At 40.8% G+C, this 72,089-nt stretch overlaps 1 protein-coding gene across 1 annotated transcript; it reads right to left on the bottom strand.

The window, feature by feature from the left end:
- Positions 1-23,337: 23,337 nt before the first annotated feature.
- Positions 23,338-68,605, bottom strand: LOC308242858 (guanylate-binding protein 6-like). Its single transcript, XM_080657555.1, has 11 exons — positions 68,365-68,605; positions 60,234-60,438; positions 58,811-58,938; positions 56,012-56,121; positions 55,611-55,807; positions 43,166-43,411; positions 41,586-41,866; positions 40,673-40,885; positions 39,632-39,734; positions 27,315-27,508; positions 23,338-23,777 (listed from the first exon to the last, which is right to left on the bottom strand). Exons 2-11 carry the CDS (start codon positions 60,421-60,423, stop codon positions 23,550-23,552), a joined length of 1,890 nt encoding a protein of 629 aa, XP_080513681.1. The 5' UTR covers positions 60,424-60,438; positions 68,365-68,605; the 3' UTR covers positions 23,338-23,549.
- Between the last annotated feature and the right edge of the window lie 3,484 nt (positions 68,606-72,089).

Below are 72,089 nucleotides of genomic sequence, written 5' to 3'. Positions count from 1 at the left end.
GTTCTTAAACTGATGAAGGTTAATGAGATTTGATTATTATTATTATTTGAACTGAAATGAAATTTTTGCATATTCTATTATTTTAACTCCAGAAAAAATGACCAACCATCTTGTTGTTGAAAGTGTGTTTATTTGGCACCAAGTGTACTCAGCTTGGTGGACCAGTGGAAATTCTTAGACAAGAAAAGTCTCATTTTTTTTTTAAATCTTTATTGTTGATAGTATTACAAGGTCCCCCTTAATCCCCCACCCCTTTTCCCCCACCACTTGGTTCCTGCCCCACCTCAGGCCTTTACCACCCTATTGTCTGTATCCACATAAAATCTTTGGTTAATCTCTTCCCAAACCCCCTCACCCCTTCCCTTGAGTAGATTGCAAATAGACAAACATAGTCTATTTTACATTAAGCAAAAATAAAGAAAGCCTAAATATAATGTCTGCACTATAAAAGTGAATGCAGATCCAAAACTGTAATAGATATGTGAATCAATAATATTGACTGTGTAAAAAATCATAATAATGTACTCTGGTATTTAAAAAGAGCAGATAAAATGAACATAAAATAATTCCCAAAGAGTCTGGATATAGATCAAGTCCTTATAAGATCCTTGAATTGTTTTGAGGAGACAAAGTTGAGTAATTTTGGATTTCATGATTTAAGTCTAAAGATTGCCATCTATAATGTAATCAGTTAAAGAATAGAGCAATTTTTCAATTTCTGTACTAGGAGACGTAAAAATTATTTTCATACATCTCAGTAAGTAAAAAAAAAAACAAAAACAGATGAAAAATGTCAAGTAAAGTTAGAAAATATTTTGAAAACATGATGATCCACTTAGTGTAATGTATGAATGTAGAACCCTACACCCAACAATAGTAGAATATGCTTGTTTGTAAAGCACACTAAAAACATCACATGGATTTTACCTGTACCAAACCACAAAGCAGGGTTAGTTGTCTTATGTCAGATTTTCTAGATGCAGAGCCTTGGTGATGGGTTTGTGTTCATGTGATTTATTGAGGGTGTGCTTTCAATAAAAGGGTCTAAGGGAAGTGGGAGAGAGCAAGAAAACAGAAATGAAAAGAGGCTATGTTTGCAGGCAAAAAATGGCTTCAAGCCCTAACTGATTTGGCTCACTGGATACAGCATCAGCCTGTGGACTGAAAGGTCCCAGGTTTGATTCCAGTCAAGGGCATGTACCTTGGTTGCGGGCACATGCTCAGTAGGATGTGTGCAGGAGGCGGCTGATCAATGTTTCTCTCTCATTGATATTTCTGACTCTCTGTCCCTCTCTCTTCCTCTCTGTAAAAATCAATAAAATATATTTTTTTAAAAAATGGCTTCAAGGTGATCCACTGGGATCTCTGTAGCACAAATAGCATGAGAGTTTGTCCCTCCTTGAAGCAAAGTGTTAGACATTTGTACCCCATCAGGCATTATCTGGGGGCCATCCATCTTGAGCATATCAGTTATGCTATTAAGGGAAATTCTCCAAAGGAAAGAGCAGCTGTGAGCTTTTTAGCAATGAACACCCACAGCAATAGAAGGTTGGATGCAAAGCCTTGTAAGATAATCTAACTGAGGCACTAACAGCAAACAACTGCATAGTATTTCATAGTGTAAATGTCCCACAGGTTTTTTATCTGTTCATCCACTGAAAGGCATTGGGCTGTTTCCCAATCATAGCTATAGTAAATAATGCTGCTATGAATATAGGGATGCATATATTCTTTTTGATTGGTGTTTTGGGGGTTTTAGGACATATTCCCAGGAGTGGGTCACTGGGTCAAATGAAAGTTCCATTTTTAATTTTTTGAGGAAACTCCATACTGTTTTCCATTGTGGCTACACCAATCTGCATTCCCACCAGCAGTGAACTAGGGTTCCCTTTTCTCCACATCCTCATCAGCACTTGTAGTTTGTTGATTTTTTTATGATAGCCATTCTGAGATGTGTGAGGTGATATCTCATTGTGGTTTCAATTAAACTTTCTCTTACAAAGCAATTGGGCACCATTTTTTATAGCTGAGGTTTCTGCTGACACTTAGACCCTTGTATTCTCCCCTCTTCTCCAACAGACATGAATGAATTTTATAAACACACTCATTTACCTCTCTATCAAGAACTGGAGGCCAATCCTGGCCAGTATGGCTAAGTTTGTTGGAGCAACATCCCAGACATTGTTGGAAGCTGCCCATTGCCTTCACTAGTAGAAAGGGGTGGACAAGGAGTCTGGAAGGCTGGTCAACCTTGAGGCTCTGGCAAGGGTCAAAGCCATACACCCACTGTCTGGTGGAGACAAAGGTAGCTGAAGAAACTTCCACCTTTTAGTCTTATGTAAGTCCTTACTGATAAGATTGTCTGCCTGTTACTGGAAATTGTCTGCCCAAGGGCTATGGGTGTATCCCAAACCTGAATAAAAGGGATCACAAGGCCAGAGCAAAGCGAAGTCCTCCCTTGGGCTTTCGCCTGGCCCCCAATTCCCAAATTAGTATTTTCTTGTCTTGTCTCTTTCATTTGTGTACGGCCTCCTCCAGAACCCAATCTCTGAACCTGAACCCTGAACCATGCGGGACATGGGGGAACACTCACAAGGCATGGAAGAGTCATGGGTTTGATCCCAGGTTTGGGCACATTTGGCGGGGGGTGGGGTGGTTCTTTCTCACATCAATGTTTCCTTTTCCTTCTCCCTTCCTCTCTCTCTCAAACTAATTTTTAAGAGTTAACTGGAGGTCAAATGTTAAAATAATAAACCTTCCTTTATCTTTTTATGATATGGTATCCCAATATCTATTCTGCTATAAGAAAGAAGGAGGCTGTGTGTGAACAACTCTTAGAGTGCAAATAGTGCCCAGACACTTTTGTGTTGGAAACTCTATGGTAAATTGTACCACAGGAAAACAGGTGCATGCAGTGTAAATTAAATTCCCCGTTGCTCTCAGGAGGAGCGGACTGGTCCACTAAGCCATGCCCACGGGGCCCCAGGAACATCGCAGGCATGGGGTTGCTGAGACCCAGGCCGGGCCTCTGGCCACAGATCCATAGCTTCATGGAGACTGACTCTACCAGGCCGCCCAGAGGCCATGTGGCTGGGCCACAGGGTACCCGTTCAAGATGTGACACAGAGAGGAGGTGCGCGAGGAAATCCAGAGAATGGGATGTGGGGGTTCAAGACTCACTTCCTTTGGGCTTTGTCCTTCTTGGCCTTGGTCCTTTTCTTTCGGGCCTGGAGCACAAGCACTGCAGGAGAGAGGGATGGATGAAGGCAGAATGGAAGAAAGGAGGTGACCCAGGTTAGGGTGGAGGCCTAGCAGAGGCACCAGGCCCGACTGCGGGGCTGCCTGAGGCGAGTGCTGTGGCTTTGGCTGGCGAAGCAGCCAGCCAGGAGGCGGGCATTTCAAGGGGTGCAGAGCAGAGTCTCACCGTCCCTCCATGAGGACACCCCACACAGGCGCTGCCTTTGCCAGCAGGCTCTGCAAATGCAACTGCAACTGTTGTAGTGTAACCCCCATCTTACAAAGGACGCCTCAAGAAGTCGAATTATGGAGTCATTTATTAAAGGCTGGCGGCATACAAGGGGCTAAAGCACTCCAGACCTCGCAGCCCCGAACAGCTTGCCACATCTGGCTTATATTGGCAGAACATCACAAAAGTATCTATTACATCTTTGGGTCTGGAATAAGGAACCTGTTTCGCGAAAAGCATTTTACAGAAGCGAAATTGAGCAAGTTAGTTATCTAAAGTATCTATGAATCACTGAATCAACAGAAACACATTATTGGGGACCACCGGGGCAATTTAGAATAATTGTGCTGTCCAGATTCTGGGACCACTGAGTCAAGAGGAATGTACTATCTGTAGCTACTGAGGCAAATTAGGGTAATTGTGCTGTTCTGATTCCGGGACCACTGAGTCAACCGAAACTCAGTTATCGGTAGCTACTGAGACAATTTGGCATAATTGAGCTGTCCTGGTTCCCAGAAGAATGTGCTTCAGTAACCAGTGAGATCACAATCAATGGGATATTCAAACCATGATCAATGGAGTATTGGGATAGCATACATAAGTTCAGAAAATCAAAATAACTTTCTATTGTTTTAGCAAACAAATAAGTATAGAACCCAAACAGCAGTTTCTACCTGAGATGGTTGCTACCATACTTCACAACCTCTAACATTCTGGGCAAAAAAACTGACCCTGTGCCCCTCGGGTACCAGATGTGTTAGGAGTGTGCTGTCACCAATGCCATAGATCACAGGCAAAAATCTGGTGAGGCAGGTGCACGGGAGGGGGCTTGGGCCGGCGCAGGTGGCCTGTGGGCAGGGATCTGTCTCGCCTGCAGAGAGAGAGGTTTTGCAGTGGCCCTAAGACGCGGGTGAGCCTGGCCGGGGATCAAGGGTCATGAAAGGACCCACAGCCCTGACGCGGGGGTTGAGGAGCAGTGCCACCTCAGTGGAGGGTTGCCACACTGAAGGGTACCTGACTGACTGACGCAATTCAGAGAAGCTCCCAGCACTAAACCACTAAGCGAGCGTCACCCAGGAGGCCTTCACACTTCAGAGGCAGGGACTCCTGCTCCCACCTTGGCCCAAAATCAAGCCTGCACCTGCCCTGCCCCATGGCAGAGCATGCCTGCGCAGTGAGTGCGAATCCTACCACCTGCTCCAGAGAAGAAGGGAGGCAGTAAAGAATGGGGGAGGGGGACTGGGGAGAGGAAAGAATGTGGAGCATCTGCGGTGAAGAGGTGCTTGAGAAAGAGGCTTGGAAGCCTGACAGGAAGGTTTGTTCTGTTTGCTCAGTGGCTGCCCCTTAGGAAGGGCAGAGAGCATGGCTCTGAGGGCTTCCTGTGCACTGAGTCAAGATCCACAGCCAACTGGAATTGGCCTCAGTTTCCTGGTCTGTAAAATGTATTAAGCATGTCCCAATGCCTTCACTGAGCTTTGATGGCCAATTGAGATTCTTTATAAGGAAAATGAGGGAAGAAGTGAAAAAGAAAAGGAAAGGCGAACAACACAAAAGAAAGACTGGAAGGAACCTGTAAACCCATTGTCACTTAAATAGGGAATATAGTCAATAGTGTTGTAATGACTGTATGATGCCAGGTGGGTACTGGAAATAGTGGGGAACACTTTGTAAAGTATATGATTATCTAACCACTATTCTGTAACTAATATAAAACCTGAAACTAATACAAAATAATATTGAATGTAAAGAAATGAAAATAGGAGTGAAATTTTTATAAATATCAAAGTTTAAATATGAGCTGTAAAAAAAGGAAGGGGGAGAATGAAAATAGTGTTTTTCATTTTACCACTTTATTGTCTTTTCAGTACACGAAAAAGACAGTTGTCTTTATATGGTGCTTTTATACTTTTCTAAATCTCATTTGAATTTCAGGGCAACTTAAAGACAAGATAATTATTCCCTCCACTGTTCAAAGAAAGGAAATCTTGGTGTCTGGCTCCAATGATTCAATCGTCAAGCCCTTATTGTAAAGCAGGGTTAGTAAAATTTTCTGTGAAGGGTCATATCTATACTAATGAAAGCCTTGGGGGTGATCAGGCCAGCAGGGGAGGGTAGTTGGGGCAATCAGGCTGGCAGAGGAGCAGTTAGGTGTCAATCAGGCTGGCAAAGGAGCATTTAGGGGGCAATCAGGCAGGCAGGTGAGCTTTTAGGAGCCAGCGGTCCCGGATTGTGAGAGGGATGTCCGACTGCCAGTTTAGGCCCGATCCCTTGCCATAGGGATCGGGCCTAAACTGGCAATTGGACATCCACCAAGGGGTCCCAGATTGGAGAGGGAGTAGACCAGGCTGAGGGACACGCCCCATCTATGCATGAATTTCATGAACTGGGCCACTAGTCAATAATAACTTTAACTGTAAATGGATTAAATGCCCCAACCAAAAGACATAGGGTAGCTAAGTGGATAAGATAACATAACCCATATAAATGCTGTCTACAGGAAACCCTCCTCAGAAAAAAGGACTCACATAGACTGATGAAGGGATGGAAAAAGGTTTTTCAGGCAAATGGAAATGAAAAAAAGCTGGAGTAGCAATACTTATATTTGACAAATTAGATCTCTAAGTTAAGGACATAACAAGACATAAGGAAGGCCACTTCATAATACTAAAGGGAGCAATCCAACAAGAAGATATAACTCTGGTACACATATATGCACCCAATACAGGAGCACCCAAATACATAAAAAAATTTCTGGAGGATATCAAAGGAGAGATTGACAACAATACAATCATAGTAGGAGACTTTAATATCCCACTATCACTATTGGACAAATCCTCTAAACAAAAAATCAGCAAAGAAACATCAATCCTAAATGACTCACCAGACCAGATGGAATTAACATCTTCAGAACATTTCACCCCAAAGCCACAGAATATACATTCTATTCAAGTGCACATGGGTCATTTGCAAAGATAGACCATATATTGGTTCACAGGCAAAGTCTCTACAAATTCAAGAAGATAGAAATCCTATTAAGCATCTTCTCAGATCACAATGGCATAAAACTAGAAATCAACTACAATAAAAACAATAAGAAAAAATCAAACACCTGTAGGCTAAATAGCATGCTTTTAAATAATGATTGCATTACCAGAGAGATCAAAGAAGAAATAAAAAATATCATGGCATCAAATGACAATGAAAACACAGCAATTCAAAAATCTATGGGACACAGTGAAAGCAGTCCTGAGACAGAAGTTCAGAGCTGTACAAGCCTACTGCAAAAAATAAGAAACAATGGTAATAAATTACCTAACCCTACAACTCAAAGAGTTAGAAAGAGAGCAACAAGAAAAGCCCAGAGTAAGCAGAAGGAAGGAAATAATAAAGATCAGAGCAGAGATAAACAACATAGAGACCAAAAAAACAATACAAAAGATCAACAAAACCAAGAGCTGGTTCTTTGAAAGGATAAAAAAGATTGATGAACCTCTAGCCAGGCTCACCAAGAAGCAAAGAGAGAGGACCCAAGTAAACAAAATCAGAAATGAAAGAGGTGAAATAACAACCAACCCTACAGAAATACAAATGATTATGAAAAAACTAGAGGCCTGGTGCACGAAATCCATGTACTGGGCGGGATCGGGTCTATACTGGCAGTCGTACATCCCTCTCACAATCTGGGACTGCTGGCTCCTAACCACTTGCCTGACTGCCTGCCTGATCACCCCCAAACCGCTCCCCTGCCAGCCTGATTGATGCCTAACTGCTCCCCTGACAGCCCGATCACCCCCAACTGCCTTCCCCTGCTGGCCCAATAGCCCCCAACTGCCCTCTCCTGCCAGCCTGATCACCCCCAACTGCCCTTCCCTGCTGGCCCGATCACCCCACAACTGCCCTTCCCTGCTGGCCTGGTCCCCCCAACTGCCCTCCCCTTCTGGCCTGATAGCCCCCAACTGCCCTCACCTGCTGGCCTGTGTGCCCCCAACTGCCCTACTCTCTGCCGGCCATCTTGTGGTGGCCATCTTGTGACAACATGAAGGCGACTGGCGAGGGCGCCAGGGCCAACTAGGCTTTTATTAGTATAGATAATATGAACAACTCTATTCCAACAAAATGGACATCCTAGATGAAATGGACATATTCTTAGAAAAATACAAGCACCCAAAACTCAACTAAGAAGAATCAAAAAACCTGAATAGGCTGATAACTACCGAAGAAATTGAAACAGCGATCAAAAATCTTCCAGCAAACAAAAGCCCTGGTCTGGATGGCTTTACAGGGGAGTTCTACCAAGCATTCAAAGAACTAAAACCTGTCCTCCTCAGACTATTCCAAAAAATTCAAGAGGAAGGCACACTTCCAAGCTCTTTCTATGAAGCTAGCATTACCCTAATCCCAAAACCAGATAAAGACAAGACAAAAAAAAAGAGAACTACAGGCCAATATCCTTTATGACCATGCTAAAATCCTCAACAAAATTCTAGCAAATTGGATTCAGCAATACATCATCACCAAGTGGGACTTATTCCAGAGATGCAAGGATGGTACAATATCCGCAAATCAATAAATGTGATACATCACATAAACAAACTAAGAGACAAAAATCACATTATCACATCAATTGGTGCAGAAAAAGCATTTGACAAAATCCAACAGCCTTTCTTGATAAAAACTCTCAGCAAAGTGGGAATAGAGGGATCATACCTCAACATAACAAAAGCCCTATATGAAAAACCCACAGCCAACATCATACTCAATGGGCAAAAATTAAACCCATTTCCCCTACGAACAGGAGCAAGACATCATGCCCACTTTTACCACTCCTGTTTGACATAGTACTAGAAGTACTAGCCATAGCAATCAGACAAGAAGAAGAAATAAAAGGCATCCAAATTGGAAAAGAAGAAGTAAAATTGTTCTTATTTGCAGATGACATGATACTATGCATAGAAAACGCCAAAGACTCCATCAAAAAACTACTAGACCGAATAAATGAATTTGGCAATGTAGCAGGATACAAAATTAACACCCAGAAATCTATGGCCTTTTTATACACCAATAATGAACTCAAAGAAAGAGAAGTGAAAAAAAAAAACAATCCCATTTACCATTGCACCAAAAAATTTAAGATACCTAGAAATAACTTGACCAAGGATGTAAAAGACCTATACTCGGAAAACTACAGAACATTGAAAAAAGAGTTTTAGGGAAAACATAAACAAATGGAAGAACATACCACGTTCATGGATTGGTAGAATCAACATCATTAAAATGTCCATACTATCGAAAGCAACCTATAGATTCAATGCAATACCTATTAAAATACCAATGGCATATTTCAAAGATCTAGAACAAATTCTCCAAAATTTCATCTGGAATAAAAAAAGACCCTGAGTATCCACAGCTGTCCTGAGAAAGAAGAACAAATTTGGAGGGATTACAAGACCAGACATCAAACTATATTACCAAGCCATGGTTCTCAAAACTGCCTGATGCTAGCACAAGAACAGACTTATAGACCAATGGAACAGAATAGAGGAACCAGAAATTGACCCAAGCCATTATACTCAATTAATATTTGACAAAGGAGGCAAGAACATACATTGGAGTCAAGACAGTTTCTTTAATAAATGGTGTTGGGAAAATTGGACAGATACATGTAAAAAAATGAAACTAGATCACCAACTTACACCATACACAAAAACAAACTCAAAATGGCTAAAGGACTTGAATGTAAGATGGGAAATCATAAAAATCCTACAAGACTTCATAGGCAGACATATGTCATAGAAATATCTTTACAGACCCAGATCCTAGGGCAAGAGAGACTAAAAAGAAAATTTAAAAAAAAATGGGACTTCATCAAAATGAAAAGCTTCTGCACAGCAAAAGAAACCATCAACCAAAGAACAAGAAAACCCACTGCATGGGAGAACATATTTGCCAGTATTATCTCTGATAAGGGTTTAATCTCTGACATTTACAGGGAACTCCTACAACTTAACAAAAGGAAGATAAACAATCCAATCAAAAAATGGGTAAAGGACCTAAATAGACACTTTTTGAGAGGACATTCAGAAAGCCAAGAGACAGATGAAAACATGCTCAAAGTCACTAATCATCTGAGAGATGCAAATCAAAATGTCAATGCGGTACCACCTCACACCTGTCAGAATGGCTATCATCAACAAATTAACAAATGACAAGTGCTGGATAGGATGTGGAGAAAAAGGAACCCTACTTCACTGCAGACTGGTGCAGCCACTGTGTAAAACAGTATGGTGTTTCCTCAAAAATTAAAAATGGAACTGCCATTTGATCCAGTAATACCACTTCTAGGAATATATCCCAAGAAAACAGAAACACCAGTCAGAAAGGATATATGCACCCCTATGTTCATAGCAGCACAATTTACAATAGCTAAGATTTGGAAACAGCCTAAATGCCCATCAGCAGATGAGTGGATTAGAAAACTATGGTACATCTACACAATGGAATACTATGCTGCTATAAAAAAGAAGGAATTCTTACCATTTGTAGCAGCATGGATGGACCTGGAGAGCATTATGTTAAGTGAAATAATCGAGGCAATGAAAGAAAAATACCACATGATCTCACTCGTTTATGGATAATAAACAACATTATAACCTGATGAACAAAAAGATAGATACAGAGGCAGAGAAGCATTGAACAGACTGTCAAATTACAGCGGGAAGGCTGGAGAGTATTAGGGGGGCGGTAAGAGATCAACTGAAGGACTTGTATGCATGTATATAAGCATAACAAATGGACACAAGACAACTGGGGGGTTGGGGTGAGGGCATGTGCCTGGGGTAGGGGAGACTGGGGGAAGGTCAATGGGGAATAAAAGGAGACATATGTACTATTATTTGTAATAGTGCACGAAATTCGTGCACTGGAGGGGGGGTCCCTCAGCCCAACCTGCCCCCTTTCACATACTGGGAGCCCTCAGGGGATGTCCTACTGGTGGCTTAGGCCCCATGGGGAGGGGGCCTAAGCTGCAGTCTGGCGTCCCTTTGTGGGAGGCGACCGGGCTAATCAGGGGAAGGCACCAGCCCCATCACCCCACTGCTGCAGCCACTGCCAGTTACCACAGACAACCAAGCTGTTTTTATCAACATGGACTCCAGTCCCTTCACCATGAAAAAATGACAACTTTCTTTAGGCATTTTCAATATGTGTCTTTCATAGGATATGACATTTCTTTCTTTCTTTTTTTTTATCCTCACCTGAGGATATGTTTCCATTGACTTTTAGAGAATGTGGAAGAGAAAGGGAAAGACAGAGAGAAACATCAAAGTGAGAGAAACACTTTGATTGGTTGCCTCCTGCATGAGCCCTGACCTGGGCCCTGGCCAGGGAGGAGCCTGCAACCTAGGTACATGCCCTTGATCAGAATCCCAGACCCTGTGGTCGGCAGGCCGAGGCATTATCCACTGAGCCAAACCGGCTAGGGCAGGATATGACATTTCTTAGCTCTCCAGCAGTGGACCTTCTTTTTTTTCTCCAGGAGTGTGGTGGAAAAACCCTAGATCACCTTTTTAGATTCTTATACCCAAGTTACTAAGAATATTACCAGTGGCACATGGGGAGCTTAGCCAATGAGCAGTCAGAAAAGGTGTTTCCTCTGTAGTTCACACCAATCGCCAGATGGGCCCTGACCAGGCCTAAAGCCTCTGGCCAAACCTTTAGGCCTGGGCAAGGGACCCAGGCTCCCTCTGATAGCCAGCTCCACCCCTGCCCAGGCCTAAAGCCTTGGGGCCTGTGCAGGGGACCCCCAGCTCCCTCCGATCGCTGGCTCCGCCCTTGCCCCCTTGGCTCTGATCACAGGCTTGGCCCTGCCCAGGAGCCCCCTGGCTCAGGCCCTTCCCAGGCTGCTCAGGGCCCACACGGGGCTTACCTCAGAGTGAACTGGGTGCCAGGATGTTCCCAGGACCCAGGCACTGGGCGCCTATGTATGCAAATTAACCGCCATCTTTGTTGGGTTAATTTGCATACTCACTCTGATTGGCTATGGGTGTAGTGGAGGTATGGTCAATTTATATGTTTGTCTATTATTAGGTAAGATAGTTTAAACAATAAAATAAAATTAAAAAAAGAAGAGATTTTAAAAACAGAAATAAAAAAATAAAAACCCTACAGTAAATGAATGTGTACTCATAAAAGGTGGACTGGGACATTAGCCTTAGAATTTTATTTCATACTAACCCAGCAAAGTAAATGGGTTCTGGAATAGAGCCTAAATAGTAGAGACCAAGGATTCCTTATATTCATAAAATGGTGAAGTGCAAATTAAGTCCCTCAAAGATAAGAAAGCAATTAAAGAAAATTAATCAGTAATTAAGTTACATTATGATAGATGAGAAATTCTACTAGCTAAGAGTTTTAAAGGCTGATGTCTTGAGAGGGAGAGCAGGGAGTGTCCCCGAGATAAAGAATTCTTGGCAGTAGCTGGGAAATTCCTGCTATCCCTGCTATGAATTCAGCCTGCTATAAGTAGCTGGGGCCCCCCAGCAAAGTAAAATATGCCCTATTTTTAAACAAATTAAACTAAACAACAAAGATGCAAAACAACAATAAACAGAAATGCTCTATGAACAATATTATAGACACACACAACCTATAGACAAGACTTAATAAACCAGAGTCCTTTCCATAGATCTTTCAGAAGATGTCTTTAGTACGAGGGACTTACAGCCAGAACATGGCCCAGAGGGCTTCCAGGTGGGGTGGCCAGTGAACACTAACAAACAGCCTGTTATTCACAGGTCTTATAATATTCTGTTTTTTTATAATAAACTAGAGGCCTGGTGCATGAAATTCATGCACGGGAGGGGGGGAGGGGCTCTCCCTCAGCCTGGCCTGCACCATCTCCAACCTGGAACCCCTGTGGAATCGGGCCTAAACCGGCAGTCGGACATCCCTCTCACAATCCAGGACTGCTGCTCCTAACTGCTTGACTGCCTGCCAGCCTGATCACCCCCTAACTGCTCCCCTACCGGCCTGATTGATGCCTAACTGCTCCCCTGCTGGCCTGATTGCCCCCAACTGCCCTCCCCTACCAGCCTGAATGCACACAACTACCCTCCCCTGCAGGCCTGGTCGCCCCCAACTCCCCTCCCCTGCCGGCCATCTTGTGGTGGCCATCTTGTGATTTCCATCTTATGGTGGCCATCTCTTGGCAGCTATCTTGTAATGATGTGGGGGCACCCATATTGTGACAACATGAGGTGGCCATCATGTGATGACATGGGGGCAGCCATCTTTGATGATGTGAGGGTATTGTGTGAGAGCACAAGGGCCACCTATGCTTTTATTAGTATAGATAGTCCTATTTCTTTATTTTCTCCTTTCTTTCCTTTGCCCTAGGACAGTGGTCGGCAAACTCATTAGTCAACAGAGCCAAATATCAACAGTACAACGATTGAAATTTCTTTTGAGAGCCGAAAACCGACTTCTGCGCATGGGCCACGAAGTTTCAATCGCACTGTATGTGTGCGCCTGCACGTGGTATTTTGTGGAAGAGCCACACTTATGGGGCCAAAGAGCCACATGTGGCTCATGAGCCGCAGTTCACCAACCACTGCCCTAGGAGATATATCCAAAAACATATCCTGTGTGAGATGTCTGAGATTTTACTGCCTATGTTATCCTCTAAGATTATTATGGTTTCATGTCTTACATTTTAAGTCTTATCCACCTTGAGTTTATTCTTGTGTATGGTGTAAGTTGGTGGTCTAGTTTCCTCTTTTGCATGTGTCTTTCCAGTTTACCCAGCACCTTTTGTTGCAGAGACTGTCTTTACTCCATTTTATGTTCTTGCCTCCATTGTCAAATATTAATGGACTGTAATGTTGTGGGTAAATTTCTAGGGTGTCTGTTCTGATCCACTGGTCTATGGTATATGCCTCTTCTTTTGCCAGTACCAGGCTATTTTGGTTATAATGGCTTTGTAGTATAGTTTGACATCTGGTAGTGTGATCCCTCCTACTTTGTTCATCTATCTCAAGATTACTATAGCTACTTGTCATCTTTTATGATTCCATATGAAATTTTGGAGTACTTGTTCTAGCTCTGTGAAGTATGCCATTGGTATTTTAATGGGGATTACAATGAATCTGCAGATTGCTTTGGGTAGTATAGACATTTTAATGATGTTAATGCTTCCAATCCATGAACATGGTATATGCTTCCATTTGTTTGTATCTTCCTCTATTTGTTCTTTCAATGTCCTATAGTTTTCCAAGTACAGGTTTTTTTTACCTCCTAGGGTAAATTTATTCCTAGGTATCTTATGTTTTTTGTTGCAATGGTAAATGGAATTGCTTTTTTGGTGTCTCTTCCTGAGAATTCATTATTGGTGTGTAAAAACTCCATCAATTTGTGGATGTTGATTTTGTATCCTGCCATCTTGCCAAATTCATTTATTAAGTCTAAGTCTCCTTGTGGAGTCTTTAGGGTTTTCTATGTACAATATCTTGTCATCTGCAAATAATGAGAGTTTTACTTCCTCCTTTCCAATTTGGATGCCTTTTATCTCTCCTTCTTGTCTTATTGCTGTGGCTAGGATTTCCAGGACTATGTTGCATAAGAGTGTTGAAAGCAGATATTCTTGTTTTGTTCCTGTTCTTAAGTTTTTGCCCATTGAGTACTATATTTTTCCGTATATAAGGCGCTCTTTTTTCTAAAATCCATTAGACTGAAAATCGAGGGGCATCTTATACATGAATGTCAGCCGAGGAGGGAGCTGTGTGGGTGCATAGCCAAACATACCCTGTCAAACAGGCTTCCTCCAATCACCAGCGTTATTGTTACTGACGTCAGTTGATGCCGTATTTGGAGGTGGAGGTGCAGAATGCTCAGATGAAATAGGGACAGGAGCATTCTGAGCCCATAAAGATGTCAAAAAATAAAAAGATAAATACCAGTAAGTGATTGTCTTACTATGCAAAATTCAAACTGAATGTAATCAGCTATGTAAAAGAGCATAGAGATAGAGCTGCAGAGAGACAATTTGGACCTCCTCCCACTGAGTGTATGATCAGACAGTGGAGAAAACAGGAAGAATAACTCCTTAAGATGTCCAAAAAGAAGAATACCTTGCCCTAACTGGTTTGGCTCAGTGGATAGAGTGTCGGCCTGTGGACTGAAAGGTCCCAGGTTTGATTCCTGTCAAGGGCATGTACCTTGGTTGCGGGCACATCCCCAATGTTTCTCTCTCATTGATGTTTCTAACTCTCTATCCCTCTCCCTTCCTCCCTGTAAAAAATCAATAAAATATATATATATTTTAAAAAAGAAGAATACCTTAATAGGAAAATCAGAAAAATGTTTAAAAAATTGATTTCTTCATTTTGGGTTGGAAAAGTTGGTCATATTTTCTTATCTATTCAGTCATTTTATGACTTTTGACTGAAGCATTTGATCCATTTACATTTAAAGTTATTATTGATAGGTACTTATTTATTGCCATTTTATTTTCTTTATGCCTATTATCTTCTCTCTCTACTTTTCTTCTTCTTAAAACAGTCCCTTTAATAATTCTTGCATTGCTGATTTGGTGGTAATGTACCCCTTTAACCTTTTTATGTCTGAAAAGCTTTTTATTTTGCCTTCAACTTTAAATGATAGCCTCGCTGGATACAGTCTTGAATTTAGGCCCTTGTTTTTTACTACATCAAGTACTTCATGCCACTCCCTTCTGGCCTCTCAAGTTTCTCTTGAGAAGTCAGTTGACATTCTAATGGGAACACCTTTGTATATAATTTTCTCTTTGTGTGTCTTCCTACCTTTAAAATTATTTCTCTGTCTTTAACATTTGCCATCTATATATATAAAAGCCAAACAACCAGAACTGTGGAATGACCAGAATGACTAGTGGTTATAATGTGCACTGCCGTAGCCAATCAGCCTGATCCGGGCCCCGATTGGCCGCTCCCCCTGCTGACCTGGCCCCTGATTGGCCCCCAACATCCCAATTAGGGGTTGGGCCAGCCACCAACCTCTTGAGGCTCCTCCCTACTGCTGGCCTGGCCTGATGTGTCCCCATTGTGGTGGGCCCACAGGATCCCTCCCGTGCACGAATTCCTGCACCAGGTGTCTAGTTTTAATTATGATGTGTCTAGGTGTGGGTCTCTTTGGGTTCCTCTTGATTGGCACTCTCTATGCCTCCTGAACTTGTGTAAAATTTTCCTTCACCAGGTTGGGGAAGTTTTCTGTCATTATTTCTTTAAACAGGTTATCTGATTCTTGCTCATCCTTTTCTCCTTTTGCTATTCCTATAATGCAGATGTTGTTTCATGTTGTCCCAGAGCCCCCTTTATCTTTCTTCCTGATTTTTGATGGGTTTTTCTATTTGCTGGTCTAATTGGGTATTTATTTCTACCTTGTCTGACAAATCACTTATTCAGTCCTCTGCATAATCCAATCTACTTTAAATCCCTTTCAGTGTGTCCTTCATGTCAGACATATCATTCTTGATTCCTGTATGGTTCTTGTTAATGGCCTTTAATTCCCTTTTCATGCTGTTGTAATTTGCACTAAGTTCCTTAAGCATCTTTATAACCATTGTTTTGAACTCTGTCTGATAGGTTGCTTGCTTCCATCTGATTTATTTCTTTCTCTGGAGATTCCTCTTTTATCTCGTTTGGGGATTGTTTCATTGTCTCCCCAGTTTAGCTGTCTCTTTGTATTTGCTTCTATGTATTAGAAAGAACTGCTAAGCCTAGCCAGTCTTTGTGGGATGGCCTTACGTAGAAGGTGTTTTGAGGGGTCCATTGGTGTAGTCTCTTTGTTCATCTGAGCTGGATGCTCAAGGAATGCCCCTTGTGTGTGTGATTTGGGCTCTCCTGTTGTAATTGGGGCTTTATTGTTGATGTCCCATGTGTGGCATGGCTGTCCCCCTTGACTTGCTGCCAGTGAGGTTCAATCCCAATGTCATTGTGTCAGTTGTCCAGTGGTCAGGGACTCCTTAGCCCAGAGGCTGGGTCTGTCTTGAGCCTCACACTTTGATTGACACTTTTCTGAGCTGTACTTCTTTCCCCCATGGAACTGGTCCTACAGGTGTCAGCTACAGGCACTTGGGGTCCCACGGGCTGTCACTCGCTGAACAGTCTGGGATGGTGTTTGTGGCAGGGACCCAAATAGATGTTTCTGACTAATTAAATCAGGCAAATACTCAAAGACTCCAGATAACCACCTCTGCCTATAGACTGGTTGGATTCAGTCTGAGTAGCCTCAAGCAATTGTCCACAGGTGGAGTGATAGGTTTTCCAACAGGAAGGCACAACTGCTTCTGCTTGAATGTTAATTATTATTCACAGTCCTTTAATGCTCCCCATAAACCACAGGGTGAAGCAAGGGATTTTTCAATAGGGTGGTTCAACTATCTTCCCCCCCAGACAAAAATAGCAGGATAGTAAGGTTTACCTGAGAAAGATGAACTCCATAGCATGAGGGAACGACTCAGCACATGAAACTGGGGTGTTTTCCTTCTGAGCTCTAACCCCAGATCCTCCAACCCTAGCTTATATTCATACAATTCCAGTCTACTATGCCCTCTGTCTGCCAGAGCCCAACATGAGCGGCTGCACTCAAAATATTGTGTAGGGTGTGAGCATTTCCAGCAAACTCTCCCTGGCAGACAGCAATCCTGCTGTTTTTCACAACAAGAGGTTATATGGACAGCTTTCTCAGTTCTGGTGCTCTCTGCTAGGGCCCAGCTTGAGGATTTGACCCCAGGGTTCTCAGTGGAAAACCCGCACAGCTGAGATATCTCTCTGGAGCTTCAGCTTCTGTCTGTGGGAACTTGGCCAGCTCTTTCATGCCTCCAACCTTCCTATCAGTCTCTATGCGGTCTTCACTTTTCATCCTCGGTTATCAAACTTCACTCCAGCTAGTCTTCAGTTGATTAATCAGGGTAAGGTTTTTTTGTTTTTGTTTTGTTTTTTTATATTTTAGTTGTAATTCCAGCTGCGTCCTGGGAGCATGTCTGTGAACTTCCACTTACTCCACTGACATTTTCTGAATCTTCTGCAATGGATTTAGATTGTCAAAATCAGGGTCAAGGATTGTTCCTATAGACAGGCAGCTGTTTTTTTGGAAATGAACCTGTGATAAAATTCGCTCTTCCCTGCTTTCAGTTTCATCTGAATTATGTTTCCAGTAAATTCCATTCCCAGTGACCTTAATTGACCTACAATATTGCTTTTTCTGGCTGGAAAACCTTTAGATTACAACATTTTAAAACCTAATTACTAATTACTGTTCACCGTATACAATGCTATATATGTTTATGCCAATTATATTTTACTAAAGCTGGAAAAGGGAGAATGACGATAAAGGGGTAAATTGGAGAGGAAAAAGAGAAAAATCATTGTATTTAAGAGTTCCAGAAACTCTCTTTGTCATTTTCCAGAGCAAATGTATGGCACTTCGTTATGTATGTATTTATGTATTATTTCTTAATTTGTTTTTAGCATTTTAAATCTTTAACAAACAGGCTGGTAATTTTAAGAAGCTGCCAGTTGGCCTGTTTTTAGGTCTGAATGCATGGCCAGGAATAATCAGTTTTGGCAGTCCTGATTTATATTTACACAGAAGTGAAAATGTGTTTATTAAAACAAATTGTCTTGTCACTTTTTTCTAAACAAAGTCTTAAAGCATTAAAAGCTCGCATTCTCCATACCACAGCTACAAGATTCTACATATTCTGACCCCTGCCTGTCCCTCTCCTCATCACATGTTATCTCAGCTTCAGATACTAAACACACCCAACACATCACCAAACAGGATTTTTGTACACAAACTCTCCTCTGTCTGAAACTCTCTTCCCACACATTTTTTCTAATTGTGTTCACTGAAAATTTGTCTTAAACCTCATTTTTTCCAATGAAGGATTGCTGACTGAATTGTCCAAATTCAGTTTCCTTTTACACTTACTCATAGCCCTCTGTATGATTCCTTTACAATGCCTCTTAGGCATTCAAATATTACATTTATTTGTATAACTTGTTTTAATGTCTTCTTTCTGAGGTAAAAATTATGTATGAGCACAGGAACCATGTCTGTTGTGCTGATCATAGACTCCTCAATGCCTTCCCAATGCCTTCCTTAATGCTCAGCCATGGTCAGTGGTCAGTACATATGCACTGAGTGATTAAATGCAGTCATGTTTAAAGGTACACATTTGATTCATATAGAATTATTTTTGAATTTTTCTCTCATTGTAACCTTGCAAAAATATGGAAATTCATCAATAATACAGAACACATGAACTGAACAAAGTGAGCTCTTGTTAATATTATATTTGTTTCTATCATCCTTTTTATCACAATCATCATTATCATCATCATCGCCATCACCATGTGTGTTAGGTTTGCCTTTTCTTGTTCTGTCATTCAAAGACACTGTCTCTAAGTAAGAAATGTATTACGCAAAACCAAGGAACTTTAGAGGTTGTGCTAAAATTTTTGCTTTGTGTTAACATTGAGGGTTTGGATTTTATTCTGAATTAAATTATTTACTTACAATCATTCTAAATAAAAAACCACCCTCGGCAGTTTTGCTCAGTGGATAGAACGTTGGCTTGCAGACCAAAAGGTCTGAATTCCTTTTTAGTTAAGGGCATTCACTGGGTTATAGGCTCCTTCCTGGCCTGGGCCTTGGTCAGGGCTCATGCAGGAAGGAGGCAACCAATCAATGTGTTTCTCTCACATCAATGTTTCTTTCTCTTCCAGTCTCCCTAAAAATCAATAGAAAAAATAACCTCAGGTGAGGATTAACAACAACAACAAAAAAAAAAAACATTTAAATTTTTAATAAAGTAGCACATACTTCCTTACTCATTAATAAAGCCACAACAACAACAAAACTGAGACCTGATAAAGTATAAGTGAGTCAGTGGTTTGGATCATGCTGCTTTTAGTTTCTTCACAGAGAGTCAGGCAAGTTAAACATATTTTGAGATAAAAAAAAAAAAAAGACATCTTCCTCAGGCATCGTTAAGTGGCCCTTTCTTCCATACTTTCTCGGCCATTATGTCTGTTTAGACTCTGGGATATCTATTATGAGATTGGGATGTGACTGAAAAGAGACAGTTTTAATGATTCCAGATTAATAGCTCCTAAAGGTGGTGATTTGGCCCCAGCTGACATTTAGTAATGACTGGAAGCATATTTGGTTGTCACAACTGGGTTGTTTACAAGTACAAATGCTGTGGCATCTTGTGTTTAGAGGCCAGGGCTGCCTGTTAAACATCCTACAATGCCCAAGACAGCTCCCACAATATATATATATATATATATATATATATATATATATATATATATATATATTTCCAACCCAAAATATCAAGAGTGCCAAGTCTGAGAAATGTTTTGTGTAGCAATGAAGATAATGAACTTCTGTGTGCAACAAGGATGACTGTCATAAACAAAACATTGAGCAAAGAACTCAGAAAAGAGCACATGAAGTTGTGTTATATGAAGTTAAGACAGACTAAACTTTGCTTGGTGATAGAAGTCAGAGTAGTAGTTAATCATGGGTAATCAGAAGTAGAAACATTACTGGGATTCAAGTAATGCTTTATATTTTTATCTACGTGGGAGTTGCAGGGATGCATTTATTTGTAAATAATAGGTACCTGTATACTAAAATCTCCAGTAGACTTTGAACTTCATCTGCAACTTTGGCTCTTCCTGGCCTTCAGACTAGAAATGGAACATCAGCTCTCCTGGGCCTGCTGGCCCACCTTGCAAGTTTTGAACTTGATAACCTCCATAATTATTTGAGCCAATTCCTTTCAATAAATTTCTTTCTATACATACATGCATCCTATTGGTTCTGGGTTTGTTTTTTCTTTTGCCTTGTTTGTTTGTTTGTTTGTTTGTAGAACCCTAACTACAACACAGGGTCAAATTTTGGAATTAAGAATAACATTTCCACTTATGAAACTTGCCATTAAAAATTCAATTATTTGCCCATCACTTTCTTTTTAGTATTGTGAGCCCTTCTTCTACAACCCTACATGAATGCTCTTGAACCGCAATGAAATATACATATCCATCATTCTCACCACTTTCCACCTCTCCCATGCCCCCTAACCTTCTAAGATTCCTTGATTCTAAACTGCATTCCCTGCTACAAATACATGTAACTCAATTTTCAGCTCCCTTCTGAATAGTCATCTTCCCCAAAGTCTTGACTCTTCTTAGGGTGTTTATCATTCCATGACCAATCTCTTAAAAACTGGGGAAAAGAACTACTGATGACCAGAGTTCTCCATTGAAATGGGTGAAGCAATTATTAAAACTGTAGCTAACCTTCCCTTCCTTCCCAGTCCCATTTCCTTCCACATCCTTGCATAAATGCTCTTCCCAATAGTGTTCCCTAGAAAAATTTTACATACAAATTTCAGTCACAGAATTTGCTTTCTAGGGAATTCAACCAGCAGTAGATTTTACCCACAGAGGTCTGAAAAATAAGTTTCTGTAAAGGGATTCTCAAACTAGGTAACTGGCTGCCTAGATGACAGGACCCCACCAGTGGTGGTGAGTGTGGCATACATAGACCATGGCACAAGGGAGGAATGCAAATATTAATCTTTATACGGGTGCTGTTTGCTATTAGTGCTTCAGTTAGATCATCTTACAAGGCATTGCATCCATCCTTCTATTTCTGTGCGTGTTCATTGCTAAAAAGCTCACAGCTACTCTTTTCTTTGGAGATTTCCCTTAACAGCATGGTAGCTGCCCTGCTCAAGATGGATGGCCCCCAGATAATGCCTGATGGGGTACAAATATCTAGCACTTTGCTTCAAGGAGGGACAAACTCTCATGCTATTTGTGCTACAGAGATCCCAGTGGATCAGCTTGAAGCCATTTTTTCCCTGCAACCATAGCCTCTTTTCATTTCTGTTTTCTTGCTCTCTCCCACTTCCCTTAGGCCCTTCTATTGAAAGCACACCCTCAATAAATCACATGAACACAAACCCATCACCAAGGCTCTGCTTTTAGAGAATCTGACATAAGACAACTAACCCTGCTTTGTGGTTTGGTACAGGTAAAATTCATGTGACGTTTCTTAGTGTGCCTTACAAACAAGCATATTCTACTATTGTTGGGTGTAGGGTTCTACATTCATACATTGGGCTAAGTGGATCATCATGTTTTCAAAATATTTTCTAACTTTACTTGACATTTTTCATCTTTTTTTTTTTACTTACTGAGATGTATGAAAATAATTTTTATGTCTCCTAGTAAAGAAATCGAAAACTTTCTCTGTTCTTTAACTGATTACATTATAAATGGCAATCTTTAGACTTAAATCATGAAACCCAAAATTAATATAATATAACCTTATAATAATTTATTTCCAGACTCTTTGGGAATTATTTTATGTTCATTTTATCTGCTCTTTTTTAATGCCAGAGTACATTATTATGATTTTTTACACAGTCAATATTATTGATTCACATATCTATTACAGTTTTGGATCTGCATTCACTTTTATAGTGCAGACATTATATTTAGGCTTTCTTTATTTTTGCTTGAAGTAAAGTATTTAGAACATTTTCAGACTTTTTCAAGATAAATTCTCCTCCAAATATAAATTTTGCACCCATTTTTGAAAGTTATTTTTTGCCGCCATACATCTAGGTTGGCAATTATATTTCACTAACTTACACTCTCTCTCTTGCACTCTTGTTTGACTACCCTAATTATAAAGATCGCGAGAGCTCCTCCCAACCCTTTCCACCATGTGAAGACACAAAAAGAAAGCAGCCCTCTGCACATCAAGAAGAGAATTCAGACCAAGAACCGCCAATGCTGGCACACTGGTCTGGAACTAACAGCCTCCAGAACTAGAAGAAATAAAGCTTTCTAAACCATACAATATATGGTAACTTTTTATAGCAGCCTGAGCTAAGGCAAACCATGATACTGATGGCATTTACGTGCCAAAACCTGGCCTCCATGTGTCAAGGCTTATCATCCCCAACACCAGCAGGCCATCCAGTTCTGAAGTGGCACATGTCTCTTTGGCCCTTGTTTAGAGCATAGAGGCTACCACTGCACTTTTAAGGATGACAGGATCTCTCTCACCAGTGCATGTTCTTATGTTTGGTAATTTGCTTCTAATAACTTGGAAGTACAATTCAGGACAGGAAGTAGAAGCTACACTAGCTGAGATTTCCAAGAGAGACAGGCAAGTGTATGTCTTAGTTTTGAAGCAAATAAAATGGATTGAGAACCAGGCCTAAAAGGAAACAAGATGAGGATGCAAATTTTATACTTTGTATACTTTGACTTAAGCTGAAACCCCTACTTTTGAAGGCTGGTGTCATTTCTAGAAGCAGTGAGAACTTTCATGATCTATAGCCATTTTTTTTTACATTTTCTTGTTATTATTATCATTATTTGTATTGTACTTTACATTTCTTTGTTATTTATTTACTTATGATCTTTTATAGGATTCAAAAGAAAGAGTATATAATGAAAAGCATGTGAAATGTTTACCCTGTTTACACTTCTCTGGAGTAGGAACTGATATTACTTCTTTGAGGGCTCCCATAGGTATTCAATGTGTACACATACCTATGCACACAGTACTTACATTTTATTTAGTAAACACATTATACACTTCTTGTGTACTTCCTTTTTTTTCACTTTACAATGTATATACAACATTGTTGTATATTTATAAAAATAGAGCTGAATTCTCTATTTACTGGCTGCATAATATTCCAGCATGTGCACATGTTTAATTATATTACCAATATATATAGACGAATATTTTAGTAGTTTCCAATCTTTTGTCATTTAAAGCGATAAGTCGATAAATTGTTTGTGAGTATATTTATTTAAATGTGCATACTTCATAAAGTAAACATGCTATATCAACGCATAGGAACATTAATTCTGTCTAATGAGGGCTAGGCATTGATATCCTTTAGTAGCACCTTTTTGTTTAAGACTTGGATGAATGAAATTGGAAAGAATATACACTAAAAACAAGCCATAGCATATATCCACAGTCTATAATTTCTTTCAAAGGAGAATTATTTCTTTTTAAACAGTGAGCCAATGCTTCTCACAATATTACCAATAAGTTTACCAGGAGCACACAATATTGAAAAGATCTCAGGGACAATTCTATTTATGGCTTTTTCAATCCAGGAAGCATTATCATTTTGAGTAGTATCAATCATATTTCTCAAATGATTGATCTCTGCATTCAGCTCTTCAGATTTCTTTTTAAATCCTTCTCTAAGCAAATCTTCTTGAACCTAAAAAAGATGAGAATGGAAATAAAACATTTTAAATTCCCATGTTTTTTAAGAATTTCAGTTTATATTTAAGAACTCTTTCATTTCACTCTTAAAATTGTTCTCTTACACAATCAAGGATAATTTTGCAACAAGGAATAATCCTGTCTTGGACCAAAACACTGAAAGAAAGCATAGTTTACAGTCTTACAAATATTTACATATCTATGGGATTTTGCTAAGATGCTAAGCCTGGCCTGAAGACAAATGTAATGTGTGCCAGTCACAATATCAGCTGAGAAGTAACCTTGGTTTGCTGGCACCAATTCTTGGTCCCACTTGGAATAATATGGCCAACCAAATGTAGAAATAATGGGAAATTATACATTGCTCTAGAACCCTATTATAAACATGTACAAATAGCCAATCAGGAATTCTTCCTTTGCCATATGATTACCTGGGTAGACTCTCCATACCTGGGAACAGCACAGCAAGTTTGAAGCTGTCACATCCCTGTATTTTTAATCTGGACATTTCTGATAGTTTATTGTCAGCATAGATCTACCTTAGAGTCTTTGGGTGGTAGCAGAGTTCCTGATAATAGGCAATGATCTTGGTAAAGCAAACCAGTTGTTGGTCATAATAAATACATGTGTTTCAAATAGCTGTTTCTTCAGGCCAAATAAGTCATTTTAAAATAATGCAAAATCACACCTCAGAACCTATTTATATTGTCCAAGTATTCAGAAGTGAGATGCTTTTCCTGACTGCTCCAGTGTGTATGCACAGAATAGATTTCAAAGATATTTTTCAGGAAGAATCAAGATGGCAGCATAGGTAAGCACCTGTATTTGCTGCCTCCCACAACCACATCAAAATCACAACTAAAATACAAAACAACTATCATCCAGAATTGTGGGAAAGCTGGCTGAGTGGAAGCATTACAACTAGAGAGGTGAAGAAGAAAGCGCATTGAGACTGGTTGAAGGTATGGAGGCACAGAACAGGCTGGTCTGGAATCGCTCTTTTAATCAGGAGGGAGATTGCCTCTGCAGAGGCCTCCTAGAGGACCAAGGACTCCCAGCCCCACCCAGCCCAGGGTTCCAGAGCTGGGGAAAGAAGTCCCTATGGGCAGTAAAAAACTACAGACTGTAAAAACAAGTGCAGATTGGGGCTGAATGACACACAGGCTGCTAGAGACCCAGCTGCTCCTCTTAAAAGGCCAGCACTGGGTGAACTGAATTATAAGCTCCTACTTGCTCTGTGCTCCAGTGCTGGGTGAGGCTCTGGGGGACCCAGACACATACCCAGACACATATGGGGAGAAACTGAGCTGTCTGGTATCAGGGCAGGAACACGGGGGCAGCTTTCTTCCAGATCTAGGTGATCACAGTGGTCATTGTTCCCATGCTGGGACCTCCCAGTGCAGGACTGACTGGCAGCCATTGCTGTTTTCTTCACCCTGGAGATTCCCTGAGACCTGCCCCGCCCAATTTACAATCCCACCCAAGCTGTGAGCAGTGGCTTTTGCTTATGAATGGCCTGTCCTTTCTCAGCCGAAAACCTGTCAAACAAGCTGCAGCTGGGTCAGGGAGCCCCAAAGCTATCAATAAAAGGCACAAGGTCAGCACCAGCACCAGCCTGCCTTGCTTCACAGCTGGGCCTCATCTGGGCACTTCCAGGAGCAATCTGCAGATCTCTCTGTGCACCTTCTTGGAGATCCAAGAGCCAGTATACCCAGTGGTCAGTGTGAGACCATACCAGATTACAACACTTCACATCCATAAGTGACACACTCAAGGGGCAGACTCAGTGACCACCAAAGCCCCACTGAAGCAAATCCTGCCCCATAAGGGTGTCTCCTGCACAGCAGCTCTCCCACTGTAGTTGCAGCTGGTCCCAACAGCCAATTGGCCTGGAGGTCAATTCCTCCCAGTGACACCAACAGCAATCAAGGTTCATCTACAACAAGACTGTGCACATAGCCCACAAAGGGGTGCACCAAGAGTGTTCACTTCAGGTAATTGGGGAGGCTGAGCCATTGGGCCCTATAGGATACCTACTACACATGGCCACTCTGTCAACTCAAGGAGACTTAACAGCTACCCAATACATAGAAACAAACAAAAGGAAACAGCCAAAATGAGGAGACAGAGAAACATGTCACAAATGAAAGAAATGGAAGAAAGCAAACTACTGAATATAGAGTTCAAAACCACAGTTCTAAGGTTAGTCAAGAATTTTCCAGAAACCTCTGAGGAACTTAGTGAGACCTTCAAACATCTTAGTGAGAATGTAAAAAAAAAAAAAAAAAAAAAAAAGGACCAGCATACACTGACTGAAATAAAGAATAATATGCAGGGATTCAACAGAAGACTAGAGGATCCCAAGAAGCAAGTCAATGATTTGAAATACAAAGAAGCAGAAAACACCCAACCCAGAAGAGCAAAAAGAAAAAAGAATCCAAAAATATGAAGATAATGTAAGGAGCCTCTGGGACAACTTCAAGCATACCAACATCCGAATTATGGGGGTGCCAGAAGAAGAGAGAGAGCAGGATATTGAAAACCTATTTGAAGAAATAATGACAGAAAACTTCCCCAACTGGTGAAAGAAATAGACTTACAAGTCCAGGAAACACAGAGAACCCCAAACAAGAGGAATCCAAAGAGGACCACACCAAGACATATCATAATTAAAATGCCCAGGGCAAACGACAAAGAGAGAATCTTAAAAGCAGCAAGAGAAAAACAGTTAGTTGCCCACAAGGAAGTGCCCATACAACTGTCAGCTGATTTCTCAACAGAAACTATGCAGGCCAGACGGGAGTGGCAAGAAATATTCAAAGTGATGAACAGCAAGAACCTACAACCAAGATTACTCTACCCAGCAAAGTTATCATTCAGAATTGAAGGTCAGATAAAGAGCTTCACAGACAAGAAAAAGCTAAAGGAGTTCATCACTACCAAACCAGTATTATATGAAATGTTGAAGTGTATTCTTTAAGAAGAGGAAGAAGAAAAGGGTAAAGATAAAAAAAATATGAACAACAAAGTGACAACAAATACATGTCTATCAACAAGTTAATCTAAAAATCAAATGAATAAAAAATCTGATGAACAGAATAAACTGGTGATTAGAATAGAATCAGGGGCATGTAAATGGAACAAACTGATTATAGAGGGAAGGGGGTGTGGAGGGTTGTGGGAAGAGATTAGACAAAGATTTTATATGCATGTATGCAGTACTGAAGGACACAGACAACAGGGTGGTGAGGGCCTGGGGTGGGGTAGGAACTGGGTGGAGGGGAGCTATGGGGGGAAAAACGAGGGACATCTGTGATAATCTCAACAATAAATATTTTTTTAAAAAGACAAAAACTATATATATTTTTTTCTTATAAAAAAGGGGGCAAGGGGAAGATTCAAGGTTTTAGCAAATCACAAGTAGTAAATGGCAATGGTGTTGCCTCCATGGTCTTGCTGTAACTTTCTCCATCCCAACTGAGGTACCAGGACAATGACCATAGCGCACTACTGTGGCCATGTCAGGACTTACCTTCAATTTATGCTCCAACATCATATTCTGCTCTCTTAATATATTCTCTCTGTCCCTTTCCAGCTTCTCCTTCAGTTGCAATATATTTTCCTCGAGACTCCTCTTCTGTGCCTCCATCTGCTGCTGCTGCTCCTGTAGTTTCTGTCTCAGCAGCTCCTGTTCCTTCTCAGCTGCCTCCTTCTTGGCCCTCTCCACTGCCCCAGGGAGGTTTGAGAGAGGGAAGAAAATTATGTGAGGACTAATCTCTACCTGTGAAGCCACGGCCCGTGTTGCCTGGGTTCAAAGGCCTAGAAAAAGGGCTGATGCTCAAATTAATACTCAAGACAAGAAATATAAATTTGGAAATTATGGGGGAAGTCAGATGTGAAGTTATTTCAAGCGACTAAGCTCCACTGAATCTCTGCACCCATCTTCTTTTTATTTACTAGAATACACAATTGCCTTTTAGGAATGCAAACAGGCATATCAAAGGTAATGTTTAGTAAACAGCAAAAGATTATCAGGTTAGGGGGGTTGCCTTCAGCCATTCAGTCAGCAGCAGATAATAATATGCAGATATTCAGCCTTCTGAATATCAAAGCCCTATTCAGCCTTCTGACTGGACTTCTCGCATTTATATTAATTACTGTTAATCTTTGCTTCCAGCAATTCCCCCTTCTTTGATTTCTTAATAGATGTTGAAAGGAGTATATGCAGCTTGCAGAGCTCGGATCCTTTTAAGACTTTTATTCCACATCTGTAGACTAAAATTAAACATATAATTACAACAATGAGACAGGCAATAGTGGTTATGCTAAAAGGAAAATGTAAGGAGATCCAGTGAAAAGGTTTAAATTCTTTCATGTCCTTTTTTAAATTGCTTCCAGGCATCTAAGGAATTAGTTTCTAAGTTTGCCTGGGATAGTCATACAATATGCTGCTGTAATTTTAAAATATTAAGGATGGTGTTACCTTTACCCCAAGCACCAAGAAGGTGATTTTTTATTGACACAAGCGGTGGTAAATACCGTCTTGTTGGGAGTGCTCTATAAGGTATGAATAGAATTATTTAAGCTATAATTTAAACTATATCATTTTATTGGTGCAAGTGCAGCAGCTGATTTCCATTGAATATTTTTCAGAGGCCAATTATTATGCTGTAATTGAGGTTCAACAAATCCTCCTCCATACCAATGAGATGGAGTGAGTAGCTTTAACATATAGATAGGATGCAGTCCCCTTTTGTTTCAGGATGCGATTATTACTATCGCAGATCCGTAGGGACTCCAATCCACAAAGGAAAAACTGTTATTAAGTTTGCTGCTGTTTAGGTGCCATTCATAAGACTTTTTACATAATGGTTTAGTCGGGGGAGGTATTAATATTGTTAAATTTTCTTTGCCTCTCCCACGAGCAAGTAGTGATAGTAAATGTATTTGGGCTTTCGCTTCCCCCTCCTTTGGTGTCCATGCTATCCAGAAAAACCTTTCTTTAAAGGAGCAGTAATTTGATTCTGGGTCATACAAAAGGGAATCTGGGTGGGGACACCCATGTAATTATACTTTGCCCATACACTTCCCTGTCCCACCTGTGGTCCTGCTGGATGAACAAGGTGCTTGGTATTATTGGCAACTATACTAGGCGGGGGATCAGACCACATAAGGGGTCTTACCCATGGAGAACTTCCCCATTTGCCCCTGGTGGTATGACCACACAGCTGGTGACTGCTAGCATGGCAAGAAAGACATTCTCAGGCATTCTTGGGGTTCTGGTCACCTCACAAATTCCCTCGGTTTTCTGGACTGTTTCCTTTATCATTCCCCAAGTCATCTCTGGGCTGTTTATCATCTGCCTCATTTTCCTAGCACTGCTTATCTTCAGTGTGTTCCCTGGGGCTTCTGCTGTTTGTGGCTCGAAGAGTGGATTGTCTGCAGCTGCAAGATAGGGCTCCAGGTGCAAGGTTTTCATTAATCTGGCCAGTTCCTCTCTCGGATCCATGTTGCAGTTTAATATCTCTTGTGGGAATCCACATGGGCATGGAGAAATTTTTGAAAATACACAAGCATATCTTCGACCAAATGTTAGCAAGAGGTTGGGGCCCTTCCATAAACCAGACTCGGGATCTTTCCATTTAACTAGACCAGTGGTTGGCAAACTGCGGCTCGCGAACCACATGCAGCTCTTTGGCCCCTTGAGTTTTTAGCAAAGGCCAGCTTAAGAGTACCCTAATTTAGTTAACAACAATGTACCTACCTATATAGTTTAAGTTTAAAAAATTTGGCTCTCAAAATAAATTTCAATTGTTGTACTGTTCATATTTGGCTCTGTTGACTAATGAGTTTGCCAACCACTGAACTAGACCATTTTCCTTTGTCTTATTCTGACACTGTTGTGGAGCGAACGTGAGTTAACGACCACTGGAATCCAGACCAAATTAAAATTTAGGGAGCCTTTATTAGCCGGCCGGCCAGCCGGCCAGCCAGCCGGCGACTACTCTGCCTTTCTCCACGCAGGGAGTCCAGAGAGTAGCCCCGACCCTTTGTGCAGGACCACTTTTAAGCACATTTACCACATCCTGTTTTTGCAGAGCAGACAATTTAAGACTAAACAGTTTTTCCCAAGCAACGTCAGAGTTATGCCATTGACGACCATGTTATTCACAGGGTCATCCTGTTCTTCAGAAAGCTGACAGTGTTCTATGAAAGAAGGCCTACATGCTGGGAAGGGCCCATGAGACCATATATCAAGGCCTGGCCTGGTGTCAGCACTGACAACTCTATCTGGGGCATAGTCCATGGCCTCTCTGGAATGGTAGTAGTAAGTATGCTCAAAAATTCCCACTCTCTAACATTCCCCACTGGTTTTATGTACCTGAGTCAAATCATTGACTCTTTTGGGTCATTGTTGGCGAGGGAGTTATATTGACCCCTGAGGACTATAAGCTTGATAGAATTAATTCTCTGCTGAATAAAGTCAGTGGGCCTGTTTATAAGATAAGGGTCCAGAATGAGGGCCAGGATTAATCTTTAGAGGGTCCAAAGAGTCCTGGACTCTCTATTTTGCCTGGGCTGTCTTAAGCCAGGTGTGATGAAGCCACGTCAGGATCCTGTCGACCTTGACTGCTGTGGAGGTGGTCCTTTCTAGGTAGGAGTCAGTCCTTGTGTGGCAAATTTCTTTACCCAAACAGAGTCACCAGGGTGTAAGGAGGGACCGGATCAGACATGCTTCTGGACTGCTTTCTGGGTAGACTGTAAAGCCTGTAAGAACTTGAGTAAAGATTGGTTATGGATTTCAGCTTTTCTAGATTGGGTTTCCATGTAAGCTGGTGAGGTGGGAAGGTCAGGGTTTGGAAGAGTCACTAGAATCTGTAGAGGCCCCACTGGTTTTAGGGCAGCCTCCTGGGCTGCTTCATCTGCAGTCTCATTCCCTCTTGCTTCTAGGGAGTCCCCTTGTCTCACATAGGTAGAGATGGAAAGACTTAATTACATCTGGTAGTGCTAATTGGCCCATTGTCCTTGCCCTGCTCATATCTGTCTAACTGCCTAATATCTTACCTCAAGGATTCTGGCTCTAAATTCTTTTAGGGAAAATGGACGTCGGTGGGCTCCTCTAGCTACTTCCTGCTGAGGCGGGTCAGAAGTTTCTCTCAGAGCCAAGAGATCCTTGCTGTCTGTCAGAGGGACAATGAGGCCTGGGCACAGAAGGAGGTGGGCTTGTGACTTGGTGGAGACAAACAAATGGTCTGGTGGAAGGGAAAGAAAACCTTTCACTTTTAATAACTTCTATTGAAATAGAATTTTTCTCCTCAAAATTACCCCCATGTTTATCAAAAGAGCCAAATCAAGACTAATTTATCTATTGTATCTAATTTGGCCTGATTGTTTGCATAAACATAACAAAAATGGTAACTGACTACCTTTGCCGGAATTTCATGATTGAATCTTAATGTGCCCCATAGGGCCAGGAAGCCAAGCCATCCAGCTGCCAACAGGCCTGCCTGTAGTATCTGCTGAGTTAGGTGAAGTCCTCATCTGTATTGGCTCTACCTGGGCCCATGCCCTAGGTTTCAAGGCCCATCTCAGCCCTCCTACTCATTGCGGCTCAGAGTGCGTGGGGGTCCTGCAGGGACACAGAGTCGCCCTTATTGCTCCCCTTGTACTCTGACCAACCGCCAGTGATGGTAGGGTATGGGCCTGATGCTCCAGCACCAGCTATTTTCAGGGCTACCAAGCAGGATACCAGACTTTCTATATGGCACTCTTATTGGCTTCAAGTCTTCAGAGTTCAGGCAGGGCTCTTTAAAACATGATACTCCAGTCAACATTTCTGGTTAATAAAACTACTATTGGAAACCGGTCTTATTGAATTTATGCAAAGAAATTTATTGCCATGATTTATTTATTAAGTATTGCCAAATTTCGGAGGACTTGTATAAGGAGAAAAATATACTGACCTGCTTTAAGATAGGATTTTCTTTGCCAGTCCTTTTTATGGACTTTCCAAAGTAATATTTTCTGAACAAACAGTAACTGTTAGATTTCTTTTATCAGTCTCTCCCTAAGTACTTTGGCATAACTATTTATCCTCTGTTTAGGGAGGCAAATGTAAATTATTTACTCTTCCTGGCTTACTGGCCTGTATTATTTGATTTCCTTTCAACATTTCTCTTCTCCTTCTTATTACATACACAACCTTTATAAATTTTACACTTCTAAATTAGCTTTTAAACCTTCTTTCTATGTCCTTTAAAAATGCATAACCATGCCTCAGACCTTCTACTCAGTATTCCTTATTCTTTGAAACCTCAATCCTTTAATGATTCCGAAAAAGTAAAACTTAAACTAGTTGTAACATTAAAGATATATCTTAAAGTTCCTTTGAATATTCTACCACCACCCAAGGAGTACCTAGTAACCCTGCCCTGCCAAGCTTGGACAATGAGATTTTCTTTATGTGTATTGGAAAGAAGAAAAGAAGAAAACAGGGCAGAGGAAGATCCACTGTGTTTTGCCAGCATAGTTCAGATAAGTAAGAAACCAAGGACGCCAGCAGAGTGGGTTGTACCCAGAAAAATCAACAAAAACCTATCTCTCCCTGCTCTCCCTGCAGACGCCCCCTCCCCCTTTCTGCATTAACCATTTACTCTGTCCTTAGCAGGGGAAATAAGGCAAGTGGTCTGAGATCCTGTATAACCAGGCTTTTTACACTTAAGAAACAGCTGCTCTCCCTCTCAGATTTTCCTTCTTTACTCCAAGGCCCCAGAGGATCTCAACCCTCACCACTTCCGATATCTCCAACCATCCCCTGTTCCCCAGCCTAGGGCTTCTCTATCTCAGCAGGCTGAGAGTGAATTCCACCGCCTCTACCCTTTCTCACACCTGTTCTGGAGCAATTTTTGGCTCTCTTCCTCCCCCAGAGACCCACTGTAAATCTATCAGAAAGGGCAGGCAGGTTGCAGTTCTCGGGACCACATGATTCTCTGTTTGCAAGCAGGGCTGAAAAAGGCAGCCTACAAAGCAGTTAATTATGACTAATCTTAACCCAACAAGCCTTTGTTTAGACTTTTCTGGAATGGAAACCTTCACAAATTAACTCTAGAATTCCAAAATTTTAAACTAACATAGCAAAATTATAAACCAAGGAAAAGCAATTAAAAGTTCTCTACTGTCTTCCCTCTAAAGCAGGGAGGTGCACTGTCTTTAAACAAATTAAACAATAGAAAGAGATAACAAATACTCTCATGTGTACAGCCAGATGGCAAAAGTAGCTTTCACTTCACACAGACCCTCACACTTACATTTATATACCAGACAGTCTGAGTTTTTGACTTACGCGGCAGCGCTCCTGTGCCAACACTTCCCCATTCCCGTCCCATGCCTCCGCCCCCTCGCTCGCTCCTTCCCGCTCACAAAATTTCTGTAAATCAAAAGCGTTAATGGAGGCTCTGTAATCATCTGCTTGCTGCTTGAATTCCTGAAAATTTTTCAAAAAACATTGCAGGGGAGTACAGACAGAACATGAAGAAGACTGACCCATTCTAATGATAGAAACAATTAGACCACAATAACACAGAATAACAAAGACAATGACAACTAACTGAGGATCACTGGGCACCATCGTGCCCCGGGATCTGGTCTGGGAAGTAGCGCTGTGTCCAGCCTTCCAGAGACCCTAAATGGGCACCCACAGAACCAGAAATAAGTTGCTTACTGGTAAGAACCAGATCCAGGTGGCTCTGATCAGAGTCAATCAGGAAATTTAGCAGGCAGGGTCTCCGACCTCTACCAGTCCCGGGGCTGAGGAACATCTCTCAGAGATCTCCCCCTGGGTCAGAGAGTTCGGGGACCCCAGTGGGCTCTGGTCACAGGACCAGTCAAAGGCTGGTTATCTTGCTGGGGCCTCCAAATGTTGTGGAGCGGACGTGAGTGAACGACCACTGGAGTCCAGACCCAGTTAAAATTTAGGGAGCCTTTATTAGCCGGCCAGCTGGCCAGCTAGCCAGCCGGCGACTGTTCTGCCTTTCTCCACGCAGGGAGTCCAGAGAGCAGCCTTGACCCTTTGTGCAGGACCACTTTTAGCACATTTACCACATCCTGTTTTTGCAGAGCAGGCAATTTAAGACAAAACAGTTTTTCCCAAGCAACATCAGCGTCATGCCATTGACGACCATGTTATTCACAGGGTCATCCTGTTCTTCAGAAAGCTGACAGTGTTCTATGAAAGAAGGCCTATGTGCTGGGAAGGGGTCATGAGACCATATATCAAGGCCTGGCCTGGTGTCAGCACTGACAACTCTATCTGGGGCATAGTTCACAGCCTCTCTGGAATGGGAATAGTCTCAAAAATTTCCACTCTCTAACAACACCAGTGTAACTCCAAGGGTGTCTTGCCGTCAGCATTACAAGTGAAAAAAATTTAAAGTAATTAAGGCTTGGTGCAGCCTACCCACAGGTGATTTCTCCATAATAGTCCCCCCTTTTTGTTTTTCAAGTTGGGATTTTAGTTGCTGATGTTGGCGTTCAATAATGGCCTATCCTTGGTAATTGTATGGTATTCCTGTAATGTGCTGAATTTTCCACTTTTTACAAAATTGCTGGAAATGACAGCTTGTGTAAGCAGGCCCATTATCAGTTTTAATAATTTTTGGAATTCCCATGACAGGAAAAGCAGCTGGGCAATGATTAATAACCTGTTTTGCCCTTTCCCCTATAGATGCAGTAGCCCATATGACTTTTGAAAAGGTGTCTTCAGAGACATGCAATGCCCCAAGGCATTCAAAAGGAGTATAATGTGTTATATCCGTTTGCCCGATATGGTCCCTTTTCAATCCTCGAGGGTTAATTCCTGTATTAGACTCTTGGGGAAGATGTAACATGCAAGTGGGACATTCTTGGATAATCTGTTTTGCCTGCTGCTGAGTGATTGAGAATTGTCTAGACAACATTTTTGCAGGCTAATGTAAAAGTTGATGAGATTCTGAGGCCTGTTTTAATAAAGCAACCAATTGATCAGCATGTGCATTTCCTTTTGTTAACGGGCCAGGTAATAAACTGTGAGCCCTGAAGTGACTAATATAAAAGGGATATTATCTCTGTTGCACAGTCTGCTGAACTAGTTTAAATAGTAAAAATAAACTTCGGTCACTGAGCCATTTCAATCAAGCAATTTCAATTCTATTCATGAGACCTGCAGCATAAGAAGAGTCAGAGATAATATTAAGAGGCTCTTGGAAATCCTACAATGCAGCCTTAATAGCTTCTAATTCAATTCTTTGTACAGAAGTATGACTAGTTTGGATGACTCAGTCTGAATTCATTGCATGGTAAGCAGCTTTATCATCAGTAAAAACAGTTAATGCTCCAAGAATAGGTTCCTGCCTAGTATTTTTTGGTATAATAATAAGGGTATAATATAAAAATTGTAATGATTTGTTTTTTAGTAGGTGACAACTAAATTCCCCTGAATATCCACTCAGTCCAATTTGCCAATTTAAATCAGTCTAAAATAACATTTTTAATTGCTTCCCAGTGAGGGGAAGATAGGTGCATTGGTTTTCTTCTCCTCTAAGCTGCCTGCAGCACTTTCTAAGTCAAGACATCAATTGAGCCATAAGTTCTATATATGTAACTACAGTTTTAGATGATTGATGCCCTAAGTGGACCCATTCAATAATAGCAGGAGATTTTTTATTTTGGAAGATGACTCCAGTGGGACTATTTGCAATAGGATTAATCTGTCCCAATAAAGGCAATTCAGGCAGTACCCGTGCTACTTGGGCTAAGGAGATTGCCTGCTCAATTCTTAGTAACTCCTTTCTAGCTTCATCTATCCATACTCGGGGTGAGGAAAGATTAGAGTCACCTCTAAGTATATTAAACAAATTTGTAATTTCTCCTATAGAGATTTTTAGATAAGATCTTAACCAATTAATTTCCCCTAATAATTTTTATAAGTCATTTAAGGTTTTAAGGTAATCTTTTCATATTTCCACCTTTTGAGGCCTAATACATTGGTTTTCAATTATGGTTCCTAGATATTTGAAAAGCATTTCTTTCTGTACCTTTTCTGGAGCAATTTTTAAGCCCCATTTAGGAAGTTCCTTTTCTAACTGGGAAAACATTGCTAAGTTTGTTCTTCCCGTGGACTCACTAGGAGCAAGTCATCCATGTAACGGACAATATAACACTGGAAATATTTGTCCCATAAAGGCTGAATAGCTTGAACTACATATTTTTGACATAAGGTAGGGTTATTGGCCATTCCTTAAGGCAAAATCTTCCATTGATATCTTTTCATAGGCTCTATATTATTAATAGATGGCACTGAAAAGGCAAATCTTAGTTTATCTTGAAGTGCCAAGGGAATGATGAAGAAACAATCCATAACATCTACTACTATAAAGAGAGTCCAGTCTGTAAAGCTCCCATGGTATGCATAGTAGTGTTAACCGCTCTAAGATCATGTAACAAGCTCCACTTTCCTGTCACCTTCTTAGGTATTGTAAATATAGGAGTATTCCAAGGACTATTGGAAGGCTCTATATGGCCAGCCTCTACTTGTTCCTGTATTAATTCATGAATATGATTTAATTTCTCCTCGTTTAATGGCTACTTGGTTAATCCACCCATATAGGTCTATCATCTTTCCATTGTATAGGATCAGCATGGGGGTGAGGAGACTGAGCAATGACCACTCCTAAAAAGGCTGATATTCTAATCCTTGTCTTCCTGTGTTTCCCTTGGCTTGAATTGGTTCTTTAATCCCCTGGTTATCTTTTCCTAAGCCTTGACTAGCTTGATATTCCCTCTGAGTTATTAACTGTTGTCCTTTGCAGGTAATAATACAAGCTTATAAACCTTCTAAAACATCCAGGCCCCATAAGTTGACTGCAATTCCAGAGACTATATAGGGCTGAAACCATCCTGTTTGTCCTTCCTCATCTTGCCCCTTTAACACAACAGCACTGCGTTGTGTATTATCAGGGACTCCAACTCCCATAATAGAGCCCATAGCTTCTACCATGGACCAACTTAGAGGCCAGAATTCTTGACTGATAACACTAAACTTTTCAGTGTCTACTAAACTTTTGAACAGTTTTCCCTCTATTTTTAGATTGATCATAGGATGGGTTTTGCTAATTTCCTGTATCTAATATAGTATATCTGAGCTTCCAAATCCTTGTGTTCCTCTTTTCCTATTTATAACTCCACCCTGCTGAATATAAGGTAAAAGCAGGAACTGAGCAATTCTTTGTCCTGGAGTAATTTTCATAATATGTCTGCATTCTAATATTACCTTGATTTGTTCCTCATAGTCTGAATCTATGACTCCAGGAAAGACAGTCAGTCCCTTTAGAGTGTTTCCACTTCTTCCTAAGATTATGCCTGACGTTCCTGGTGGCACAGGTCCCAAATTCCTGTAGGAACATCTTGTCTAGCCATATCAGGGATCAGGGTGATTGTTATTGTACTATTGAGTTCCAGGCCTGTGCTCCCTGGAGTGGCTCACATTAGGGAATCCACTGTGGGCCTTGCAGGGTGAAAATTCCCCTTTTTTACTGACAGGACTGGGGAAGCCCCTCTGGCCACTTCCCTGTGGTTGGCCATTTCCTATGTCTCGATTTAATGGCTGCCCATTTCTATAAAATTTAGATCTACACTGACTAGCTCAATGAGTTCCTTTCTGATACCTGGGACATAAATCTGCGTTATCTGAATTGGGAGGTGGAATGCTCACGTCTTTCGCTTGAGTGCCACCTTGTGGTCTTTTTGGTTTCCTACATTCTTTTTTGAAGTGTCCTTGCTGCCCACAGTTGAAGCATTTTTTATTCCCCGCTGTTACAGCCACAGCTAGTAAGCTTGCCTGAAAAATGCCTGACCCCCACGTTCTGACGTGCTCAAATCATTTCCATAATGGTACTATTTTTTCTTAGAGGCGTCAGACATTTCTTACAATCAGCATTGGCATTTTCATAAGCTAATTGCTGAGTCAAAATGTCTCCTGCTGTCTCATGTTGAATTTGCCATCTCACTTCTCAAGCAAGGTGAGCTACAAAATCAGAGAATGACTCAGTGGGCCCCTGCATGCACTTACTAAAGGCTCCCTCAGGATCTCCTTTTGCTGGTAAAGTCCACCAGGCTTTTCTTTCACGAAGTCTAATTTATTTGTAAGCTTGTTGTACATACTATGGCTGATTATGCACGTCACTAAATTGCCCCTGTCCTGTAAGCATCTCAAAAGTTATTTGAACATTCTGTCTGAGATTTACAGAAGCTTGTTCTTGACATTTCTCTAAAAATTCTCCCTTCCATAGCAAATAATCTCCTCCATCCAGGGCTGCATGGGCCAGAGAATACCAGTCATAAGGAGCTAGGAATGCATCAGAAATGTTAGTCATAATTTCTCCAGTAAATGGATCAGTAGGGCCATTTTGCATTATGCTGTCACGCAAGGCCTTTATCATTTTAATGTCAAATTTTTTGTGCTGTCTTATTATTTGATTTGGGAATTGTGGGTTAGCTACCTGTATAGTAGGAAAAGCACGTCTGTCTTCCACCGTCACGTTCTTTAACCCTTCTCGGATAGCTCTTTGCATAGGTGATTCTATTAGTGGCGATTTAAATGTTTCAGGATCAGGACATGAAGGCCACTCTTCCAATTTATCTTTCTGCTCTTTAGGAGTGGAAGGTGCAAAGGGAGGAGGTTTTTCTTTTATAAAAGACTCTAGCAAATGCAATACCATTTTCCACAAGGAGAAACAATTTGGAGGCAAGCTTTGCCCCTGCTGCTGAGCTTCTTTCAAGTTCTGACATACTCTTTCCCAACATTCAACATCTAATGTACCCTCGTCAGGAAACCAAGGATTATATTCTATAATAATCTGCAGAAACTGTAAAAGAAGATCTTCTGACACCTCAATTCCCTTATCCTTGAGCATACAAGCCAAAAGTCTACAAGAAAGTTTCTCCCCTTTCGACGAATTCTGGCCCATTATGGTCTGGCTGAAACAAAAAACTTACTCATGAACTTATGGATCCGCAGGCTTCCAAAGCTGTCATGAGCTTTGCACACAGTTAATCTCCCACCGTTCCAGTGATTCACCTCTCTGGGTGATTGTTTTTTTGCTCCAGCAAAATCTTTTTCTCCAGGTCCCTGTTTCAAGGCTCCAGATATGAACCCACAGCCTGTGTGACCTGGGTTCAAAGGCCTGGAGAAAGGGCTGACATGCAAATTAATACTCAAGATAAGAAATATAAATTTGGAAATTATGAGGGAAGCCAGATGTGAAGTTAGTTCAAGTGACTAAGCTCCACTGAAACTCTGCACCCATCTTCTTTTTATTTACTAGAATACACAATTGCCTTTTAGGAATGCAAACAGGCATATCAAAGGTAATGTTTAGAAAACAGCAAAAGATTATCAGGTTGGAGGGGGGTTGCCTTCAGCCATTCAGTCAGCAGCAGATAATAATATGCAGATATTCAGCCTTCTGAATATCAAAGCCCTATTCAGCCTTCTGACTGGACTTCTCACATTTATATTAATTACTGTTGATCTTTATTTCCAGCATCTACCCTCCTGAGCTCTGAGAACAAACCAAACTGGAAGGGGAGGTGGAAGACTCTGAATTGCTCCCTTGCCACACTATCAAGAGCACATTTCAGAGTGTAATGGGAAAGGTCCTGGCTGGCTAATGTGCCCTAGTAGATTCAGAGTTAGAGAGTTATGTCCCACAGAAGAAGAGAAGGCTTCTTGTTTCAGGAAGGTTTTATTCTCACAGCTGTCATAGGACACTGCAGGTACTTGCCATCCGTGGTGAGCCCAGTCTGGCCCCTTACCTGCCATGGCCTTCTCCCCATCTGTGAGAGCTTTGTCTGACTGCAGGATGGAATTCTCTATTGCTGCCTGCGACTGCAGGAACCTCTGGAGAACCTCATTTGCCTGAGGAGACAAGAAGGAACAAAACTTTGATTTCCACTGGGAAGAATAGGCTTCAAAATAACAATGTCCATGTTATCTTTCTTTCCTGATTAAAACTGCATCATGTCTCCTCAGTTTCCAATCTCATTAGAGAGACCAGAAGCTCTTCATACCCCCTGAAGTCTCTCTCCTAGTGCTACATTCTTCTATTCACTCTACATTCCAGCCAGTGAGAACCATGTTCAGTGCTACAAAAACTCCTGTTTCTGGTGCTTTTGTATATTTGCCTTCCAGGGAGAAATGTTGTCTCCAATTAGTGTTGCTGTTCTCCTCTGCCACTTGCTGGCTGTACCTTTAGGCAAGTCATTTTAACCCATCTCTGCCTCTCAGTTCAGATGTGTAAAATGCTCACAAAATGTATAGATGCCTCTTAATGCTAGTTGAAGGATAAAATTAAAATTCTTGGGAAAGAACTCAATATTATGTCTTAATAATAAGAGTTCAATAAATGTTTCCTGCATTATTATCATTATTATTTTAATATTATTACTTTTTACCCCCATCTATATAGCCAACTATCTCAGATTCATAAGTATTTTAACACTGTATGCAATAGTGTACATGACTGACTTCCTTTTCTCTTTTGATCAGTCTTGAATACAAAAACTCTGACCTTAATTTGTAAATAGTTTGCCTTTGACACACTGAATGTCATATTGTTTGATGGAAAATGATTATTTCTCTTCTGTCTCTTATGGATTTCAGAAATCCATATTCATTTGTGAGAATGGACATTGTGACTCTAATCAGGAAGAAAGACCAAATTATGGTCCTTTAACGCTAAAACAGTCATGATAGCTCCATGCCCCGATATTACCCACAACTGGTGCTGTGACCAATTTCCAGGAGACCCTCTTGACTTTAATCTGTAGGATCCCTATGCTCCCCTTATTCCTCACCTTCACTCCTTTCCTGGGCACTTGCCAGTAGTCCTGTTCAATCCTTTCCTTTGTTTCCATGTAGAGTTTGTGACCACCAGGAACAGAGAAAATGCCTGCTGAAATACTTTCCATTAGGGACGTGGAAAGTTGCTCAAGTTTATCCTGACAGTATTTAACAGATGCCTCTTCATTCTGCAGCAAGAACTTATCCTTCTTATCCTTTATGATTTCCTGCAAGAGAAGTATAGAGGGGTGTCACCAGGAGAAAGGAACACAGGAGAAAAAATTCCAAAGAATCTGGTGGAAGGAAGTCTAGCTGTGGTCCTCATGAGAAAAGCATTCTTTTGGAGAAGGACATGGAATAAAACAGGAGTTGCAAAGCTTCCTTTACTCACAACCCTGAAAAGTCCATGTGAAGCAGGGGAAAGCTTCTAACCCCCTTGGGCCTCAGGTTCTCATCAAAAATGTTGGTGTTGAATTACCTTATCTCTATGGCTCCCTGCAGCTGTAACTTTTATTAATTTCATCTTCAATGATACAACAAGGAGCTATAGGAGTTGAAAATAGCCTGGTATCAGGGTCTGTTAAGAGACATTTGGTTCCTGGGAATGGGAGATTGTTCTCAAAAAGCGACTAGCAAAGGAATTACTTTTAGATATTCTGGGCAGGCTTGAATTCAATATAAGTATTCAGTTCAGAAAGACATCTATACTGATTATGCATCAGAGACCAGATAAATTTTTACATAAAGTACCTGAGGTTTGGTGGTGAGAGAAGAAGAAAATGCAGTCTTTTGAAACTCTATCCCTCATAAGAATCCAAACCACTAGATCCATGAATGAGAGAAGAGGACTGGGATCAGAAAAGTTCTTCTAAGCTTAATTTTCAATGAAAAGGTCACAAAGGGTAAATAAATACTAAGATAAAGTACCACAAGATTCTTCTGGAACTCCTGGTTGTCATCCTTGAAGGAGTTCTTCATGAAGATTGCAATGGCTTCCTTCTCACAGGCTGCATGCTGGTCCAACAGCTCCTGCAGCGTATCTGTGGGGAAGCTCACTCTCTGGGCCATCTGCTCACTGTAGTGGTTGGCTGCATTCTGAACAGCCCTAGAGTTCTCAATTTGGGCCAGAGTTGTCATCGCATTCTCCAAACAAGGCACTGCTCCACTGTTGATGGCATCCACATAAGTCACCACCAGAGTCCTTAGCCCTAATAAGCCAGGAAATTTAAGGGATATTATTCAACGGGATCAATGATTCAGAAACTACATTGCTAAATCTCTCTTTCTGCCTCTCAGAAACAAACACACACACAAAAAAAAACACACACAAACACACTACTTCTTTCTACTATCATTGGTATACTCAGACAGTTAGATATTAACAAGAGACCAGAGAGCTAACAGAATCAGAATCCGATAAAGCCTGATTAAGTAGAAAAAAATAGCCTTATAGTCACCCTGGGGAGTCCACCCAACTAACCAGGATGGGAGAAAATGGTGCAGAGGGAATTCCTTTACTAAGTACCTGAGCAATAGGAGCCCAATGACTAAGCTAGGAAGCATGTGCAACAGGAGCCAAAATGTGGAACATATGTGGGGGAGGGCACAAAACTGGGAAAAGTTGGGGGAAAGAATGCCTAGGGGAAGGGTGCAAGCCTTGAAGAAAACGGGAAAGAGATTGGATAGTTTTCAAGAAAGCCTGCTTTTTCGCATACCCAAATATATAGGGGAAAGGTTAACAAATACCTCAGGGCAGTAGCTGCCCTCTAGTCTGACAGTTGTCTCCCTGAGAGTATACTTCGCTTTTCACTTTAATAAACCTTGCCATTATCATATAAAACTCCTCCTACAACAGGGTCCCTGAAATTCCTTTCACACAACACCACAGAAGAACATATTTCCTCCAGTGACACTATTGTTCCATTAACTCTTAATTTCTATGTTTTTTCAGGCCACAAAGCTAAAATAATTCAATATTCACCTTTATCTAAAGTACTAAAGGATATCTGGAAAACACAATTTCCCATTGAAAATCTTAGAAGCAAATTGTTTACATAGGTAGATAGATGAGGCAGGGTAAATGTGACCCTATATTTTTCTGAATTCTGAAGTTTCCTGTAAATTTTCAGAGCTTTATGGGCTAAGGTGCATTATTAAATTGCTCTAAATGCACAAAATATCTTTTGTATTCTTCTTGCAAATCTCATTCATTATAAAGGACTCCAACTAAGGAAATAGTGTATTCTGTTTTTTATCCCCAGTTAGTGATTCCTTTTTAGTAGATGTTTTATATGTATGGATGCTGCAGATTTTGCTGTTAATGGTTGTGCTTTTGGAGATGAATTTATAAACACCCAAAAGTGTGATAAGTATACCTGTGTCTTCGTGGAGTATGAATATCTGTAGACTCACAATTCCATGTAGAATCAAACACAAATCCTAGAGAACACATCCTGTAATATATTCAACAAATATGAGGCCCCACAAAATGTGAAATGAAGACTCACGTTTCCCAGTTACCATGATTCCCTCCCTGAGGGTCTTGGTTTTCGTCTGGGTGAGGATGTAAGAACAGAAATTCTTTATTTGTTCCTTGAAGTTAGAATCCAGTTGGTTGTCTACAACCTTCTCAATATTGGCTAGTAGTTTTTTGTCATTTGTTGGCCGGTCAAAGACAAAACACTTTCGTCTTGGAAAGAAATGCCGGATGCACTCTCTAGGGAGATTAGATATTTGAGCTTTGGGATTGAGGCCTGAAAAATTAAAAAAACAAAAACAAAACAGTTATTACAGTAGGAGTAGTCTGAGGACAAGGGACCTAAAGACCTTTATGACAGGGATTTTTGTATATTTGCCATATTCTCTTTGTATAACTCCCGTTTATAACCCCTTTAGCATGGACATCCAAATGCTTCTTTAACATCAAATTTACCAATGATACAACTTTAGGGGGAAATTTTGGAAGAGATTAAATATGCTTAAAAAACAACAACCTATTGCTGTTATCAGACCTAAAAATGGTAGAGTATATTGTCAATATTAGCTATTGAATGAATAACAGAAACATGGGTCAAATGTAAGTTTTTGGTCTACTTGATGCCATGGGAAAATGAAGCTGTGGATCATAATGAAGAGCCCAAACAAGACTTAATGAAGCAATGTTAGAAATAACACCAGATTATTTAAGGAAAACTGTTTAGATGCTAAAAATAATGTGTACAGCATTAGCTTTTATAAAAATAAAATCCTCTGAAGAGTGAAGAGTAAATGTAGCTAAAACATAATTTTAAGTTATCACCATTAGTCTCTAAACTCTTTAAGGTAAAGAACTATATTTCATTTGAAAGCTTTGCTGTTCTGTGTAGCCCATTTCTCACTGTTCTGAGAAACCATAAATGGAAACATGAAATCAAGAGTGTATAAATCAGAAGTGGAATTTCTTTCAAAGTTTCATCAGATACCTACATGCCCATGTAGATGTAACCCATTCAAGTATTTTTATTATTTTGAAATTGTGCATGGGTAAATATGTGGAAATTGAAAAAAAAAAAAAGCTGTAATACAGATAGAAAGAATTAACATAATTAAAATGTCTATAATGCCCAGAACAATCTATAGATTCAACACAATCCCTCTCAAAATACCAATGGTGTTTTTCACATCACTACAATAAATAATCCAAGAGTATATATGAAACCATAAAAGACCTTGAATAGCCACAGAAATACTGAGAAAGAAGGACAAAGTTGGAGGTATCATGGTACCTGATATCAAACTATAATACAACTAGAGGCCTGGTGCATGAAATTCGTGCATGGGGGCGGGAGGTCCATCAGCCTGGCCTGCACCTTCTCCAATCCTGGACCCCTCGAGGGATGTCTGACTGCCTCTCGCAATCTGGGACTGCTGGCTCCTAACTGCTCACCTGCCTGCCTGCCTGATCACCCCTAACCCCTCTGCCTGCCTGCCTGATTGCCCCTAACTGCTCCCCTACTGACCTGATCTCCCCTAACTACTCCCCTGCTGGCCTGATCACCACTAACCGCCTCTGCCTCTCCCAGCACCCAGGACCCAGGATTCCCTCCTCTGGCTGGTTGCAGGCACCCAGGACCCGGGCTTTCCTCCCTTTGGCCAGCCACAGGCACCCAGGACCCAGGCCGGCTTTGCCCAGGCCTGCTGCATCTGCAGGGGACTGTGAGTGGGCAGCTTTGCCCTGGCCACAGCCACAGGCGCCCAGGACCACGGGGCAGGAAGCTTGTCCCTCTCCTGGGCTGCAGGCACAGGCACAGCCACTGGTGCCCGGGACCTCCAGGCAGGCAGCTTGTCCCTCTCCCAGGCCACAGCCACAGGCAGTGGCATCCTGGACCATGGGGCAGGCAGTTTGTTTCTCCCCCGGGCCACAGGTGCAGGTGCAGCCATTGGTGCCCAGGACTGCGGGTCAGGCAGCTTGTCCCTCTTCCGGGCCACAGGCACAAGTGCAAAAGCTGGCACCCGGGACCACAGGGTGGGTGGTTTGTCCCTCTCCTGGGCTGTAGCCTGGTTGGTCCCCATTCCTGTCTCATGAACTCATTTGTGCCTGGGTGGTTCCCAACCCTCCCTCCCCAGCTCATTTGTGCCTGGCTGGTCCCCATTCCTCTCTACCCAGTGTTGAGTGTCTGAGCAGTTCCAGTGCCAGGGCATGAGGGCATGATGAGCATTTGCATATTATCTCTTTATATAGGATACTATGGTAATCAAAACAGCATAGAGCTAGAATAAAAACAGACAAATAGATCAATGGAACACGACAGAGTCCAGAAATAAACACACACAAATATGATCAATTAATAGATGACAAAGGAGATAAAACAATATACAATGGGGTAAAAACAGTTTATTCAATACATGGTGTGGGGAAAATTGGACAAATACCCACAAAAAAAAGAAACTATATGACCTTCTTACACCATATACCAGAATAAGCTCAAAATGCATTAAAGGCTTAAATGTAAGACTTGAAATCAAAAAACTACTAGAAGAAAACAGGAAGTAAAATCTCAGATATTTTTCTTAGCAATGTATTTCTTTTTATATCTCTCCTCTGGTAAGGAAAACAAAATAAATAAAGAAATAGGATTACAGAAAATGAAATACTTTTTGCACAGCAAAGGAAGCCATCAGCAAACAAACAACCACCTGAATGGGAGAACATATTCTCCAATGACACATCTGATAAGGTATTAATAACCAAAATTTATAAATAACTTATACTATTCACCATAGGAACAAACAATCTGATTTAAAAGTGAGCAGAAAACCTGAATAAAAACTTCTCCAAAGAGGACACACAGGTGGCCAACACAGGTATGAAAAGATGTTCAACATCACTAATCATCAAAGATATACAAATTAAAACCACAATGAGATATCACCTCATGCCTGTCCAAATGGCTTTCATCAATAAATCAACATACAATAAGTGTTGGCACTGTTGGTGGGTATGCATATTTGTACAGTTACTATGGAAAAGAGAATGGAGGTTTCTCCAAAGAATTAAAAATAGAACTACCTTATGGCCCAGTGACTTCACTTCAGGTTATATATCCGAAGAAATCTAAAACACTAATTCAAAAAGAAAATATGACTCCTATATTCATTGCAGCATTATTTACAATAGCCAAGATATGGAAGTAACCTATGTGCCCCAAAACAGACAAGTAGATAAAGAATAGGTAGTACATATACACAATGGAATACTACTCAATGATAAAAAGGAATGAAATTGTACCATTTGAGACAGCATGTATGAATCTAGAGAGTACTGTGCTCAGTGAAGTAAGTTAGACAGAGAAAGACAAATATCATATTACTTCACTTATTTGTGGATTCTAAAGAACAAAATAAACAAACAAAATTGATACAGACTAATACATATAGAGAAAAAAGTTGATGGCTGCATGAGGAGAGTGGGGGTGAAAAAAGTGAAGGCATTAACAAATACAAGTTGGTATTTAGAAAATATTCATGGGGATGTAAAAAACAGCATATGGAATATAGTTAATAATATTGTAATATCTATGCATGGTGCCAGGTGGGTACTTGAAATATAGGGGGGATCTCGTTGTAAAGTATGTGTTATCTAACTACTATGCTATATATTTGAAAAAAATACAAAATGGTATTGAATGTAAACTATAATTGAAAATAAGTGTCAGTGAGTGAGGGACATTTAAATCCGGCAGGAATATCAGAGGCTGGCAGTCCAGGCTCTCCTAGACAGGGAGCATGTACCACCACCACTGTGGGCACTCCCTGGACTGTGGGGTTTGGGAACAGAGCCCTTGCCATCTTGAAGGGGAGATCAGCCTCTTCTAGGAACTCCTCAGCACCACCACCCAGACTGGCCTTGGACACTGCCCCTGACCCTGCAGCCACTCCAGTCAAAATCCTGCTGCCTTGCCTGCAGACCTGCAGACCCTAGGACTTCCACCTCCAAGGGTCATGGCTCCCGAGCAGTAAGTGTGACTTCCTCCTCTCTGGCTGCTGACCTCCAGACACCACTCGCACCTTTCCAGTGTGCAGGCCTCCTAAGCCCACTGCCTCAAAGGCGCTCTTTGGTGCTGCTGTGAGCCCCAGCTGGGTGCACTCATATCCAAATAAGGCCACATGCCCAGACAGTAGAAATTGGGACTACCACCTTCCTTGCTGCCTGCTCACAGACACGGCAGGTCATGCAGCTTCAGGGCTAGGGCCCCTCTGAGTGCTCCACCTTGGCAAACAGCATCTGGGTGCCTCTGTGATTTGCTGCTGGGTGCGCGAATCCAATAAAGGGCACAAGGTCCCAGCAGCAAAAACTGAGTCTTCCCAATCCACAGCTGCCAACTGTCAGACACCAAATCACACATTTCCAGAGCACAGGAAAAGGCAGCACTGAACACCAGTAACTTGACTCTTGGCACATACACGCTGGAACTCTGTTTCTCATCATGTGCACACAAGGATCCCTGATTCTCAGTACACGCATACTGAGTGCCAGTGACTCCAATTCTCAGCACACATGAACACAGGGACCCTGATTCTCAGCGCGAGGCCACACCAAGTGACAGAGACTCTGATACTCAATTCTTGGCATGTGCACATGGGGACTCTAACTCCTGGTGCATGCCAGGGGACTCTTATTTTGGATGCATTAATGTGGGGACTTGTTTTTTCAGCGTGGCACATAAGGGGTCTCTCATTCTAGGTGCATGCACAAAGCTGCACTGAGCACCAGTGACTCTGATTCTCGGAGCAAGTGGCACGCCCTGACCCATGGCAGCCACAGGTCTTGGTGTCAGAGCTCTTCAGCAACACTCGGGTGGCACGACATTCCCACTGCACATGGTTCAGGCCACTGCAACTCAGCATTTGGAGCTTCTGGTGAAAGTTAGAATGCGAAGACAATGAACCAATCACCAGAGGAAAGAAAAAGAGGAATCACCAAGAAAGGAAATAAGTGAAACGAAGGCAAGCATGCAATATGACAGAAAAAGAATTCAGACTAATGGTCATACAGTTCATACACCGGATGGATGTGAAAATCAGCAACCAATGCAAAAATCAGGAAGAAATCAAAAGTGATATAGCTACAATCAAAACCGCTATGGAAGGTTTCAACAGTAGACTAGAAGAAGCAGAGGACTGAATTAGTGAGATAGAAGATAAGGTAGAGAAACAAGCCCAATTTGAACACCAACTGGAGAAAAAAATTAAAAAGCAGGAGAGCCTAAGGGAGCTTTGGGACAACATGAAATGTAGTAACACATAGGACAAGAAAAGGAGCAAGGACTAGAAAATCTATTTAAAGAAATAATGACAGAAAACTTCCCTGATATGGGGAAGAAAATAGTCACACAAGTACAGAAAGTCCCAAGCAAGATGAATCCCAAAAGACCCATACCAAGACACATCATAATTACAATGGTAAATGTTACCGACAAAGAGAGAATCTTAAAGGCTGCAAGAGAAAGACAGAGAGTTACCTAAAAAGGATCTCCCATCAGATTATCAAAATATTTCTCAGCAGAAACACACCAAGCTAGAATGGAATGGAATAAAGTATACAAAGTCATGCAAAGCAAAGGACTGAATCCAAAAAATACTCTATCCAGCATGACTATCAATCAAAATTGAAGGGAAATCAGGAGCTTCACTGACAAGAAAATGCTAAGAGAGTTTATCACTACCAAGCCAGCAATGCAAGAAATGCTAAAGGGAATGCTGTAAAGGGAAGAAATAGACAGGGAGGAAGGAACACAGGCATAAAGTACAGAAATGGCTACAAACAAGTACCTATCAATAATAACATTAAATGTAAATGGATTAAATGCTCCAATCAAAAGACATGAAGTACCTGAATGGATAAGAAAAAATGATATATGTAAATAAATAAAAGAGAAAGATGCAAATTGACCATACCTCAGCTACACCCACCAGCCAATCGGGAGTGAGTATGCAAATTAATCCAACAAAGATGGTGGGTTAATTTGCATATGCAGGCACCCAGCGACCTGGGTCCTGGGAACATCCTCAGGACCCAGGCCGCTCAAAGCCTGTAGGCCCTGAGCTGTTGGGGTCCCAGAACGCCCCAGGCCACTCCTCAACTATGGGCCTTGGGGCAGCTTGGCTTGGAGCAGGGTGGCAGAGGCTTGAGCAGGGCCTGAGCGAAGCTGGGGCACCCAATCCATGGAAGAGGCTTGATTGGAGCCTGGGGGCCCTGCCCAAGCCATGGCAGAGACTTGAGCAGGGCCTGAGCAGAGATGGAGAGCCCTGCCCAAGCCATGGCAGAGGCTTGAGCATGGCCTGAGTGGAGCCAGGGAGCCCTGCCCAAGCCGTGGTAGAGGTAGAGCAGAGCTGGGGGGAGGGCCTGCCCAAGCCACAGTGGTGGCTTGAGCAGAGTGGAGGGGTGGGGGAAAACCCTGCCCAAGCCGTGGAGGCTTGAGCAGGCCGAGAGACGGGGGGATGGGGGCGGGTATCAGCCTTGGCTTGCCAGCAGTCCTGCCTCTGTGCATGAGCTGCAGATGAAACACCTTTTCTGACCTCTCATTGGCTAAGCTCCCTGTATGCCACTGGTAATGTTCTTGGTAACTTGGGTAATAAGAATCCAAAAAGGTGATCTAGGGTGTTTGCACCACACTCCTGGAGGAAAAAACGAAGGTCCACTACTAGAGGACTAAGAAATGTCATATCCTGCCCTAGAGGGTTTTGCTCAGTGGATAATGCCTTGGCCTGCCGAACACAGGGTCTGGGTTCAATTCTGATCAAGGGCATGTATCTAGGTTGCAGGCTCCTCCCTGGCCAGGACCCAGGTCAGGGCTCATGTAGCAGGCAACCAATCAAAGTGTCCCTCTCACTTCGATGTTTCTCTCTGTCTTTCCCTCTCTCTTACACACTCTCTAAAAATCAATGGAAACATATCCTCAGGTGAGGATTAAAAAAAAAGAAAGGAAGGAAGAAATGTCATATCCTATGAAAGACACATCTTGAAAATGCCTAAAGAAAGTTGTCATTTTTTCATGGTGAAGGGACTAGAGTCCATGTTGATCAAAACACCTTGGTGGCTGTGGTGGTTGGCAGTGGCTGCAGCAGCGGGGTGATGGGGCTGGCACCTTCCCCTGATAAGCCCAGTCACCTCCTGCAGATGGCGGCCAGACTGTGGCTTAGGCCCACTCCTAGGGAAGCGGGCCTAAGCCATCAGTAGGACATTCCCTGAGGGCTCCCAGTCTGTAAGAGGGAGAAGGCTGGGCTGAGGGTCCCCCTCCAATATATATTAGGGGCCCAGTGCATGAATTCATGCATGGGGGAGAGCCTAGCCAGCCTGGCCAGGGGGAGGGGACATGGGCAATTGACCTGCCTACCTGCTGGTCGAACTCCTGATCGAAGGGACAATTTGCATAGTAGCTGTTTATTATATAGGATATACACTGAGTGGCCAGATTATTATGTGGTCAGAGATAATAATAATCTGGCCACTCAGTGTATATGCTATCTACAGGACACCCACCTCAGAACAAGGGACTCACACAGACTGAAAGTGAAGGGTGGAAAAATATCTATCAGGAAAATGGAAATGAAAAAAGTGCTGGGGTAGCAATACTTATATCTGACAAATTAGACCTCAAAGTGAAGTCCATAACAAGAGACAAGGAAGGCCACTTCATAATTCTAAAGATATCGATGCAACAAGAGGATATAACTCTGGTAAACATATATGCTCCCAATGCAGGAGCACCTAAATACATAAAAAAAACTTCTGGAAGATATCAGGGGAAAGATTGACAGCAATACAATCATAGTAGGAGACTTTTATACCCCATTAACATCACTGGATAAATCCTCTAGACGAAAAATCAGCAAAGAAACAGCAATCCTAAATGATTCACTAGATCAGATGGACTTAATCGACATCTTTAGAACTTTCCACCCCAAAGCTACAAAATATACATTCTTTTCCAGCACACATGGGACATTTTAAGACAGACTACACACTGGGACACAGGCAAAGTCTCTCCAAATTCAAGAAGATTGAAATCATATCAAGCATCTTCTCAGATCACAGTGGCATAAAATTAGAAATCAACTAAAATAAAAACAAGCACAAAAATTCAAACACTTGGAGGCTGAATAGCATACTATTAAACAATGATTGGGTTACCAAAGATATAAAAGAAGAAATAAAAAAATCCTAGAAACAAACAACAATGAAAACACAACAATACAAAATCTATGGGACACAGTGAAAGCAGTCCTGAGAGGGAAGTTTATAGCCTTACAGCCTACCTCAAAAAACAAAAAACAAAAACTGATAATAAACAATCTAACTCTGCAACATGAAGAATTAGAAAGAGAGCAATAAGAAAAGCCCAGAGTGAGCAGAAGGAAGGAAATAATAAAGATCAGAGCAGAAATAAATGAAATAGAGACTTAAAAAAATACAGAAGAGCAATAAAACCAAGAGCTGGTTCTTTGAAAAAATAAACAAGATTGATGAACCTAAAGCTAGGTTCACCAAGAAGCAAAGAGAGAAGACCCAAATAAACAAAATCCGAAAGGAAAGAGGTGAAATAACAACAGATCCCACAGAAATATGAAGGATTGCAAAAAAAAAAAAAATACTATGAACTCTGTTTCAACAAACTGGTCAACCTAGAAGAAATGCACATATTACTAGAAAGATATGGCCTTTCAAAAATCAAAAAGGAGGAATAAAAAATCTGAATAGGCTGATAACTGTGGAGTAAATTGAAGCAGTAATCAAAAAACTTCCAACAATCCAAAACCCTGGACCAGATGGCTTAACAGGGGAGTTTTACAAAACATTCAAAAAAGAAATAAAACCTACCTTCCTCTGACTATTCCAAACAATTCAAGAGGAAGGAATACTTCTTAGCTCTATCTAGGAAGCCAGCATTACCCTAATCCCAAAACCAGATAAAGACAATACAAAGAAAGAAAATTACAGGCCAATATCCTTCATGAACATAGACACCGAAATTCTCAACAAAATTCTAGCAAATCGAATTCAGTATTACATTAAAAATATTATACACCATGACCAAGTGAGATTTATTCCGGGGATGCAAGAATGGTACAATATCCACAAATCAATAAACGTGATACATCACATAAACAAACTGAAAGATAAAAACCATATAATCATATTTATTGATGGAGAAAAAGCATTTGACAAAATCCAACACCCTTTCTTGATAAAAATGCTCAGCAAGGTGGGAATAGAAGGATCATACCTCAACATAATAAAAGCCTTATATGACAAACCCTCAGCCAACATCATACTCAATGGGCAAAAACTAAAACCATTTCCCCTAAGAATAAGAACAAGACAGGGAGGCCTATTTTCACCACTCCTGTTTGACATAGTACTGGAAGTACTAGCCATTGTGATCAGACAAGAAGAAGAAATAAAAGGCATCCAAATTGGAAAAGAAAAAGTAAAACTGTCCTTATTCGCAGATGACATGATATTGTACATAGAAAACCCCAAAGACTCCATCAAAAAACTACTAGACTTAGTAAAAGAATTTGGCAATTTAGCAGGGTACAAAATTAACACCCAGAAGTCTATGGCTTTTCTATACATAAATAATGAACTCACAGAAAAAGAAACTAAAAAAGCAATCCCATTTACCATTGCAACAAAAAAAATTAAGATACCTAGGAATAAATTTATCCAAGGAGATAAAGGACCTGTACAGGATGCTGAAAAAGGAGATAGAGGAAAATATGAACAAATGGAAGAATATACCATATTCATGAATTGGTAGAATCAACATCATAAAAATGACAATACTATCCAAAGCAATCTACACTGAGTGGCCAGATTATTATGATCGCTGAAGATATAGATATATAGATATAGATATAGATATAGATATATAGATATATAGACGTATAGATATATAGATATGTAGATCTAGAGATATATAGATATATATTAGAGGCCCAGTGCATGAATTCGTGCATGGGTGGGGTCTGGCCAGCTTGGTCATGGGGAAGAGACATGGGCAGTTCACCATCCTGCCTGCTGGTCGAAATCCTGGTATAGGGGACAATTTGCATATTAGCCTTTTATTATATAGAATATACACTGAGTGGCCAGATTACTATGTGTTCAGAGATTGTAATAATCTGGCCACTCAGTGTATAAATTCAATGCAATCCCCATTAAAATACCAATGGTATACTTCAATGACCTAACACAGACTCTCCAAAAATTCATCTGGAATAAAAAAAAAAAGACCCGAAATAGCTGGAGCAATCTTGAGAAAGAAGAACAACGTTGGAGGGATCACAATAGCAGACACCAAGCTGAACTACAAAGCCACGGTTCTCAAAACTGTCTGGTACTGGCACAAGAACAGACATAGACCAGGGGAACAGAACAGAAAACCCAGAAATTGACACAAGCCTCTATGCTCAATTAATATTTGACAAAGGAGGCAAGAGCATACAATGGAGTCAAGACAGTCTCTTCAATAAATGGTGTAGGGAAAATTGGACAGATACACGCAAAAAAATTAAACTAGTCCACCATCTTACACCATATACAAAAATAAACTCAAGATGGATAAAGGACTTAAATGTAAGATGGGAAACCATAAAATCTTAGAAGAAGCCACAGGCACCAAAGTAGCAGACATTTTTCTTAGCAATATCGTTATTGATACAGCTCCTAGGGCAATGGTAACTAAGGAGAAAATAAGCAAATGGGACTACATCAAAATAAAAAGCTTCTGCACAGCAAAAAAAACCATCAACAAAACAACAAGAAAGCCCACTGCATGGGAGAACATATTTGCCAATGTTATCTCCAATAAGATTTTAATCTCCAACATTTACAGGGACTCATACAACCTAACAAAAGGAAGATAAACAATACAATCAAAAAATCGGCAAAAGACCTAAACAGACACTTTTTGAAACAGGACATAAAGAAAGTCAAGAGACATATGAAAACATGCTTAAAGTCACTAAATCATCCGAGAGGTGCAAATCAAAACAACAATGAGGTACCATCTCACACCTGCCAAAATGGCTATCATCAACAAATCAACAAACAACAAGTGCTGGAGAGGATGTGGAGAAAAAGGAACCCTTGTGCACTGATGGTGGGAATACAGACTGGTGCAGCCACTGTGGAAAGCAGTATGGTGTTTCCTTAAAAAAATTAAAAATGGAATTTCCATTTGATCCAGTAATACCACTTCTAGGAATATATCCCAAGAAAACAGAAACACCAATCAGAAAGGATATATGCACCCCTATGTTCATAGCAGCACAATTTGCAATAGCTAAGATTTGGAAACAGCCTAAGTGCCCATTAGCAGATGAGTGGATTAGAAAACTTTCGTACATCTACACAATGGAATACTAAGCTGCTGTGAAAAAGAAATTCTTACCATTTGCAATAGCGTGTATAGAACTGGAGAGCATTATGCTAAGTGAAATAAGCCAGTCAATGAAAGATAAATACCACATGATCTCAGTCATTTGTGAAATATAAAGAACATTATAAACTCATGAACAAAAATAGATAAAGAGACACAAAAGCATCAAACAGACTGTCAAACTACAGCGGGAAGGCAGGGGAGGGTTGATGGTGGGGCGGGTAGGAGATCAACCAAAGGACTTGTATGAATGCATATAAGCATAACCAATGGACACAAGACACTGGTGGGGCGGGGGGGGCGCAGGGGTGAGGTGAGGGCATGTGCTGGAGGATAGGGGACTCAGGGGGAAGGTCAATGGGGAAAAAAAAGGAGACATAAGTACTACTATTTGTAATACTTTAAACAATAAAATTAAATTTTAAAAAGAGAAAATTATTTTAAAATATCTTTGATATAGAAATTAAAATTATATTCTGATAATTATCAAAAATTACACAAATGGGTAGATTGAAAAGACAAAATATACTACTTCAGGTTTATGAGAACATAAAGTCATTTTTATAAATAACATATGTATAAAGATATTAGAAAGCTATATGCTCATTTTTAGAAGAATTATGTGAATTACATGAAATATATTTTTTCATTAGTAGGCTTTTCATTGTAATTTTATGCCAAACTAGTATTTGATCAGCTAGTATTTCCTCAACACAGAAAAGCAGAAGCTAAAATAATAAACATAAATGTCTGCTCTTTAGAAGGCTTTAGCACCACTCCTTTCAAAGTTACAGTTGGATTCTCAGTTACAATGTGTAAAGAACAAATGGGTTATGAATAGTTTTACTCTACTTTAGGCTCTACTTTTCTTATGTGAACTTAAACTCCAGTCCAGAGAGCTTTTCAACCCATTCCCAGCCACCATTTCTGCAGACTTCTAGTCTCAGGTACAAATGCAACTCCAGACATGATGTTTAGTACCTCCCACCCTGTATTGGACCATCCACTGTCCAGCATGCTCTGTTACCTGGAACCAGCTTCAAGGCATTCTCCAGGTACTCATCTTCTGTGATAGGGTGACCATTTAACTCCAGCTCCAGGGAGAAATCCCGTACAGTCCAGATAAAGTCTGGAAAGAAACTCACAAACTCTATTGAATCTTCTATTCCATCTGGTGTAGGGGAGGACTTTGCCCTGATGAGTTCTGTCAGCTCTGTCACATAACTAGGACCTGGCTAAGGAAAATAAACTTTCTACGCACAATTCCCACATTTCTCTCATTAAAAGAAAGAGTATTATAAACACTCTCTTTCACTCTGGTTCCCTTGGTCTACCAAAAGCAACTAAGTGAGAGGAAAGGAGAAACTGACTGGATCTCCATTTCCATTGACACCATAACACATGGAGGTTGGGTTCCTGGAAGGATACTACAGCTGCTCCAGGGCCTGGTGGTTGATGGTGCTCAGGCTGTTGTAGACGAAGCTGCTACACAGAAGCACGGCCAGGGCAAAGATCCATGAGTCATTCTTAGGGTCGCCCTGGAAGTACATTAGAGCAAGACATTCAGGGGTTTACCCTATAGAAATTCATTCAGACACTAAGTCTAACAGTCCTTCCTTTTATTTCAAGTAATGCACTCACAATGCAAATGAGTAAGTTTGAAGACGGGAATAAATATACATATGAGCTTTATCAATTACAAAAACATTACTTGTGACTGTGATTTTGTCATCCCAGGGTTTTCTTTTTAATGAATTGGATGAAATAAAATAACATATAAAGTAATTTAGTGCAGCACCTGGTGTGCTATTATGTTAAATGAACCGTGTTAGCACATGTTTATTCTACATATATTTGTTGGTCATGGACTATATAAAATATTCCATAGTTAACATAACTGGGGATATATTCAAGAAATATTTATGGGATGCTACTGAATATTTCCACTGTTGTTAAAATTAAAAAGCAGTTTAAAGTGACAAATATTACTTTCAAGGTGACTATTTCAAAGCCATGATGAACATCTATAGCAAGGAATATAACAAGAATAATATCTATAGGATGTTTTTATCAAAGTAATGTATATAAGCATTGGAACCTATAGCTATAAAAGTAATTTAAGGAGGGAGAGAGGGAAGAGATCAACCGAAGAACTTATATGCATATATGCACAAAATATGGACACTGACAATAGCTGAAGGCCTGCAAAGGGGATAGGTGTGGGGAAGAGGTGGTCATTACGAGGGGGAAAATTTGTAATACTTTCAATAATAAATATAAATTTTAAGAAGTATTAAATTAAAATTTACAAGTCTATCATGGAAGAACAGAGCTCTGAAAGTTATAAAATTTTACATAACATGAAGTCTTCCTCAGCATCTTGATTGAAAATTAAGAAGTTAGCAGAGTGTGAATTCAAATAAGTGAATATATCTTGCACATGGAAAGACCCCCAGAAACAAAAGTAGACATGGCAGCATACAGAAGTTTTTTCAATAAAAGTGAAGTTATTTGATCTGACTGGAACAGAGGGTAGGTCAAGAAGTTAAAGCTGGATAGTGAACCTAGTGCAACCAGAAGAAGGACCTTAAAGGAGGGGTTAATTTGTTTGTATAAAACACAGCAGGTCTAAATAATGGCACAATACAGAATTTTTCTTCTATTATAAACACTGTCTAAAGTTGTTCCCCAGAGAAAAAGTGGATAATACCTAGAAATTTTGGAGGGAAATGCTGATTTGTCCATTTATCTTCCAAAGCCCAATTTAAAAAAATGATTACAATAAGAAGTGGCACTTATGACAAACAATAGGTTATTTAGACAGCAAGACTGTTTGATATATAAAAATAAACACAAAATTCCTAAGTCTTCCTTGGAGAGAAATAAAAAGTTGTAGAAATTTAGGTACTATCCTATCTAATAAAAGAGTTATATGCAAATTGACCATCACTCCAACACACAAGATGGCTGCCTCCATGTGGACACAAGATTGCTGCCACAAGATGGCTAGCAGGGGAGGGAAGTTGGGGGCCACCAGGCCTGCAGGGGAGGGCAGTTAGGGTTGACCAGGCCTGCAGTAGAGGGCAGTTGGGGGCAATCAGGCTGGCAGGGAAACAGTTAGGCATCAATCAGGCTGGCAGGGGAGTGGTTAGGGGGTGATCAGGCTGGCAGGCAGAAGCGGTTAGGGGCAACCAGAAGGCAGGAAGGTGAGCAGTTGGGAGCCAGCAGTCCTGGATTGTGAGAGGGATGTCCGACTGCCCTTTTATGCCCGATTCCACCGGGGTCCCAGATTGGAGATGGTGCAAGCTGGGCTGAGGGACACACCCCCCATGCACGAATTTTGTGCACCAGGCCTCTAGTCTATATAATAAAAACCTAAGCGACCATTACTGCAGAACGACCAGAACAACTGTCCCTATGATGCACACTGACCACCAGGGGGCAGATGCTCATTGCAGGATCTGCTCCCTGGTGGACAGTGCACTCCCACAGGGGGAGTGCTGCTCAGCCAAAAGCTGGGCTCACAGCTGGCGAGCACAGCAGCAATGGCAGAAGCCTCTCCTGCCTCTGCAGCAGCGCTAAGGAGCAGCAAGCCTAGCCGTAAGAAGCAGCGGCAAGCAGGCGGGTGTAAGAAATGAAGGTCCCAGACTGCGAAAGGGCGCAGGCTGGGCTGAGGGACCCCGCCCCAGTGCACGAATTTTGTGCACCAGGCCTCTAGTTTCCAAATAAGTCTCAAACTAAAGCAGAAAAGGAGAAATCATTCATTTTACCCTTTAATAGAAAACTAAAATATCAAAGACCCATCTTAAAATGTTGTAGGACAAACACTTGCTTTTATAGAGATATCTCATTCAGAGGTATCTCAAGTCTTCCAGAATGCTAGGTGAGTACTTGGTGAACTTCACCAGAGGACTGCAGACTTTTTGAGGGCAGGGTTTTTACATTGGTCACTAGTATCTACAGTACTAACGTAGAGTCCTGGGAATATGGTGCTCAGCAATTGTTTATTAAACTGAATCAAATTATTCACCCAGTGTCTAGAAATAGAAAAAAAATTGCTCAATGTACCATGACACCTTACCTAGAAATAAGAGTCAAACAAGTGAGCATTTGCCTGATATATAGTTAGATTTCTAGATTTCACAAATAGATCAAGCAGTTAAGTTAAAGAGTTCATTATGAGAATATCCAAGTTGAAAACATTTTATCTGTGACTCTATGCCTTACCTTTTCCACATCGCCCAGGCCCTCGGTGTCTAGAAGGACCAGAGTGCAATCAGGCTTATAGGGGTGAGGCACACACCACATCCAGATGCCCTTGGTTTGAGACTGCACTGTAGAGCCCAGAGGGAAACCTATAAAGGAAGGGGAGACCCAACCCACAGTGACAACAGACAATCTAAGCAGCCAAGGGGCTACACAGTCAGACTTTTTGGAATGGAAGTACCCCAGAATATAAGATGGTGCTGTCTCTATTTTGTAAGAATGCTTTACTTTGTGTGTCATCTATTTGAAGGAGGAGATGAATGTTAACTGTGAAAATGATACCCAACAAGAGCTCACAATGGAGGTGAAGTGCATCCATGAATCAGACATAATAAAGGTCACTGAATACCATAATAAGAGCATTTTAAAGAAAGGTCCAGTAAAGGCCGAATATCAGTGGATAGAAGAGAGACATCTAAAGAAAAAGAAATTCAGATAATATTTTTCCAATCAAAGTGATAAAAATAAAAATGGCAAATGGTGTGGGAGAACTTGTTAACCACAATGGGATATGAACAAACAAAAACATTTAAACATGATGATATATATGCAATTATCTTTATACTAGAGGCCCGATACATGAAGATTCATGCAAGAATGGCCCTTCCTTCCCCTGGCTGCTGGCACCACTGTGCTCCAGCCTGGAGCCACCTATCTACCTTTGCTCCGGCCCAGAGCCACTTTTTCACCTTCCCACACTGCCCAGAGGCCCGGAGTGGTTGGGATGGTGCGGAATGCCTGCGTCGTTGCCATGGCAACGACACAAGTGCCCCACCCTTTGCCACTTGGCACCTGTGTATGCAAATTAACGTGCCATCTTTGTTGGGTTAATTTGCATACTCACTCCTGAGTGGCTGGTGGGTGTCACGAAGGTATGGTAAATTTTCATCTTTCTCTTTTCTTAGTGTAGATATTCATGGGAAAAGCAAAATTCTAGAGAAAGCAATAAATGTTATGAGCAAGAGAGGAGGCACAATTTCAAAACCCCAGTGTTGGCACAGGTAAAAGAAGGAGTCTATGCATTACTAGGAGGGATTTTCCTTAACAGAAGTAAAACTATAAATATGGTAATAGAATAGATTAAGGTAATAATTTAGTGATGAGAATTAGACTTAGAAGTTTGGTTTATTGAGAGGAATTTAGTTCTCTCTTCATGTAACGAAGGAAGAAAACTAATAAGCTGTGATATAGTTAGAGTAAAAACAATTGGCCCTGGCCTAAGATAACACCAATTAAGGTAGTAATTTATTAGTAAGAATTCGAATTAGAAGGTTGGTTTATTGAAAGGAATTTAGCTCTTTCTTCATGTGACTAGTGAAGAAAACTAAGAAACTGTGATATAGCTAGAGTCAAAGAATTGTTTTCTGCCTGAGATACCACTCACCATGATTCTGTCCTGCAAGCCGATTCATCAAGTAGGATTTGCCTGTACGATACAGTCCTGCAATGGCCACGACCACCACTGGCTGAGAAATCTGGTCAAGAATCTCTAGAGCTTCCTGATTCACTGACAGATGCTCATTGTTGTTTTCCACCAGGCAAATGGGGGCCATCATGTTGGGAGTAGATGCCATGGCAACCTTGCAAACCTAGAAGAACATCCCAGTAGAAATAAGCTTACAATGCTATTTGAAATGAAGCAGAGTTGTGCAAAGCACCCATCATCTTAGGACAATGTGAGTGTTGTACTTTGTTCCTGTCATAGTAAGCATAAGCCAAGCCCTGAAGTGAAAAATTCATCTATTTTTGGTTCTGTGCTTACAGTGAATCTCTGCAAGGGCCAAAGTGTTCCAAATGCTTTGAGGACCTCAGACTGAATGCTGTTGCTGGCACTGGGCAGCCACATCTTGTAATGCAGTTGAGTGGCTCTACCCAATGGCAGGATCACCACTGAGAAGCAAAGCCATCACCTCATGTGAATACCCTCTCCCCAAACATAAGGCTTAACCAGCGGTTAAGAGGATCCTGAGAAAGGACCTGCCTGAGACCAGAGCAACTTGGCGGCACAGCCAATAAATTTTAAGCCATAGGTTTCATGTATCTCTCTGTCTCATTGTCCTCATTGTTGAGAACAGTTATAGAACTAGTGATGAGTATGACTAGTATTCATCACAATCTAAGTTTTTAGCCTGACAATTTGGTTTGACATATGACAGATCAATAAAATGTACTAGTAATATCTATTTATGATACTGAAGGAGTTTGGGGTTCCAGAAGAGAAACAACTTTTGATTTTTCTCCGTTTTGAGAAGTCTTCAAAATTCTTTTGGCCACAAAGTTTACCAGTCATTCCCTGTTTAGAGAAACTGAGTCTTGTGTTATTTATTTTGTTTTTCAAAATGAAGTGTGCATCAAAATTTAAAAATTGATTGATGTTATAAGGCATTAAAAAGTATATATTAATAAAAATGTCAATAAAGAATAACAAGAAGTCCTTCCAATTTTTGCATCATCCAAGTCCTGTTGAAAATATCCTTGTGATTGAAAAAAATCAACAACTATGTAAGACTATAGAGGAAATAAAAAGTGATATAGCTACAATAAAAAACACTATGGAAAGTTTGAACAGTAGACTAGGAGAAGCAGAGAACTGAATTAGTGAATTAGAAGACAGGACAACAAAACACCCCCAAACTGAACTCCAATTGGAGAAAATAATTAAAGGCCAGGAGGAGAGCCTAAGAGAGCTTTGGGGCAACATGTAATGAAGCAACATATGAATAATAGGTGTGCCAGAGCAACAAGAAGAGGAACAAGGATTAGAAAAACTATTTGAAGTAATAATGTCAGAAAACTTCCCTGATTTATGGAAGAAAAAGTTCACACAAGCACAGAGAGTCCCAAACAAGAAGAATCTGAAAAGACCCACACCAAGACTCATCATAATTACGATGGCAAATGTTCAGGACAAATAGAGAATCTTAAAGGCTGCAAGAGAGAGACAGAAAGTTACTTACAAGGGATCTCCCATTAGATTATCAAATGATTTCTCAACAGAAACACAACAGACAAGAAAGGAATGGAAGGAAGTTTACAAAGTGATGCAAAGCAAGGGACTGAATCCAACAATATGCTATCCAGCAAGGCTACCATTCAAAATTGAAGAGGAAATAGGGAGCTTCACAGACAAAAAAAAATAAAAAATAAAAAAAATAAGGCTAAGAGAGTTTATCACTACCAAGCCAGCAATGAAAGAAACGCCAAAGGGACTGGTGTAAAAAGAAGAAATAAAAATAAAACCAGAAGAAGGAACACAAGCACAAAAAATAACAATGGCTACAAACAAGTACCTAACAATAATAACTTTAAACATAAATGGTCTAAGTGCTCCAATCAAAAGACATCAGTGGCTGAATGGATGAGAAAACACGACCCATTAAACTGAGTGGCCAGATTATTATGATCTCTGAACGCATAATAATCTGGCCACTCAGTGTTTATCCTGTATAATAAAAGGCTAATATGCAAATTGTCCCCTCCACCAGGAGTTCGACCAACAGGCAGGCCAGCCAACCGCCCATGTCCCCTCCCCCTGACCAGGCTGGCCGGACCTCACCCATGCACAAATTCATGCACTGGGTCTCATATATATATATACACATACACATACACACACACACACACACACACACACACACATATACATACTGAGTGGCCAGATTATTATGTGTTCAGAGATCATAATAATCTGGCCACTCAGTGTATATGCTGTCTACAAAAGACCCACCTCAGAACAAGGGACTCACATAGACTGAAAGTGAAGGGATGAAAAAATATCTTTCAGGCAAATGGAAATGAGAAAAAAGCTGGGGTAGCAATACTTATATATGACAAAATGAATGCCATAACAAGAGATAGGGAAGGCTACTTCATAATACTAAAGGGATCGATACAACAAGAGGATAAAACCCTGGTAAATATATATGCACCCAATGCAGGAGCACCCAAATACATTAAAAAAAAAATTCCTGAAAGATATTAAGGGAGAGATCAACAATAATACAATCATGGTAGGGGACTTTAATACCCCACTCACATCACTGGATAAATCCTCTAGGCAAAAAAATTAGCAAAGAAACACCAATCCTAAATGATTCACTAGGTCAGATGGAATTAATTGATATCTTCAGAACATTTCACCCCAAAGACATAAAATATAAGGTTCTTCTCAAGTGCACATGGGACATTTTCAAAGATAGACCACATAATAGTCACGGGCAAAGTCTCTCCATATTCAAAAAGATTGAAATCATACCAAGCATCTTCTCAGACCACAATGGCATAATATTAGAAATAAACTACAATAAAAACAATCAAAAAATTCAAACATTTGGAGCTAAAAAGCATTCTATTAAACAAAGATTGGGTTACCAAAGAGATTAAAGAAGAAATTTAAAATATCCTGGAAACAAATGACAATGAAAACACAACAATCCAAAATCTATGGGACACGGTGAAAGCAGTCGTGGAGAGGGAAGTTCATAGCTATACAAGCCTATCTCAAAAACAAAAACACGAAAAAAGTGATAATAAATTACCTAACTCTACAACTTAAAGAATTAGAAAGAGATAAAAAAGAAAAGTCCAGAGTGAGCAGAAGGAAGGAGATAATAAAGATGAGAGAGGAGATAAACAACAGAGATAAAATAAATAAATAAAAAAAGATCCTTTGAAAAGATAAACAAGATTGATGAACCTCTAGCCAGGCTCACCAAGAAGCAAAGAGAGAGGACCCAAATAAACAAATCAGAAATGAAAGAGGCAAAATAACAACAGACCCCACAGAAATACAAAGTATTATTTAAAAATACTATAAACAACTCTGTTCCAAAAGACTAGACAACCTAGAGGAAATGGACATATTCCTAGAAAAATACAACCTTCCAAAACTCAATCAGGAAGAATCTAAAAATCTCAATAGGCCAATAATTATGAAGGAAATTAAAACAGTCATCAAAAATCTTCCAGCAAACAAAAGCCCTGGACCAGATGGCTTCACAGGGAAGTTTTACCAAACATTCAGAGAAGAACTAAAACCTATCCTCCTCAAACTATTCCAAAAAATTCAAGAGTAAAGAACACTTCCAAGCTCATTCTATGAAGCCAGCATTACCCTAATACCAAAACTGTATAAAGACAACGCAAAGTAAGAGAATTGCAGGCCAATTATCCCTCATGAACATAGATGCCAAAATCCTCAACAAATTTCTAGCAAACCAGATCCAGCATTATATCAAAAAGATCATACACCATGACCAAGTAGGATTTATCCCAGGAATGCAAGGATGGTACAATATCCGCAAATCAATAAACGTGATACATCACATAAACAAATTGAGACATAAAAATCTCACAATCATATCAATTGATGCAGAAAAAGCATTTGACAAAGTCCAACACCATTTCTTGATCAAAAACCCTTAGCAAAGGGGATAGAGGGATCATACCTCAACATAATAGAAGCCTTATATGACAAACCCACAGCCAATATCATACTCAATGGGTGAAAACTAAAATCATTTCACCTAAGAACAGGAACAAGACAGGGATGCCCACAATGACAACTCTTCTTCGACAAAGTTCTGGAAGTGCTAGCCATAGCGATCAGACAAGAAGAAGAAATAAAAGGCATCTAAATTAGAAAAGAAGACATAAAACTGTCATTATTCACAGATGACATGAAACTACATAGAAAACCCTAAAGACTCCATCAAAAAATCATTAGATTTAATAAATGAATTTGGCAATGTAGCAGGATACAAAATTAGTGCCCAGAAATCTATGGCATTTTTATATACCAATAGTGAACTTACAGAAAGAGAGATTTTTAAAAAATCCCATTTACCATTGCACCAAAAAAATTAAGATACCTAGGAATAAACGTAACTAAGCAGGTAAAAGACCTATAGACGGAAAAGTACAGGACACTGAAAAAAGAGATAGAGGAAGACATAAACAGATGTAAGAACATACTGTGTTCATGGATTGATAGAATCAACATCATTAAAAATGTCCATACTACCAAAAAAAATCTATAGATTCAATGCACACCCCATTAAAATACCAATGGCATATTTCACAGATCTAGAACAAACTCTCCAAAAATTTACCTGGAAAAAAAAAAAAAGACCCTAAATAGCTGCAGCAATCCTGAGAAAGAAAAAGAAATTAGGAGGGATCTCAATACCAGATATCAAGCTTTATTACAAAGGCCTTGTTCTCAAAATGGCCTGGCAAAAGTATAGACATATAGACCAATGGAATAGATAAAGAACCCAGAAATGGACCCAAACCACTATGCTCAATTAATATTTGACAAAGGAGGCAAGAGCATACAATGGAGTCAAGAAAGTCTCTTCAATAAATGGTGTTGGGAAAATTGGACAGATATATGCAAATAAAATAAACTAGACCACCAACTTACACCATATACAAAAATAAACTCAAAATGGATAAAGGACTTAAACGTAAGACAGGACACCAAAAAAATCATAGAGGAGTCCATAGGCAGCAAAATCTCAGACATATGGCGAAGCAATATCTTCACAGATATTGCTCTTAGGGCAATGGAAACTAAAGAGAAAATAAACAAATGGGACTACATCAAAATAAAAAGCTTTTGCACAGCAAAAGAAACATCAACAAAACAACAAGAAAGCCTACTGTATGGGAGAACATATTTGCCAATGTTATCACCATTAAGGGGTTAATCTCCAACATTTACAGGGAACTCATACAACCTAACAAAAGGAAGATAAACAACTCAATCCAAAAATGGGCAAAGGACATAAATAGACACTTTTCGAAGGAGGACAGAAGGAAGGCCAAGAGACATATGAAAACATGCTCAAAGTCACTAATTATCCGAGAGATGCAAATCAAAACAACAATTCAGTATCATCTCACACCTGTCAGGATGGCTATCATTAACAAATGACAAGTGCTAGCTAAGAAGCAGAGAAAAAGGAACCCTCGTGCACAGCTGGTGGGAATGCAGACTGGTGCAGCCACTGTGGAGAATAGTATGGAGTTTTCTCGAAAGAATAAAAATGGAACTCCCATTTGACCCAGTGATCCCACTTCTAGGAATATATCCCAAGAAACTAGAAACACCAATCAGAAAAGGATATATGCACCCCTATGTTCATAGCAGCACAATTTACAATAGCTAAGTGTCCATCAGCAGATGAGTGGATTAGAAAATTGTGGTATATCTACACAATGAAATACTACGCTGCTGTAAAAAAGAAGGAATTCTTACCATTTGCAACAGCGTGTATGGAACTGGAGAGCATTATGCTAAGAGAAATAAGCCAGTCAGTGAAAGATAAATACCACATGATCTCTCCCATCTATAATAATAAAAGTGTAATATGCTAATTAGACTGGATGACCTTCCAGATGAAGCCAGGGCTGCAAGGGAAGCCCGGGTCCTGGGTGCCAGAGGGAAGCTGGTGCTGGCAGCAGGGGGAAGGAAGGCCTACTCTTGCATGAATTTCATGCATTGGGCCTCAAGTGTGGAATATAATAAACAACATAAACTGATGAACAAAAACAGGACCAGAGACAGAGAAACATTGATCAGACCATCAAACCTCAGAGGAAGACAGGGGAGAGTGGGAGGAAGGGAGAGAGAAAGGACTTGTATGCATGCATATAAGCTTAACCAATGGACACAGACACTAGGGGGGTGAGGACACCAAGGGGGGGGGATTGGTTCAATAGGGCGATAAGGATACATATGTAAGACCTTAATCAATAAAGAAAAAAACATAAATAAAACAAACTCTATAAATAAATAAAAACTATCCATGTGAAAATATCAAGTGGGTCTGCAAAATTCCTGGACATGGCTGACCTAGGACTTTGTTAGGGCGGAGAAAGGACTTCTTATATTCCAGGAAGTGCTGTGCTGGTCCTTCCTAATTTTCAGAACATACCAAGAATGAAGCTAGCCGGGAGGTGTCCTAAGCAAGTATGAGCCTGAGCAGTGAATTATAGCCGTGTCAGGGGACAGCATGCTCCTTTCCCAACTTTTATGGATGTGACTGGGAGCTGGGGGTGAGGCCACAATCATAAGGCAGCTCATATGTATCTGGTCCCCTTTCTTCCTTCCTTCCTTCCTTCCTTCCTTCCTTCCTTCCTTCCTTCCTTCCTTCCTTCCTTTCTTTCTTTCTCTCTTTCATTGTTTTTTTCTTCATCTTTCTCTTTTTCCATTCAATAAATAAAGGCAAACCAGAGCTCTTGAGCCAAGTCTGCTCTTGAGAAAAAAATTTAAATTTAAAATTTTGTATAAGCAGTGAATCTAATGTGGAATTAGAATAGGACCAATAGTCCAACCTGGTGCACATTACAATGAGGAAACTGAGCTCATGCCTGAAGAAGCTGCCTCCATGCCCCATCCCATTAAACAGCCAGGAGAAGACCCTAATCTCTCATCTCTCCATGCACCCACATTCCCTGCTCCACTTGCTGCTGTCCTGGTTATGGGAAGTCCTACTAAGCTGTCACCTCACAACTACCACTGCCCCTAACGGGGAAGCTAAAGCCAGCAGCTGAGCCCTGCAGTCCAGGCTACCAGGCTACAGGTGTCCCTACCTCTCCATTCCTCAGTCCATTCTGAATCAGAAAGTGAGAGGTTTAAGCTCAGGACCAAGTTGCTGGCAAAAGAAAGTTGAATTCCCACTTCTGTCCCACAGCTCCTCAGGTCAGTGTGTCCCAGAACAAGCTCCTAGGTCCTTCTCACTCCTCCTTGCTCCCACTCCTCCTACCACTTTTCTGTCACTAGTTTACAGAAGTTAAAAAAAAAAAGCTGAGAAACTTTTTTTTCCATTCTTACAAAGGAAGCAGCAAAACAACTGAACCAAAAAACAATAATTCGTGTAATTTTTTGGTAGGGACTAAACATTTGGAAACTGCAGAATAAAAACCCAGCTTGGACCTTATAGTTATTTTTAATAGTTGATTAAAATATGTGAGAATGAAGTATTTCATCTATATACGACTTTATAGAATTTTTGGAATATTAAATACAGTTGATACAATAAAGAATGTTTTAATGTTTAAATTGTATGTTAAGGATCATCTTTCCTCTGTTTTTTCAATGTCCCACAGACATCAGGGAAATGTGTGAGATGGGGAGGGGAAGATGGAGGAAGTGACTGCAACCAGCGCTTCTTAGGAAAGGACAGGTTTGGTTCCTCAATCACAGAAAGGACTTCAGCCCCTTCAAGCAGGTGATGTAGGGTGCACTCCTCCTTCTCCCAGGCAGGGCTCTTTGTGCAGCCTGGGAGGGTGCCAAAAAGGGAGCAGGGCATCCCAGGAACAAGCTGTGCCCGCTGCCACTCTGCAGCAGCCTTCCATCCAAACAGAGGGGCTGAGCTGCCTCCAGCTTATAGCCCACAGGCCACCCCTCCTCTGCCCCCACCATCGGCCAGCTGCCTCCAGGGCTGATGTTATTGTTGATGTTACTTAATGAACATGTGCAGGAAATCCAAGTCTCTGAGCGAACTTACCTGTTTCCTAAGCTGCAGACAGAGGGATAAATTCTCTCCTCTGGCCTTGCTCCTCAGGAGTCTGGCTCCCCAGGGTGCTCACAGTTCTCTTTAGAAGCTGAAAATCAAGCCGGATATTACAGCGAAGCAGTTTCAGTGAGGTTGGTTAAGAACTAAAATCGAAAGGACACATCCTTTTCTGGGAAGTTAAGTGTTGGACTTTCACCCTTCTCCCATCACGATATTACAGCAAAGCAGTTTCAGTGGGGTTGAGAAGAACTAAAATCTAAAGGACACATCCTTATCTGGGAAGTTAAGTGTTGGACTTTCACCCTTTCCCCTCCACCCTAAGGCATGAGATGGGCCAGGGTGGGAGGACATGTTTCGCTCACACCCAGCTCAGAAATCCCAGGCTGGCACCTCCTCCTCAAGGGGCTTGTGTCCCCTGCCCCCACAGTGAACACAGCTGCAGGGCTGAATGTGAGCCAGTAACAGCAGGCTGACAGGTCTACAGCCTGCCTCTCAGAGGTACTTTGGAAAGGCAATGAGGTATTCTTATTGTTGTTGTTGTTTTAATTTTATGCTAAGACTGCCTTTTCATTTCTGGCTTTTTGAAAAACTTTTATTTTTAATTAATCCTTCTTCATTATCAATGACTGTGTGCATAAAACTCTCCTATTTTTCCAATCAAGAGATAATCACTAGTATTTTGTAGCATATTCTCCCACTTACTGTTGTGTGTTGTTTTTCTTTGTGGTGGCTCTGTGGGGGATTGTAAGGGTCCTGAGTTTATATTTGGAGTGTTATTTCAGTAAAATAACATAAAAATACAAACTCCAAAGTGAACATTCAAAATGAACAAATAAATCATAACCATGAACAAGTTTTTAAAAGTTGAAAAGTACCACAAATATTGTCTGTTTTCTGGTTTTATCATCTATTAAGTTCATTCTCCATATTTGCATTTTTACCTGAATAATTCAGAAAAAAATATGTAATTGCACAGGATTCAACTCTATTAGACTATTAAAAAACTGTGTAATCAAAGTATTTTTTTATACCTCTTATCTTCTGGACGGATATAGGTAGAAGCTGTTATTAGAACAATTTTGGGTTAGTTTCATTGCTTATTTTTCTCTGCCTAGAATATTCTGAGTTGGTTTCAAAGACATTAAAATGTTAATTCCACTTTCACCAACATGTTTGGTTGAAATTGGCTCTTTGACAACATAGTAAAAACAAAGCAGCAGCAGCTAGATGTTAGATTTATTTTTATAGATTTATCATAAGTAGATTACTAAAATGAAATACTTGTTTCAAGAAAGCTGTTACATTGAATACAGTATCATAACATAAATTAAAAATCTGAAAATTGAAATTTCCTCCTTTAATATGGGATATAATACTACCGATTATGTTCTCATGGGAATGTTTGTCTTTTAATATGAGATTATATTCTAGATTTCTTATTTTCAGAGTTGTAATGTAATCATATTGTGTAATATTAGTTTATCAGTCTTTATAACTTGTCTATATTTGGAATTTTTAATTTTGACACTGCTATTGTTTTCCAGCAATACATGGTGGTACATTTCACTGGTACATGTAATATAATTGTGAGGCCCATTGCCTTTGCATATTTAAAGATGAACAAAGTAAGGTATCACCTTTGGATAATCTAAACCTTGAAGGAGGTAAATATAAAATAAAGCAAGAAATGATTGGTGTTAAGAAATGATGGTAGAAAAAAAGTGCTTGTGTCTACAAAAGCAACAGTTACTTATATTAGGAAGGGTTAGGACAGTTTATAGATGACTTCATAGAAAAGTCTTATTTCTGTTGGGTCTTAAAGAATAACTCACTTTTGAAAAAAGAGTGATTGGAGGAAAGATATTTTAAGGCAAAGGAAGGGAATGAGCAAATATACAAAAATAGGAGCAAGAGGCTAGCTATCAGTCAGGTCCAATGTAGCCAATATAGCGGGCTCACTAGGAATAAAGTAGAAAAACCAACAGGGACCTGGTGGACAATTTCATAGGCAGGTGGAGACTTTGATGGTTACTAGGCATGCTCAGAGCCATGTTGGAAATCCATTTTATGGATGAGCCTTAAAAGCATTATGCTAAGTGAAGGAAGCCGTCACAAAAATCATGTATTTTAGTGTTCCATTCATATGAAATGCCCAAAATAGTCAAATTCATAGACATGAGAGTAGAGGTGCTTGCTTAGAGTTAGGTAAGAGTGTGGGAGGAGAAGGGAGGTAAAAGCTAAAGTGTACTAGGTTTCACTTTCAAGATGATAAAAATGGTCCAAACTTGAGTGGTGATGGTTGCACATATCTGAACACATGAAAAAAAAACTTTTAAATGGGTGAATTGTATGGTATATAATTGTATCTCAATTTTTTTAAAAATCATTTAAGAGACTGATGCTACCGCTTAAAAGGCATATTATAGCCCTACCAGGATCGGCCCAACTGGTCATTCATAGATTTCAGGTTCCTTCCATTCTGTTGTTCTTTATCGACTAAGGCAGTGGTCGGCAAATCGCAGCTCGTGAGCCACATGCGGCTCTTTGGCCCCTTGAGTGTGGCTCTTCCACAAAATACCACGTGCGGGCACGCACGTACAGTGCGATTGAAACTTCGTGGCCCATGCGCAGAAGTCAGTTTTCGGCCTGGGCGAGTCTCTTTTGAAGAAGAGGTGTTAGAACACTCAGGGGGCCAAAGAGCCGCATGTGGCTTGCGAGCCACAGTTTGCCGACCACTGGACTAAGGCATTGTACACATCTGTAAGGTTTAAGGTTGAGTCACCTACCTCTGTTATCTAGACAGTAAATGGAAAAGAATAACTGGTGACTGTTAGGTTTTATCGAGCAATTGAATTGACACCACACCCCAGGAACTGGCTTTTCAGGTCATTTCACAATGGACATTCCCTTTGCTGAAGACCACATTTCACTTGCAGTGACCACATTCCATTATCTCCCCTCCAGGTATGCATAAAGAAGTCTCTGCCCAGAAAAAGCCCGCCAAAAGTCCTTTAAAAGCCGCTCACTCCCGTCACTGGATGCTGAAGCCATCCAGGCTCAGCCATCTGGTGTGTGGATGATCAAATAAATTCGTAATCCCTCACCACTTTGGCCTCATGCATTCCTCCTTTTGGGACCTAACATTTGGTGCTGAAACCTGGGAGAGTTCCATAAGAATGGGGAGCCATCCTCCCGGCTTCAGTCACCCTGAGTTTGCTACTCGGAGAGCAATAGGCAGGGGCAGCTAGTCCTGGGCTTACCTTCGAATCCTACTCAGGTGACTCGATTGTCAGCCTCAATCAGGCCTCCGTCCCTTACGGGATCTTCCCCAGCCAGCCTAGGAAGATGCCGGACCTGGAATCTCTCCTTCTCCATTGCTGACCCTCCATCCCACACCACCCAATCTTCTCTAGGTGAGTGACATTCCACAATTCCCCTCGTCTCGGGTCTTCTGCTCACTCTCTCTCACTGACTACTCGAAAGTCTCTATCGTCTCAAAAGTCCTAGTGCTAGGCCAGAAGACTCCTCAGCCGTTTGGCTTTGGATCCTTCTGGATTGGGGACGCCCTGACCAGATGGTCACCTCTTCTTTCTCGTGGTTATTTGTTTAGCAGCAGAGACGCCTGCCCCAAACAGTCACCTTTGGATTTGTGGTCTGTCGCTCACCCTTCCTCTATTGTGGACCGCGCCACACTCCCTCTGCACACTTGAGGGGGA

The sequence above is a fragment of the Plecotus auritus genome (assembly GCF_963455305.1).
Source record: "Plecotus auritus genome assembly, chromosome: 2".
Lineage (NCBI taxonomy): Eukaryota > Metazoa > Chordata > Mammalia > Chiroptera > Vespertilionidae > Plecotus > Plecotus auritus.
The sequence above is the reverse complement of the archived record's forward strand: the minus strand, read 5'-3'. Positions and strand labels throughout refer to the sequence as shown.

Coding starts and splice junctions, on each gene's coding strand:
- LOC308242858 (XM_080657555.1), bottom strand. CDS start 60,423: ATGGCATCTACTCCCAACATGATGGCCCCCATTTGCCTGGTGGAAAAC. Junction 43,412..55,610: donor TGCCTTGAAGCTGGTTCCAG/GTAACAGAGCAT, acceptor TTAATTTTTCAG/GCCTCAATCCCAAAGCTCAA. Junction 27,509..39,631: donor TGGGGAGAAGGCCATGGCAG/GTAAGGGGCCAG, acceptor TCCCTGGGGCAG/TGGAGAGGGCCAAGAAGGAG.